This window comes from Siniperca chuatsi, linkage group LG13 (genome assembly GCF_020085105.1).
Source record: "Siniperca chuatsi isolate FFG_IHB_CAS linkage group LG13, ASM2008510v1, whole genome shotgun sequence".
NCBI lineage: Eukaryota > Metazoa > Chordata > Actinopteri > Centrarchiformes > Sinipercidae > Siniperca > Siniperca chuatsi.
The window spans coordinates 9,901,606-9,972,844 of record NC_058054.1 but is presented as its reverse complement, the minus strand read 5'-3'; the positions used below and the strand labels follow the sequence as shown (position 1 = coordinate 9,972,844).

Here is a 71,239-nt window from a genome sequence, read left to right as displayed (position 1 = left end):
TTAGTTTGAAGGTCTCAGACGGACTAAATCTGTATCATATTTCCAGTCTTAAACCTCTTTTTATATGGTCTTGCTTTTATGAAATTATATTTTATTGTTGGTATTGACCCTTCTTTTATGACTCTTGCCTTGCTTTTATATGTACTTCTTGTTTAGTTTTTATTGCTTTTGCACTAAATTTTATGTGTTTTATATACAGTGCTTTGTTTTGTAATAAGGTTTTGTAAAATGATATATAAAAAGTCTGTTATTAAAACAATCAAATCAGATTAGGTTTGAACTAAACATGTATGTATTTTTGGGTACCTACTGGGACAAATATTTAAGTACAAGGAAAGAAGACAAAGGGTTAGGGAATAAAGGGGTAACACCTTTGTATTTAAGGGATACTAAATCCTCATGTTCTGTGATGTACTTTTGGGACCCATCTAACAGTCAAAACTGATATTGGAGAACAACCTAGAACAGCTTTAATGCCCTGTTATATCATTACCAGCTGAGGTAATGACCATTACTTTTAAGTGACACCAGGAAAAAGCATTGAAATGTGGAAGAGAGCTCCCTTATCATAGAGTAAGTCCAGGGTGTGTGGGCTGTAAAATAAAGCAGCTCCCTGTTTGCCTCCTTTTACACAGTAAGTATAGTGTTGTTTCCTCTTCTGTACAAAATATTTACACTGTAATTTGCACGCTGTAATCAGACTACAATGCAAATTTGAACAACATTACCTAGTGATTGTCCGGCAATGACCCTGGTGTTCTCCCCGGCCACGGCTGCCCTGGCGTTCCTCTCGCTGGCGTACTGAACGAAGGCATAGCCCTTGTGCACCGAGCAGCCCACAATCTTGCCGTATTTGGAAAAGATGGCCTCAATGTCGGCCTTGGTTACCACGGCCGTGTTGAGGTTGCCGATGAAGACGCGGGAGTTGAGGGAGCGCGGATCATTCTTGTTGGTCACGTTGCTGGTCTGGGTCTTCCCAGTCATCCTAGTCCTGCAGCAATTCCTGCTGGGAGACACAGTTGCACACTGCTCAGAAAGCAAGGAAGGTTAGACTGTAGAGGTTACACACAGATAGCCCAGTGAGCACCAGTGGGATGTAAACACGGTTCAGAGCTGAAAGCATATGTTGTAGATTATTGCAGGATTTCTCTTTTTTATAAAGTGACTAATTGATTAATTGACTTGTCATTTCAGCTCTAGAAACATTACACAACTTCTACAGGTGTGGTGTCAAATTGTCTCCACCTGTACTCTATATTGTGAGGCCATGTCTATCTTAACTAAGGTCCAGGGAACATGGAGGCTGAGACAGATCGCTGCAGAAGGGGAGAGGAACTCTGACATGGCAGCTGTGATTTAGATGTGTAAATCTGATAAATCTCACTATATATGGGAACGGTATTCCCACGTTTGAAAATAGCGCATCACACTGAAGTCACAAGAATCTTCACTCACTGTTCTACCTCTATTTTTTTTTTAGCTCCCTCCATGTGAAATGCTTTTACATGTTGGTCAAGCATCCTCCAGGTATTCCAAGTATTAAGCAGTGGAGGACAGTAACTAAGTAGATTTACTCAAGTACTGTACAATTTTGAGGTACCATTTTATGCTACTTTTTAATTTCTACTTTATTACATTTCATAGGGAAATATTGTACATTTATTTTACAGCTATAGTTACTAGGAACTAAATTAAGATTTTATAAACAAAAACTTATAGCTAAAGCTTTTTTTTAATAAAGCTTATAAAATACAACGTATCGTTAAAGATTAAACCAGTGGTTCTCAACCTGTTTAGCTTGTGACCCCATACAAAAAAGCAGTGTGTAGTTGTAGTACCTTGTTTTTGATGTCTATGAGACATTTCCCCTCTAAACTTCTCACATGGTTTAGGTAGCAAAGAGGTAAAACTATCCAATAATTCACAAAAAAGCAAAGATTAGAGAAAAGTACAAAAAAAATGAAAACAGTCTTGTGTAGCAGAACTTTGTTTTTTCTTCTGTCCTCTCCCGTTAATCATCTCACGACCCCCTAAGATTCATCCTGTGACCCTTTGGAGGGGCCCGACCCTTAAGTTGGGAACCTGATGTATCAGTAATAACAATCCAAGGATTTTGAATGCAGGACTTTTACTTGTAATGTAGTATTTTTACATTGTTGTATTGGTACTTTTACTTAAGTAAAGGATCTGAATACTTCTTCCACCACTGGTATTAAGTACACAGATTGTATATGAACCAGTGTCAGCTTCACTGCTGTCAAATAGGAAGAAAAAAGGATTTAGCTGGGCCCTTCAAATACATAACAACCCCCCTGCAGCTTGCACTGTTTGTTCCCATAATGCTACAGTCCTCTGGGGGGGATCAGGAAGTGTCACCATGGCAATACATTTGGCACATCCACTCAAAGAAGTACCTTTCAGGTTGTTGCCTCTTGCAATTCCCTGTTGCTGATTTCTGTGTGTGTGTGTGTGTGTGTGTGTGTGTATGTGTGTGTGTTTACCTTTCCACAATGACGCTTTTTAACCCATATTTCACAAACTGTACACACATTATTATCACAGGAGAAGCTTTTATGAGGCTGGAAGAGCAAAAAACTGTAAAAATGTTTGGCAGGAGTGAGTCTCAGTGGTTAGCACTGTTGCTTCACATAAAAAAGATTGTGGTTTATTCAAATTAATATGCTATCTATATTAATCTATTTTGACAATGACTTAATTAAGTAATTTTTAAAGCAACAATTTTATACTTTCTCTGGTTCCAGGTTCTCGATTATGAGTATTTGTTGCTTTTTTTAGGGACAGAGCAGCGAGGACTCTATTGGAATTACTAGGATTATTATTATTTTTCTTCCCCCAAATGAATCACATTTCTGAGGGGCTAAAGGTGCTTGAAAACTCACAAAACCTTGCACACTTGTCAGAAGTGGCAAAAATGTATGTATTTTATGGATCTTGGGCATTGGCGTGGCAAAATGGCTCCATAGCGCCCCCTACAAAATTGGAAAAAAGCAGCCCCCGGCCTACGAAATTTGGGAGGTACATGTATCACAGACATACAAAAAAGCCGCTGGAACTCATACCTCAAACCCAACAGGAAGTCAACCATTTTGAATTGAATGTGCACTTTTAGGCCATTTTTCGCCTTTTAAAGGCTTCGTACTTTAACAAACTCCTCCTAGAGAATAAATTGGATCAACTTCAAATTTTCTCAGTGCATTATAAAGACATTCACGATGAAAAGTTTGTTCAGCAATGTCTTAAGATTTTGATGATGCTTCATTTTGAAGTTTGTGAGTTTCCATCAAAAACTGTCGTGGCGACGCATTATTCGCCGTGGAAGTTGTTTGTAACTTCAGTGTATACTGTCCAATCTGCCCCAAATTTCATGTGTTTGATAAGAGTCCCGGCCTGAAGACATCTACATACCAATTAGGAGTTACAGTCATTGCGCCACCTACTGGCAACAGGAAGTAAGCCTTGCATGATAATCATCATTGATTTACCTGAAAATTTCAAGGTGTGGTGTACACTTTATATGCTGGAACATGACGTATAATTAGTGGGTGTTCTCCAGCGCCACAGAGTGGACACAGGAAGTGACATTTAACTCCTCCGTGCCACATCCAGAACACGTGAAAATTCAGAGCCGCATCGTCCGACGTCCGGCAGCGACGCCGACATGCGGTCAGGTGCGAGGGCCCGTTAGACGTCACCTTTGAAGTTTATTGTGGTTTACATTTTCTCCCCATGTCCTCAAAGGTTTTCCTTAGGTGTTCTAAATTAGCGCTGCAGCTAATGATTATTTTCATTATCAATGAATCTGCTGATTATTTTATAGATTAATCGATTCATTGTTTTGTCTAAAAAATTACAGAAAATGGTGAAAAATGCTGGCTATAATTTCCCAGAGCCCAAGGTAACATCTTTTAATGTCTTATTCTCATTATTTCAATGCCTCACTCATACTACTCAGAGAATCGAGGTTAAGCAAGTAACATAAAGTTTTGCCCGACCAACCATCCAATACCCAAAACTATTCAGTCAATAATGATATGAAACAAAGAAAAGCAGCAAATCCTCACATTTGAGTTTGTTTGCTTGAAAAATGACTGAAACGATTAATCGATTATCAAAATAGTTGACAATTAATTTTCTGTTTATCGACTACTTGTTTAATTGAAATAGTATAAATAGTTTATTTGTATGGTCCAAAGAAATGCAGCTCAGGTGAACGGGAGACTATTTGTGAATGTATTTTAATCTGTGAATGTTTTATGGCTCCAGCTAAAACCCGTCCAGGGGGCCTGAATAGAAATGAGTAAGTATAGGGAAAGGATGGAAAAGTGTAATAATATGTGCAGGTATTTTCTAAAAATATTCTCTCACACATCCTCACACACACACACACACACACATACACACACAAATACATTAACACATACACCAATACTCTCTGCAGTCGATCTCCTTTCAGGCACACTTCCCGTCACAATTTTCCCCATCCTACCTGTTCTTCACTTCTCTACCCACACATAATCCACTATAAATCTCCTCTGCTGTTCTTAAAAAAAATCTCCTTTTGCACCTCACAGAATGGAAGATAATTTAACACTGCTGCATGTCCCATAATGTGGCAATGCTGTCATTGCGTTTTCTGGAGTTGATTAACTTAATTATCAACAGAGCTGGGGACTAAAGAGCCCACCAGTCAATCCAATCCAATCAAATCCCATTCACTCCACCTCTACCTTTGAACAGCCTCACAGCCAAACCCAACCAACGATGTAACTGATGGATGTGAAGCACGTTGAATGGCCTCTTTAAGGAAAATGTACAGAGGTGAGGCCATTAGATGGTTATTTAACCAAGCAAGAGCACATTTTTCAGCAGATTTAATAGGAGGAATGTGAGTTCTCTAATTTAAGCCCATGCTGAGCTGGGATATAGTGCCCAATGAAAGTACTGACTGGCCTATGCTCACGAAATACTAGCTGAAATGTTTGAATGAAGAGTCTTTGAAAGACTGCGGAAGCTAGTCAGGAAGAAGTGAACAAAAGGAAAAAAGTTACGATTTATTTTATATGTTGCAAAGAGTTGAAAGCAGAGAAATGTGGCCCATATGTACAGCAGAGTCACTGGTTTCTTACCTCATAGCATGTTACCAACCAAGAAACACTCTTAAGAATTACTCTTAAAGCCCCTGAAAACTTAATTTAATTCAAATACAACATAAACACTAAATAAACAACATTAAGTTAAAAAAAACTTCTTTGGGTAATATTTATTAAGAGTGTCTACTCTCAGCTAATCTGCTGGATGCAGTTCGTGTAAAATAGATACAGCACGTAACTCTCCGTAAAACCACAACTTGTCGTTTTCACATTTAATCAGTACAAAAAACAAAGTAATAAAATAACAAGTTGTAGTGTTATGGGGGGGGGTTATTGTCCGGGACTATTTCTTGGATGGGTGCACTTCAGTTTTTGTTCAGATTAAACACACAGCATTAAAAATGTTAATTAGTGAACTTTAGAAGTGCTCGTAGGCAGATTTTTGTCACCTTCAGACAGGGCCCGGCTAGCTGTTTCCCCCTATTTCCAGTCTTTGTGCTAAGCTAAGCTAACCGTCTTCTGGCTGCAGTCTCATACTCAACGCACAGACATGAGAGTGGTATCGATCTTCTCAGCTAAGTCTTATTAAGAAAGCAAAGAAGCGTATTTTTAAAAATGTCGAACAATTACAACCTGTTTGCGAGCAGGTGTAAAAGTGAAGTCCAAATTTTAACTTTTAGCAGTTAACGGACTCAGACTCATAGTGGTCCCTCACTGTAAAGTCTAAAGAAACTTTCTTGATTTAAACCACCTTCTCCAAAGCCTGAGGGCACAGTATCATAAAAAACAAAAGCAGCTATGGACCAGAAAAAAACAGTAAACTGATTTTAAAGTCTGTTTTGAATTCCAAGGCTGATGAACACCTGCTTATGAATACAAGACACATTAGCTTGACTAATGGTTCGTAGGTTTCTGCAAAGTCTGTAAACTTGTCAAACTTCTGATAGCAGCTGACAGCATCGAATGGTCCTTGAGCAACCACTGAACTCATGCTCTAAACATCTGCAGGCTGCAGAAAAATACAACTACAGGCAATCCATGGCCTGTTGAGGCATCCATAAGCTTTCAGTCTCTCTTCCTCCACATGCATCACCTTAGATTAACACCCCATTGTCATTTGCCCTCAATTACATGTTTTTAATGAAAATGGTCACAAGAAAGAGCGCTTTACATTATTCCTCTAGCTCTTTCAAAATGGAAAAAAGAGACTTCAAAGACAGTTCTCTCACAATATTCATGAGTCTCTAAGATCCTCAAAGCCTTTTAAGAAGAACATGTGGCATAACTGCTGGCAAACGCTGGTGGAAAATGTCCCGGGCCAGAAAACACACTCACACTGAATTCAAAGCAGCCTGATAGGCAAGACAGGAGGAGAGAGCTGGGTTTATATTCATCTTGGCATGCTCAGTGCTCCACGAGGTGCTAAATAACATCTTCATGCATCAGTGAAGCTGTGAACACATCCCAACTCATCACTGGCATGTTTTTCCATGCAAAGACTTTTTGTTTGTCTCTTGAAAGTCTTTTTATAATAGAAAGGTGAGTGCTTGACAGTGATGTTTTTCTACAGCATCCTCCCATGTTGCAGAGGTTCCAAGTGTAAGTATTTCATGGATCCTCTTTGGTCTTTTCACACCGACTGTCAGGGGCTTCAGCGTTTGAATTCTCTGGAGATAAAGAAGCAAGGAACTGGTGAAAGTAATCATTTTAGCACTTCCTCTCCTCTTCCTGATCTCTCCTCACTGACTCGCGCTCACGTCTGAGGAGAAAAGATGAAAACTCCTCATTCAATATGACAAATACGGATGGGATGTGAAGGATGCATTCAGGCCACACTCACTCTCCGCTGCTTGAATGTTGCATTGCAGCATTTTATCTTCAGCAAGTTGACAATGTACAACTGAAAGCATCTAACCTTAACTGTCGTCAAAAGAGGAAAATAAGGCTGATTTTAATTTGTAGACGTCTTCATAGCCTGAGAGACAGCGACACGTCACCTTCTGATTTATCAGACTCAGGACACTGATATCTCTTGAACTAAGTCTAAACTTTTAGTGCCTCCCTGGAAAAAATGTGTCTGCATAAGAGAATGAAAAATGGGTCTATAATAAGCCAGGATTTTCTTATTTTTGCCTCATTCTTTTGAATGACAGCCAAACGCATTACAAGGGAATAAATGTGGACTGAAATCTAATTACATTTTTATACAGTCTAAATTTACAAACTCTGCAGTGCAGGTATGGGTTATTTTCCCTCTTTCTGCTGCTTTGTGAGAACATATGCAGCATAAAATGTGAGGATTTATCAAAATGCTGCTGTGAGTAATATAAAAGCTGAAAATAGTGCTAAAAATCACTCAATGACAGAGCTACAGGGAGACTTTATAGCAGGAATAATGATTGTACCTGATCTGACTGCTACAATTTTTCTAACTGTCAGTTGTAGACAAAGAAAGAACCATTATTACTACGAATGTAGAGCTTCCACAAAGAAAAAAAAAATAATATGCTTAATCAAAACATATTAAATTAAAATTGCATGAGGAGTGGAGAGTCAAACTGCATTATGGCTAAATGGTATTTAATCACAGAACATAATGAATTAAACAAAACTCAGACAAATGGTGAAAATCAGCTATAAAAAAGAGTATTATACAGATTTTTGAGAGTTAACATAAGGTGGCTGTGTAATAACAACGCTGTGCAGGCACCAATGTCCTTTTTAATAACACTTATTCACCCTTGTTCATTTTTTCTCTGCTCCCTTGCAGCCATAAATTACTCAGCTAATGCCCCAACAGCAGCAGCTATTGCTGAATCATTCAAAGACCTCAATTAGCAATTAAGGGCTAAATGAATAGAGGTCCTTGCTGGGCCATTCTGCTCCCAGCCCAGAGGAGCCCAGTGGAATCTAATCTCTCCTGCAGGACTTGTACAGTAAATACTGGCTAACGGTGCAGAGAAGATAGAGAATAGCCTGTTACTGCCCACATATAATGAGCAACTTGCCTTGCAGTTTTTGAGGCATGTTTACTATATGTACCTGGAATTTCTTTGAAGCAGCTTTGCTGTGGATCTTAACAAGGAAGGATGACTGTCAAGCACTATTCTTATTTTTTTCCTCTGTTCCTACACTCCATTACCTTCTGCATAATACCTGTCTTGAGTTTGAATTGAAGAAGCAGAGGGGTAAAATGGCAACAAAAGGAGAGAGATAGAGAAGCAGAGAAGGGAAATAAAAGGAGGTGAGATGGAAGGAGGGAATGAGAGAACTTCAAAAAAAGAGGGGGAAAGACATTTGCAATGCCAATCATCTTCAAGGAGCTTAGAACTGGGCCTCGGACCAGAATATCAAAGATGGAAAATGCAGGCATACATCATGCGGTAGGTCGGTAGTGCTAGCTTATAAATTATTACTATGACTCTATCCTTTTATATTACCATTCTATCCGCCTTTTATCATTTACATATTTTTCATACCTTTAACGAACTGACTTTTTGAACTGTATAAGGCTATGCTTCACCGTGTGAGAGCCCACAGCTATACAGTTATACAGAGCTCCTGTATAGAAAATACATTCCAATTTCCATCAACCTTTATCTCTCCCCCCGTGAATTTATGGGGAATGTCTGAAGCGTGGCGACAGAGGGCAGACGATCACGCACCTAAAATGAGTTGTACCATAATCTGATTTGAGCTACCTATAGCCTCAAATAGCGATGACAGCAGGGAGATAAAAGCACAGTGTGACCTATACGGTGAGATGGTATGAAGCCATATCTCTGGTAGACATTTTATCTTGCATCTTATAATAATAGCAGGGCTGATTGTCTCTGTAATCAGGGCATTTATGTGTGCTTTTATTACACATCACAAACCTGATCTTTGAGGTCAGTGTGTATCATTTGGACAACTGTTTGCACTGCTGTTAACAGTTGCAGAAGTGATACACAGAGCAACTTATTGGGTGACTTTGATGGCAAACAGCTCTTTAGATGTTGCTTCGTTGACTCACAGGGATATATTGTTTTAAGGGAACATGTTTAACCCTGTTTTTCTTTTCACCAGCTGCCTTCTGAGCTGAGTGTTCTTAAAAGTGAATTTTTTATTTTATTTGGAGACTTTCCCATTCTCACACTGAGGAAAACACTCAGAACGAAGGATTACTCTTGCATCAATATGGGCATTTGAAGGAAGGAGGGAGAAAAAGACTCCACCTGCTGTAGCAGGGGAGTCCACAGCTCTGCTCGAGGGCATATGAACATATGCCATGCTTTCCCCATATCTCTTGGCATGGACATATTTCTCTATTTCCTTAATTCTCCTCTTGTGTGACTGCCAAATATATCTTCCGCTCCACTAGGCTAAAGTAACTGGGTCACTAGAGCTGTGAGTAATTAGCTGGTTTCTGCTTTATGGCACCAGAAGGCTGTAGAGTGATATGCAAAGTCATATTGAGGTAATCATTTGACTAACAGTGAGGGTGAAAGGCCAAAGGGGAACGTGGGCAAGAGGAGGAACAGGTTTGATCGAATGAATTAAATGTATGCCTGAAACCACACTGGATGTGTATGCCACGGAGTTTGATAACTGTGAATACTAAAAACAACAAGAACTGATTCGAATTTCATTTCAGGAACAATTTGCAATTTAAATGGAAACATGGCTCTGGTCTGCCATTAAACATTACAAGCTGGTAATGTTTTCCATTACTGTACAGTGGATAACTAACAGATTTTGTAGACACAGTGACAGGGGGGTGAATACATGCTACATCAAAGCTGGTAAACATAAAATTCTGCTCATTTGAATGCAAATAAACATCCACTGTGATAGGACCAGGAAAAATCCAGAAAAAAAGAAAAATAAACATTAAGGCAGCTGCCAGTTTGCTGTCTTGATGATCCATTGGCTCTCTAATTTGTATATTTATTCACACTCATTTCATAACAGGTACACCTGACAATATAATGCAATACAATACAATATTCAATAAATGCTACATTTGTAAAGCTCACAGTGTCTAATTTTTGTTGGGGCTGTGTCACAGAAGTGTTCATTCAACTCTATGGTAAATTTGGGGCCATATGTTTGTTTGTGGTTGACAAAACAACACAAACACCGTTCTTACTATAAATGGCATATTCCATGTTTGGTTTAAAAAAGATTAAATTAAAGGACAAGGCTGCCGAAATTCTATATTTTTGTTACTGTCAATAAATCCAGTGAAAAAAACGAATCCACAGGCGCCCGGTAGCTCACCTGGTGCTCCTCATGTACCAAGGCAGGTTTGGTAGGAACCCTGGGTTCCTACCAAGGCTAAATAAGTTCCTAAAACAGCTAAGCACTGTAGTTTTTTAGCAAATGTTACTCAAACAGGGGTAAATAGAGCATTTGTTGGGGACTATTTGCAGCTGTGGACTAATACATAATTGGTGCTCTAGTGAGTATTTACAGCAGCATGTGTATGTCGGATTGACTCAAAATAAATTTGGGATTGACTCATCAAGTAAAATGTCACCCAGTGCAGCAGCGTGGCACTGGGCTCACTGATGTGTTTTTAAATGTTTTTGGACAACAATGGAAGTCTATGGCAACACCACCTGCCATTTTCCAAATGTGTTCTTTTAAATTGGATGTTATTTAACACTATTAATTATATAAAAGTGGATATTGTTACTTTTTTTTCATACAAGAAAGAATGATCCTGGAATTGTTGATTCTTGGCCTCTTTTTTATTTCTCTGTCCGCTTGTTAACTAGCAGGTGGTGTTCAAGTGCTTCAACTGACTCAGGTTGGTGCGAAACTGTGTGTCAGCCTATCATATCTGGTAGTTTATTGGTTATTGAGACAGCAAATACACTAAAGATCATCCACACACCAATGCGTAATCCTATTTGTGTGTTTATTTACCCCATAAACACAAATATGTGGATTTTTTTCCCAAATCATAATTCCTATTTTTTCAAATTAGCTGAGTTACTCCACAATCTTTCCATGTACTCCCTGGCAACTGCAAAAGTAACCCCTGGATTATATGACCCCTGGTGAATCACTGGTCTATGGCACTGAGGAATAAGCTACATCAGGCTTTGGCTATACAGACAATACTTGTTAGTGGGATCAATTCATTGTTGTTTTTTCTGCTTCATGGGATTTGTTGTCTGCAAGAAAAGAATTTTTTCAGTAAGTTTAAAACACAGGTAGTACAGGGCTTGAAATAGCTCAGAATAAGACGTGTGCGATGAAGGGGGCAGGGGTTAGTGAGTAGAGACACTCCAGACTTCCAGGCAAGACTCAGCTCGCTCCAGCTTCCAGAGTAATAAAGTGTTGGCAGCTGTCCATGGTGCTGAAATCAACCGCTATCTCTTTGAATGGAGCATAAAAGGAGCTGGCCGTGGTGCTGAGATACTGATGCTGCTAGGCTAATGGAACGTCTCACAACAAAACAGAGCATCAGATGCATGCACATACCGTGGCTGTTGTTTAGCCAAACTGCTGCTTTCCAATGGCTGAAAATGATTGTGTTGAATATGACTAATGCAGGCGTGGAACATAGCATACAGATCCAAGAATAGGAGATCTAATAGGGAGCAGTGGGTATTGCCACATGCAACACAGAACTGTTCTACTTTCTATGTACATATGTGTGAATTTCACACGAACATGCCATCATCTTTCTTTTTTTGTTTGTCTGACTTCCTCATCTGTTATCTTTCACAAGCAGGGATATAAAAAGAGACAGAGTGAAGCAGCTCCCCTAATCTGTTCTTTGACCTACAGTCGGAAAGCTGGAGCAGCTGTAAAATGTTTTTCATCCGTATCTCATAGAAGATGGACTCTGTGGTGCGTGGCTTTGAGGCAGCCCACATCACACTCCTGCTAAGGGTCAATAATCATCCCAGCCCACGGGTGCCGAAACGTAAAGACAGGCCTCGAGGGAACAGGGACAGATTACTGACCGGTCCAGAAATGCCTGGCTAAACTTTATTCCTTCCTTCCTCCTCTCTGGGCTCATAGTGATTCAATGCATGCATATATAGGCTGGCCATTCCAGAGCCAGCCTCCCACCTCATCCCTGGTGAGAGATAAGTATTGTTTGCGTATACCAGCACATTTCATGCTCGGCTTACCCCACCTGTTCCCTGACCTGCAAAGTCTGAAGGCTGGAATAGCTGTCAAATGCTTTCACCGGTAGCATTCGAGGATGATTGAAAGGAGGGTTTGTCTTGAGCTTCTTTTGAAAGCATTTCTTTTGAATACAGCACAAAAACAAACTTTGGTCAAGGATTTTAAAGAGGTGATCCCAGCGGTCATTTAAAAGGGTAATGTCACTGTTTTTTTTTTGTCTGTTAATTGCAGGAGATTTTGTATGTTTTTTAATTTGTCGCCTGCAGGTTTGTGGGTGAGTTCTGGCTGCATGTCAAGGTCAAACTATTAATCAAATCTATCAGCCTGATTTGCATAATGAACTGCTGCAAAAATATGCCTGGGCCTTAAATGACCCCCTCCAACCCTCTCCTCGCCGCCCCCTCTCCATTGACTCATTCATTTAAGTTTCCAAGCTTCTCTGTGTGATGTCTGACTGTGTCCGCCAGTTATCACTCCCAAACGCAACAAGATTTTGTGTGTGTAGCAAGTGAAACAGGGCGAAGAGCACAGCTGTGTCTGGTTCAATTGGCAGGAATCTGTTGCTGCCCCTGTTTTGTTTTGCACAGCAGTGATTTGCATTCACTCATTACACAATTTTCCAAATTGTGGTCACTGAAAGGCAGCTCTGAAGAGCAAAAACCCTGCATTCTGTGACATTTTTTATCACTTTTCATTAGTCCTCCAAAGAAACAGGAATATGGATTTATGGATTTAAAATGGAAAATGTCTTTAATTGTGGCATGCTGTATGATATGTTCTATATTAAAAGATCTAAAACTATCTCACAATCCAATACATATCCAGCACTGTCCGAGATATTCCGTTTGAAAAACAAAAAAGTTCCCATTTGCTCGTTAATGCTGCATAAAGAAGTTCAAAGAAAATGCCAAAACAAACTCCAGCAAAGTTAAATTTCTCACCTATTAGAAAAGCAAAATCCTCAAAGATGAAAATCAAAACTGTTCTTTTTGCGCCCTTGGAGACGTACAGCCTCCAACACCAGAGAAACACTGCAAGATCAGAGAAAAGCACCAAAACCAAAACCACACCAAAACAAGCCATGATAAAGGGGGAAAAGCCTAAAAATAAGCAAAAGGTGGGGGATTATAACAAGTGAGCTCGTAAAGAAGCTGCTTCTTTACTAGAAGAGGAAGAGAGAGAGGAGGGGGAAAAATACCAAGAGCGTCCGCAAGCACGTAGGGATATTTCTCAGTGGATGTCGCCGGAGCAACAACACTCAGCATCCAAGATTTAAATCATTGCATGCAGAAAACGAGAAAACATCCCCATGTCGCAACACCAAGACAAGAAAAGGAAGAAAAAGAAGCTAAAAATATGCTTAAGAAAATGGCAGTGGAAAATGTACTCACCGAGCGGGAGTAAAAGGTTTCAAGTAAAAAGAAATTGGGCGTATAGCGGTGGAGGATTGGTGGTGTGCAGGCTTGTATATAGCGAGGCTCTGCGTCCCTTTTTGCGCTCTCTATCGCTGCCGGTGGTGGAGTCATGTGACTCGGGATTGGCCAGAGTTTTTGAATCAGTCCAAGCTTTTCTCTTGTAGCTACACACGAAGGCATTCAGTGCTGAAATGGATAGGAGCTTTTCTGGTAATGTCATAGATTTTTCTGCCCGGCGCTATTCCAGATTCTCAAAATAGGGTCCGGGTGTCCCAGGAGGGTCCCTATAGGGGAAAATATATGGGTTATTTTTGCGTGAATAAATGCATACAGTCCGATTATTTTGATAACAAATTTAACTCTTCACACATGCAGCTACAGACAATGATACACTATATGATAGCAAACTCTCCTTAGATGACTTCTTCCTATATGCACTCTTATTAAAATAGATGTGTGATATAATATGAATTTATTTGGGGGTCCTTGATATGGAAAAGTTTGATAGCTCGTTCTCTATTTGGTCAGTAAATTGTTAAACCTGAATTGGAGGCATGGTAGGAAATCAACCGTCTGTTAGCCTAGAAGTCACAAATGTAGAGTAAAAGTTCGGCAGGGAGATGATTAATAGGATAACAAATCAGAAAAATGTATTTTCTACTATACAAATTATGTTTAATATATCAGACTTTCCTTTAAAAAATGTAATTTTTTTGTGAATTATTACTGTATACTGTAGGCCTGATTAAAAATTCGAGAGTAAAATATCACTTTTTGGTTTAATGAAACGTAAAAGCTTCAAAATTCACGAGTGGGGTATTTACCGAAGTATTTTATGTCGTAGAACAAAACGTGAAAATCTCATGTGTTAACCACAGACCTTGGCTCGTTCAGCCCCAACAAAACATAGCAAAATGTTTATTTAAACAAAAACAGTGGTTCCTTGAACACCCAGTCCTGTACCTTTTTTAATAGGCGGGGTTTATATACACTTCGCAGCTGATTGGGTAATACCTCTGACACACCCACCAAACGAAAGAAAACGTGCCTCAAAGCACTTTTCGAGGAAACACGTTGGTCAACCAGGAAACCAAAGCAAAACGGTGCAGACTGTTTTCAGATTGAACTTGCCCCTTTTTTCAGGCATCTAACCTAAAACCCATTCAAAAAAACCCGTTGACTTCCAACGAGGGACCCGGAAGTGCAAAAGTGATAACTAATTTCCGGGTTTTAGGCAAGCAATCTATAAAAGAAGGAAGGGTCATTACATTGCTGTGTAGCGCGTGAACACAACAAGTGTGAAAACTGGAACTTTTCCCCACATTTTATGTGCCTCTATAGCATTTGCACTTTGTTTAGCTAACGTTAGCCAGCAATATCTCTGTTCTGATGTCCTACATTAATTTAGAGATGAAAACGTTAACATTAATCAAAGTTATAATCAGGGCCATTAATAAATTGACTGCAGTCTGATCAGCGATAATAGGTCGGCTGATCATGATGTAGCTATCTTGGACCAAACAGGGGCTTGAGTTGAGCTACAGCTGCAGAGCCATGATCTGTCTGATCTGAACTCGCACATTTAGATAAAAAAACATCAGTCAACATCACTTAATGTGTTTTTTTTTATTTTGTGGCAGCATTTTTCAGTCAAAGGTGAAACAACACAGAAATGATGGGTTAGACTTGCCATGCCCACCCCATTAACTTCAATAGAAGTGGCACCAAAGTCTGGCACCAATGCAAAATTCGAATGCTGTCACTATGATGTAATGACCCTTCCTTCTTTTATAGCTTCCTTGGTTTTAGGACTAATTTCTGCAGCACTGAGTTAAAATTACCAGCTAACGTTACTTCCTTAATGTTATTGGAGCTTCGTTGTTGGTTGGTTACAATAATAAACACACCAAGTGTCGGTTGGAAACAGGAAACAAACAGAGATCTCCCATTTTAAAGTCTGACATTCCCAAGTAGACATTTCTTTGTTTTAACGGGTTATAAGCCAAAAAAGGTTGTATGAGTGCTGGTTTAAACGCACTAGCTGGTTCCCCTGTGTTGGGGAATTACGCTTATTCATTTTCTTACCAAGGGTTAGATGATGTCTCTATGTAGATGTCTGTAAGGTAAATATGAAGCTCCAGCTAGCAACTGCTAGCTTATTGTAGCATAAAGACTAGAAAAGGGGGAAACAGCTAGCCTGGCTCTGTCCAAAGGTGACAAAATCCACCTACTAAAATGTCTACTACTAAAAGTATTGCTTTAAAGGAACATTCCAGTTTTTTACATCTTTGGGCTTATTTTTCTGTAGTTTTTTTCCATCATTTCTTTTGGTTCTAATGAGATTGTACTCACCAAAGTGATAACTGTGATGACAGCAACATCGCTACAGTGAAATCCAATGGGGCTAGAAACACAAGCAGTCAGACGATCAGAAATGTCATAATTAAGCCAACAGTTTAGCCAGATTATCTGTCTGTTGAATGTTTACAACAGACAGTTTGAGAAATAAATTTTACCCTTTGCCATTTTTTTTCTCTTCCAAAAAAAGTTTGGCTGAACACGGGGTTTGTTTAAACCATTTCTGATCGTCCTTCTGCTTGTGTTTCTTCCCCCATCTGACATCTTTTAGTTGTCACATTCCCATATCTCAGTAATTAACTTGGTGAGCTCAATGGTATCACAAGTAACAATTAATGATGGCCAAAACTACAAAAAGTAGATCCACGTTATATGTATAATAAACCGGAATTATCTCTTATGCCACCACCACATTTAAACATAAAAGGGAATACCTTGTCGCAATGAAGTCCATCAGCATTTTTCATTTTATTGCTCCTTGTAGCTCATTATGTTATTTACATAAATGTACTCTATTTGCTAATTATCATTATTGCTGAAGGCTGTTATTGTCCAATGAATGATTGAAAAAGGTTTCCATATATCATCAGTCTCACAACTCCAACCTCTTGGTGCTCTCTCATTAAAAACTACTTAAAGGATTAATCATCTGAGTTTCTATTGAGCCTTATAAGAATATTGATCATCAATGAGGATGTCAACACTTGGGGCATTTCCTAACACAGTTTAAATCTCAATTAATGTCGGGCAATGACTTCAAATACAGCCCACAGGTGAGAAGCAATATTGATTGAGCATCTTTTAAAACATTAAGGTAACTCTAGGGCGTAAAAGGTGCAGTGTATTTTTAGTCTGGAAAACTTAAGACTCCAGCCTGGCTTGTCATCACGTTTCATTTGATCCCACTCTGTAAGGTTGACAGCTCCAGGCTTCCTAGCCGTTCTTGACGGAAACACGAGTGGTCATGCTGTCAGGGAGGAACAGAAGTCTTTGCTGTTGCTGCAGCGTCTGCCGGGCATATGAGCAAAGGGTCTGTATGGATCAATGACTTCTCAAGGGGCTGATAGGCACAGACAGACAGACTGCAAGGGCAGCACACTTCATACCATGCCTCTTTGTTTTCTTTTTACAAGAACGAATTGCTTGATTGATTTTGGCAAACATCCCGGGAGCGACATCTATCAGACATGTTCTTGTCCTCTTGTGAGTTTATGAGGTGTGATTTGGGATGGTGTTAAAATCTCACAATGTGTTAAAATGTTGTTTTTCGTTGTTACACACAAATAACTTGCTGCTTGAATCACCAGGAGCTGGTTGCATTTGCTATTTGTAACTCAATTAAGTCACTAGTTTGAAACTAGTTAGTAGTTACTAAAAACATGTACACAAACTAAGTGACGGATGAATAGCTGGAGCAACTCAATCAAGCAGTTTCAAAAACAAGCCAGAAATAAATGACGCAGAGGCTGATTTCAGCATTGCATGGTGGCATCGTCATCCCTGTTATGGGAATATGTTGCCTGCGATTCCAACAGCAACACATCAGAATAGTCTAGAACTTCAGCTAAAACCTTAAAAGCAAAAAAAGAAAAAGAATCACATCTCTCTGCTCAGTGTCACACACAAGTCTCTGAGCAGATGCCATTCCAGGACAGTGATTTCTGAATCTATTCATCTCTATCCACCTTCCTCCACCTCGATACACATTGTGATTCTCTGGCTGGGATCCCAAGCTCTGTCTGGAGAGTCCAACAGTATCTGGCATGCAGCTCGTCATAGCTGATACTCTGGCTGACACTCCAAGCTCCGAGCCATGCAGCTGCAGGCCCGAGATGGTGTTGCAATGTTGAGGAGCCAAAACCCAAGAATTTTACTCTCTTATACTTGTATAATGAGATGTAACAATGGAAGTAATCTTGAGACTCTTCCTCATAACACCTGATAGGCTGGATTTATTCTGTGCCTCAGGTCGAGTCATGAGTTTTTGCACTGTGGCAGTGCAAGAGCTATAATTATAGCAGGGGAACAGGACATGTAATGCAACGTTAATGGCAAGGGACTGATGCTTCACCCACAATGTCCCCTTTTCTAACACGAATAGTGCATTAGCAGCAGGGATTCACTATCCCCACACTGATTGGAGCTATTAAATACAATTTAGGATATGTAGAAAGGGAAGTGAAAGCGGGTGGCTGAGTGGTGTATATATGCAAACCAAATAAGCTTTCTATTATTCAAGGTCCTCTGGAAAAAAATAGCACTTTTTAATGGTGTCTAAGTTACAGCTCTGAGGAAATTGTGAGTGCTTGTCCTCTGCTGCCTTTTTTCCCCCTCTGTTGCTCTTTTTTTGTTCTGTTCTGCCCTATTTTTCAGACATTTCTTTGCATACACTGCCATTTCTCACAGAAATTATGCAGAAGAAAAGTAATTTGAGTGTCTGCAAGATTCATGAAAACGCCATTTGTGCTGCTTACTCAAAAATAATGATTAGACAAAAGGTCATTTACGGATGTCGGTGTGTGTGTGTGTGTGTTTGTGTGGGTGGACTGGTGGGTGTTTTGTGCATTTATGTTTCTGTGCATTATGTTTTTTTGCTTGCATGTCTGAGAGTGATGTGCCTGTGTGTGTGCAGATCATGTGTTTGTCCGTGCATCTACCGGTGTGCACGCGACTGATGAAGTGTAACCTTTTAATATGTTTACACATTGACATTTCTCAAGATCTTTTGTGTTCCTCTGTGAAACTAAAACCCTTGACATTTTTTAGGCTCACTTTCCCTGAGCTGTTGGCCCTCTCAGCTCTCATACCATGCAAAGCCTGCATCAACAACATAATTACATCAGCTACCTCATCTGCCCCCTGTCAAATATGAATTCAAGTTAATGTTTTTGCTTTAAAACAAAGTGTTCCTCCCGCTGTCTGTGTATGATGTAATTTAGACATCTCATGATCTTGCTCCGTCCACGTGGGAGGAATATTTGATATCCTGGTCATATACTCCACTCATGACTTAAAGTACTTATAAAGCCCTATAGATTTCACAATGTCTAGTAGCCATGTGTATATTTTAAGGCAAGTCTTTCAAAAACAAACCTGATGATTCACTCTCTGTGTCCATCAAACTTCACCGACAGCATCTCGCTGAAATTAAAAAGCAATACTGAATTTTTAAAATCACACATCCATGAGCCTTGACACCTAATGACTATGTGGGCTTTAGTCCATCTGTTCATTTGGCTTCTCAATATGGCCACCCATATGTTGTGGGTCTCCATATCATACTGTGCAAACTCAGTGATTCACCTCATGATATTATTATTCTGTGTGGACATCAAGATCAAAAGTGAACAGTTCCTTTCAGTGTTTTAGTATCTTTCAGTTCATTGTTTTGGTTTATTTTAATCCCACTGAACACTACCTGCTCAGCATCAACAGACAAAGTTAGCGACTAGCTGGTGAACATAGGGGAGCATTTAGCAGCTAGAGCTAGGAAAATGGAAAAAGTTGGTGGAGACCAAAAACAGAGTTAAAAGAAAATTAAAATTGTACATTCATCAGGTGCCCAGAAACGCGACTCCAAATGAATGCTAATGTTGCTCCGTGTCGACTGGACAATTAAATAGGCAACTGTTTGCTAACATATTAGCCATGAAGACTTTATAAGATGATAATATGTCAGTGATGTGTTTACAGCTTGTTCTGCTCCTCCAATAGTGGCAAAATTGTCTAAAAAGCCTAAAAGTACTATTTAAAATATTTTTTCTTCTTTAAAGTATTTTCAAAATGTTGTTTCAACTTCATATTTTAAGATTTGTTTTAAAATTGTATTCATTGTTTTTGTACATTTCACTTCAAACTTTTGTACCTAAGCACCCAAAGAGAACTGAAACCTATTTTAATTTTCAGTTTCACTTTACTTTAATGACTTTACAATCAGCATCACTGAAATTTATGTAGCTGAGTTGGGTTCACAGCACCAGCAACATCATATTTTATAATACAGAAAACCATTACAACATTTTTTAATTTATTGTCAAAATCTTGCATTCAAAAATCTTGTGCTCATAAAACAAAAATGAAACCTTCAAAAATGTCACACATGCTGACATAAGTGTCTCCCCATTATGGTTAGGCTTTGCTTTAAAGTGATCACCGCCTCTTAAGGAATGAGCCAGAAAGGTAGCCAAGTCAGCCTTCGCACACAACGTTCAATCCAAACGTCAGCGTTTACCTTCCCAGCTGTCTGTTGGCGGAGCAACGTGTCCCTTGTGTCTCCAGTTTGGAAAACATGCTTACTTTCATTTGGACCCCAATGCTCTCATCAATGTAAATCAGATAGGACTCTCGGCCAATCGATACAGACGTGAGAACGGATTCACTCTGTACACCCCTGGGACTCAATCAATGACAGGAGACTATTACTCCAGAGAGTGAGCAGATGTGTGGGGGGAGCTGCTATGAATTGCAAATGTGAAACTACTGACTTGCCTGCTATGCAAACTCCACAATCTATTACGGCACACTTGAGAATATGTACCTATTGCACAAAGCAAGGTCTTACTGCACAATGAGTACTCGTTCCCTAAAAATGCCCATTCAGTAAGAATAGACTCAAAACACTGCATCTGCTCTAAAAACATGAGACATGATCTGCAGACCCTGAGGATTTGACTTGACTCTCATTCCTGTGGAAATCTGTGTTTGCACCTTTAACCCCAGAGGGAACTCGTATCTCTGTATCCCACCGAGAATTCAGCCTGAACTTTCACTCTGCAGTGTAAAGAGTAATGGGTACACAGTGTTATTTTTGTCCCTCGCTCCTTGTCCTTTTCAAGTGTTTAAAGTTCAATTAGGGACACACTGTGCTCCAACTTGGAGTCATTAGACGTGATGCTAGCCTGTGCTCTGAAGAGTACTCTCAGGCTCCTGATTAATTCAGCTGATGGAGAAGTTTGATGCTCTCGCTCATTTCCCTCCTCACTTAGTTTAAGCTCAAGGGGTGATTATTAAGCTTCCTGTGGGGATTTAAAATGTTCAGAAGTTGTCAAAACCTCTCAGTGCATCCTTGTGCTCACTTGTAGTAACCGTTGCCAGTAAATGTTCTGACTTCATGTGTTTAGTGAATTTCCTCCGCAGTAATTGAAGGGTGCTTGGCATGATACTCACACACTTTAAGTCATTTCTTTAAATGCAAGAACAGCAAACAGCAGCTGAAATAAAGGATTACTTTGGGAAATATTTGTATTCACTTTTTTACCATGAGTTAAATGAGAAGATTGATACCATAATCATGTCTGTACAGCAAATATAACACTGCAGCCAGCAACCTGTTAGCTTAGCTTAGCACAAACACTGGAAATGGGGAAAGATTTTGTTACCTTTGGACAGAGCCAGGCTAGCTTTTTCCCCCCTGTTTCCAGTCTTTGTGCTAAGCTAAGCTAATCGGCTGCTTGTGGCAATTTCATACTTACCTTACAGACATGAGAGTGGTATCAATCTTCACATCTAACTCTCAGTAAGAAAGCAAATAATTGTGATTCCCAAAATGTCGAACTTTTCCTTTAAATGATGGAGCATTATATTAACATTAAATAAGGATAAAGGTGCCAGCTTAAATCTAGATATACTCTGTGCATGCTCTCCGGTTCCACAGCACTTAATTTATCTCTCTCTGCTCATGTCAGGTCATCTAGGTTCATTACCCGTCAGCGGCTGATGATGAGATGTGAGAGCCTGGCTGGAGTTTAGTGTCGTGTGCTACCTCATTGTGTGTGACATGTGGGTCCCAGCCCTCCGGTCCAGCGCTTGAATTATTGAACAGGTTCTGTTGGACTGACCTGACGGTGACCCGGAGCAATGGCACAGTGTGAGAAGTGGACAAAGTGTGACTGAATCTTTCTTCCTGTAGGCCAAACAATACAGGGCATGATTGGAGGGTATTAGTGAGAACATATTAATAAATCATCAGTTACAACTAGTAGCAGAGCAGGGTTAGCTAAGGATAAAAATTGAGAGTGACTTGCAGGCATATTTATTTCATGCATTGTACACTCAAGGAGCACAAGTTTCTATGGCTGCTCATTTCTCATTCTGATTGTTGCTGAAGCTGATTATCAAATAGTGAAAGAGCATAGCAATTCCCTGTGTATGTGTGGTGTGTACTGCAAGCATCAGGTGGTAATTTTGCAGTTTCGTGCCCAGTCCTGCCTCTCCATAACAAAGACACAGCTTTGTTAATTTTCAGAAAGTCGGTTTGTGTTTATGCAAGTATCAATGTCAAGCAACACAACAACAATGAAATCACAAAATAAATAAATAAAAACTAAACCAACCTACATAAAGACATGAGGTGGGAACGTAAACAGAAATGCATTCTCCCCCAAATGAGCTCTGAAGACCAGTTTGTGCATGTAAGGATAGCTGAGAGGTAATGGTAGTCCTTGAGCTAATGGGAGGGCTGTTCTGCTGAGAAGTTGTTACTGTCAAAGATGAAAAAGTAGCTGAAGCCTCCCCTCTGTCTGTACAGTGCCATAAATCTCAAAACGTTACAGCATTCTCCCAAAGAGATGGGATGAAATTGTTTCCATATGATTACACAGAATATTGCTCAGTCCCCTTTTGTTGGCCTACTTTCTTAAATAAAAGTGACAATCAGTAAATCGGTAATGTATGCAAATACAGTATGCTCTATGTGTGTCAAAATTTTGGACTAAAGCAGCAGGAAGAGTTCAACTCCCATGAAATAAGCCCACATGGTTTTCTCGTAGCACTGACAGCTTCAGATGAGAAATCTACCTTTTCTTCATTCCCTGTTGGTGCTTCTCTCCCACATGTTGCCCGTGAAAAGAAGAGTGCTGCTCCTTTATAAGTTTCAATAGACAGCAGGGTTCCATCTTAAGTTGAATCTTTAAAAAATGATCGTCTTCGTGGCTGGCAGTTGCCTTCAATCGAAGCGCGAGAGAGCAGCGAGTGTCATCTCAATTCACGACTTTGTCACCGTTCCCTCGAGACCTGGGTTTTTCTTTTCCTATCCAACCACAAAACCCAAAGAAAAATGGAGAGCTTTGATTGCAAACACATACATAAAAAGATTTGGGGTGTTATATGTCTTCTTAGGTCAGTAATGATTCTCAAAATCTACCCGAAAATAGACATACACACTGTCTAACACACACCAATTTTCTACTTCCATAGGCTACAGCTGAAAGGCATGTTCTCAAGAGCCTGTTAAATGGAAAGTGAATTCCTCCAAGCAAATTTTAACCTTGACATCTGCCAAGCATCTGTTTTGTTACGTCCGCCTCCAAGCTGCAGACTGGTCAGCTCCGTGCTTCAGAGACAGACCAAATTAAAAGCACATAAACGCCAAGATAAAAAAGCCCTACTGGCGTGATAATGATCAGTTCTGCAATTTTGCAGGGTTTTTAACATCGCTGTATACCCCAAGACGCCACAGTGCTTCGATTTTTTTTAAAGTAAATAATAAGCAACCAAGAAAGAGATAAAAAATGAGACGCAGGCATTTTTACACTTCGGTTTTTGTGCTAAGCTAATCTAACAGCTGCTGGCTATAGTTTCTATTTAATTGATAAATATGAGAGTGGTATCAATCTTCTCATCTAACTCTCGTCAAGAAAGCAAATTAGGGTATTGGTGTTTCAGTGGAACCTTTTATCAGAGAAGAAGAAAAGGCAAGATGTACATGATATGGAGGAACCTCAGGGGAATTGAATAAGCCATCCTGCTGTGAATAAAACAGAGACAAAAACACACACTGGGAGTCCAAGGTTGCTGAAAAGAAGTCAGCAAAACAAGATGGCTTTGTCAATTATCCTTGTCTCACAAAGACAAGGGTGTGTTGCTTTCACAGGCAAAAGGATATGTCATCTTGCCTCTGCTCTCCTTTCTTTTCCACTGCGTCGCAAAAAATTATTGACCTTCAGTAAATGTATTGTGAACTTCAAAAAGCAGGAGAGGGACATGGGACTTCAATAAGTGAGTCATGTACTTACTTGCTTCTGCTTATCCCGACAGTGGAAACACGTTATTTCCCTCCCAACTTTCTATTTTATCTTATACAAAAGCAACACCCAAGGCGTAGCGAATGCTACCATGTTTTTTTTTCTTCACATACAGTAGAATCAGCTACGCCTGTGATTATGAGAGGTATGTTGCTTCCAGTTGAAAGACCCGAAGATGGATTTACTACACAAGTCTGTGTTCAGCATAAACGTGTGGCGTGTTTGACAGCAATCTGAGTGTATTTGGGTCAAAGAGATGTAGAGAGTCTGACCTGTGAAGTCTGCTTCCATCCAACATCAAGAGCACAAGAGTTAAAGATGTAGCAACTATAAGAAATTCATACTGACAGGAATATTCTGGGCCACAGACGCTTCAAAGCAAATGCTCAGCAGTGTGTGTGTGTGTGTGTGTGTGTGTGTGTGTGTGTGTGTGTGTGAGTGCGTTTCCATCCATAATATGGTCAATACCATTGAACTCCACAGGGCTGCGAGGGATCCTCACATGGTTTTAAAAATGCTTCATGCACAAAAAGGAAAAGGAAGATGTGGCCTTAAAACAAACTTCAAAAAGCTAAAAACACACATTCACCCCAAAAATGAGATTACAGATTATTTCCTGCAATCCAAATTATGTTTTTTTATAGAAAGCCCATACCCTCTATGAGGTTTTAGATATGTGAATTTTTAGCATTGAAATGGTTTGGTGAGGCCCAGTCCCATTCTTCTGTAAAAAAAAAAAAAAAAAAAAAAAAGTAGGAAAATTTTAAATTATAAATAAACCCTGAGGCAGAGTAGCACTTTGACAGCATCACTGCCTTTGAACACAAAAACATTTATATCCAAAGAATAAAAAAAATAAAAAGTCTACACACTTGAAAGTGTGCCATATTTCCATTAATGTTTTAAAGATGCCATCTGATATTTCTCTGTACTTTGTTTTACGTTTTAAAGGATTGGTTTAATGTATTTGTGCTGCTGAGGGAATATTTCCAACAGGACTCCCTAAAAAAATTCCTGACAACATCCCTCCTGAGGCTGGAAAAATTTCAGACTTGTGTAGCTTCTTGTTGCACTTTAAATTACGTGAATTTAATTGCATGTGATGAGAGCAACTTGAATTTACAAGCTCCAGAGCATCTACTTTTCCAATACAAGTCTGCCAGAAAACAAGCTCTCTGTTGTTGACTGTATCTCACTCAACAAACAGCACAATAAATGCAACAGTAATGCACTGCAAAGACTGTTTGCTGTCTTTGGTGAATGTCTTTACTTCATATTTGCAGATTTTATCTGTTGGGATCCTTGTCTAAACAATGTAAAATGTAGCCAATTCTCTAAGTTTCATATAGAGAGTGAATATTTTAAAACTTTACTTTGAAACAGCAGTGCTCACACTGAAGCTTTTCATTTTTAAACGTTTGATGAACAGACTGCAGACGCCCTCTCCGTGTGCTGAATCCAAAATGTGCCGTACAGACTCGGGCAGTGCAACAGTGTGGCACTGCTGTGCCCAGGGTGTAATGAATGTACAGAGGAGCTAATTTCAGTTAGCTTATTCACTGGCTCCGTTTTTTTTTTTCTTCCCCTCATTGCCATTCATGGACTGTAGGTTTGATTAGAGGTAATGATATTCCCCCGCTCTCTGGAGGTGCAGGGTGCTGAGGCCTCACTGAGCCACAGTCAGCACAAACCTCACCCGTGCTGACTCAAGCAGCGGATAAAACTCCCACAGCGCCCGGGTCTCCCTCGTAGTTTCCAAGGCCAAGACTTAGTGAGGAGCTGTGTTTGTAGCAAGTCAGCTGAAATCGCTGTCCACACGACCCAGAGGAATGTCAGCTGAATAACAATAATGGAGTTCAGTGGGTTTTTTTTTTTTGATCATTGCTTTCCACCAACACCCCAGGGCTGTCTCTGACTTCTTCACCCCCCACTCGCACAGTTTGTTTGTCCGTACATCTGTCCATTTCCTTCCCTCGTTTTCTCTTTCACTCCCCGTCAGTGTCCATCTGTCCATGTGTGTTTGTCTGCCTCTGTTTTCTCCGTCTCTAGTTTCCACTCTGTCTGCCCAGTGTATCTATGTGCAAATATCCGACATAAACCATAGCTTTCCCTCATTCCCACTCCGTCTCCTTCACCCTCCACCTCCACCCTCGTTTATCTTGGTGTGAGTCAACGTTGACGAACGGCAGGCGTCTCCAGGTTTACCCATGGGTCTGATCTCTGCTGGCAGAGCCGCCAAGCTGCGACAGATCGATGACAAAGCCTGTCAGTGCAGCTCACTGTTATTCAGGGCTAGATTGCATCTGAAAGACCATGCACTATTCAGTTAATGAATTAAAGAAGTGGCCAGCCAACATTGATCAGATCAACTGACAACCATCGATATCTTCCTTTTATATGGAGGTTTATGGGAGGAAACAGTGATTGTTGAGAGATGTAACCAGTGCCTGTGTTGTAATTCTGCTGGTCTGGCTCCCTCTTTATTTATTTAATGGCAATCAGCTCCAGAGCTAAAAAATAGCTCAAAGAGAGACTTTATGCCTTCTTGACTTCGTAATCAGCAGTTTGACAAAAAGGATTCTCAACACAAGCTCCAACAACAGTTTTCAGACTACACAATATTTTTGTCTGTTAAGATAGTCACTGTGTCAGATTAGGGGGTTATAGAGTCATAAATTCTTGCCATGACTTGGACGAGAGACATGACAGACTACACGTTGGTCCCCAACCAGTCATAGCTTTCCGTTTTACAACCTGTGTGATGTCAATGGGGAAGGAGGTGCTAGGGACCAACTTCCAGGAACAAGAATGTAAATGAACAATGGCGTCCGAAGCGGTGTGTATGATACTGGGTGTCTTGAGTTTGGAAAAGCCTGAAACAAAGTAAGAAAAAACGACTGTGACCTTTCCTCTCTTTCACAGTTCCACCTGGCAGCACCAACAACATCATTCCTCTTTCGCGTTGCCATGTTTACAGTTCTGTGCGGAAGAGCACTCTGTGCTCCTTTTGGTCAACATCACGGAATATGTTGTGGAATTTGTCATACGAGGCGAGAGCAGGCAAAATTAGGACACGCACGTCTTTTTGTTGGGACGTCGTAAGGTGCCCCAGATGCATCGGTTGTCATCCACTATGATACACTACACAGGTTAAAATGATAAATTTTCACGCCTATTTTCATTCCCAGCGCCCTACTGTCTGTTGAGTCGGGCTATTATCGGGCTGAGGTCTGAGGCCGGCATTACTTATTTCTGAATCTTTCAACCACATCTCGTGGCCTTCCTCAGCAGACTGGAGTTGCTCGGTTGTCGTGAAGAATGACAGCTTCTTCTTCACTTCTGTGCTGAGAATTTCAGTCTATTAGCAAACAAACTGAAAAGCAATTTGGTGGCTACAAGTGTTAATTATAAGAAAACTGTACATTTCCCTGAGTTTCTTTTTAATTTTCTAAATTCCTCTTGAAAGCCCTGCCACACCTATACTGAAATAAACTCTTTTCATTTTAATGGATTCACTCACAAAGGTGAATTAAATCTGTACTGAGCTTTCACAGTTAAACTTTGAGATGTAATAAGAGAAAGAGGATGCTATCACTTTAGCATTGCCACCCCATCCAATTTTACATATCCCTGCTTTGCCGGAGTATAAACTGAGGCATGGTTTGCTAAGTAGCAGTTAGCCAGTTGAGATTGTTTGAGGTAGTAAAAACTGAAAGTAAAAACAAGTCTCACAAAAACTAAAATCTATCTTTAGGAGTCATTTGTATGCTAATATGGCCTTTCACAATCACATAAGTAGCATGGATTGCCTTTTGCCCTCAGAGAAATATCAGAGGCTTTTCCCTCTTCATGGGCCTCCGAACTATAGTGACAGTGACTACACTATTGTGGCTGGCTAGCATTAGCATGTTCCCAGCTAGCTCGAATGTTAGTGGTTATGATGCCAGCTAGCATGTCATTTTAAAGAGGAAACCATATGCCTTCATCAATGGGAAAGGTGTCAATAAAAAATAATAAGAATAAAGGTCTAATGATGGGCTAATACATTACAAAAATACACCAGTATCAGCACACATGCCAAGTAAGGCTGTAGCAGCAAAACCCCTGAGTGTGTTGAACTGAGCAACAGTGCGTTTTATTGCTTATGAATTCAACATTTCTTTTATAAGAGGAATATTTTCTTTGTTCATAAGTTATCTATATAGTCTCACATACAAAGGCCAATCAAAGCTCAGACATAGATGGCAGTCACTCAAAAATCTGTCAAAACGTGGTACAGTAGCTGAAAACGGTTTCTTCTTCCTCTCCCTCTGGTCCCTAAAACATGGCAAACCAAAGCAGCAACCACATAAAGAGTCACAAACTTACATTCATCTAATGAAACAAAAAAATTACCCTCTGCTTTACCATTTAAAAATAAAACAGTTTTATACAGCCTTGGCACGGGAAGAAGCTCTTAAAATGTCTTGGTGCAGTTACTCCCCTACAAAGCTGCAGGCTTTTCTTTTTCTGGTTAAAAATATAGAAGGCTAGATTTATTAGGGGAATGTTTATGCCAGAAAATAGATTTTAGGAACAGAAGCAACACTGTTCGAGAGCTGAGAATCTCTCTGGGGTTTCTCTCCATGTTTGTAGTCTTGCTGTGGCCTACCGCTGACTTGAAACACAATGAATGTTAATAGGTGATAACAGAGGGGCAGCTACTATTAGTTCACTTCCACTTGTTCATTAACAGCACTGCAGCAAAAGACCACCATTACTGCCACATAAAAGTATCAACTAAAAGCATAAACAGCTTAATTTTATGAAAATAAATTAAAAATTACATAAATTGAGCAAACTAGGCCATTTTTAAGAATTAGAATAATTTTCTCACGCAAACCAAAACCAGTACAAACTGAATAACCCTTAAGCCAACTCTCTGTTACAGTTAAAAACACATCTATATGCAAAAAGTTCAAACTTAATTAAAAAACACACTGTGAGCTTATTCAGTGCTGACCTTTTGAATGACTCACTCTCTCTCTCTGCCTGCCACACTTTCTCACACAACTTTTAGTCTCCCACTCTGCTAATCATTTGCATTTTCCATCATCTCTCTGAAAATGCAAAAATAATGCAGAGAGCAGAGACCGGTCAAAAAAACATAATTATCATCTGTAGCACAAGTGCAGGAGGGTCCCTACAGACAGCCCCTGTCAATGTATGGTTTTAGTGTACCTTTTCACTGTATTGCTTTGCTCATATAAAAAGCAATACCGAGGACGAGGCAAAGAAAATGAAATATTATATTTCTTTAGACTTTAGACTCAGAGAAGAGTTTTTACTCGACTCTAAAGGCCACCAACCTCAAGCAGCCGGCAGCACAAACCACACTCAGCTTCAGGGATCCATTTCTGTACCACTTCAATTCTGGTCAACTAAAAAGTGTATTTCCCAGTGAGTTATTAATACATGTTACATCCATTAGTTTTGTCAGCCTGCCTCTATATTGGAGGAGGATGGAATCAGGATATAATGGCTGTGACTCAGGACAAACTCTATATGCTTGTTTATGACAAGAAAACCTCAACTGGAGTTTTTTTTTTTTTTATCAAACTGATGTCCTCAAAAGCAAAAGCTGACTATGGACTCTTCATAAATAATGTCTACATGTAGGTATGTCACGCACAAATATAAGTGTTCTGATGTGAATTCTGTCTGTCTCTCTGTCTGTCTGTGTAGCACAGTCGCTCACAGTCACAGGAGGGAAAAGGTTTTCCACGGCAGATAAATTCATCAGTTATTTAGTAATTAACACAAAACAGGCAGCCGTGATAAACCAGTAGACTAAATGCGTTACGCTATGACAAGCTGAAAGGCGCTTATCTTACTATCATAATGTTTAAAATCCACAGCAATTATTCTTCACGGAGGCGTGAAATTGATTCCAAACATTTCTCTTTTTCTCCTCCTCACACTGTTTGATCTCTGCTCCTCCGAGACGACCTTTGATGAAATTCAATTTTGAACAACGACACTTTATGCAGCTTTTACATATCTCACCTAAAGATATCAAACTTTCATCTTTGATAAATTGATTTGTATAGTTTGTATTAAAAATGTTTTTACTTCTATCCAACTGACATAATCAAGGTTGGATAGGTGGCTTGATTAAGGTTAATTACGTGTAATTCATCTTTTGCGGGTTTTACATGCTAAAATGTTTTGTCTTCAAACAGTTCTAACAACCGTCTAGCTTTTATTAAAACAGCTATGACAAACACAGTGTGATGGAGATTCTTATACTGAGACGTTGTGACAGCAGGTATAGACAGATGGCAGACCTGCATTAACTGACAGCCTCACAGTATGGAGCTCTGGGAGATCAGCGCCACCTGGTGGAAGCTGCATAAAGGCTCACACTCCAAAGTAAAGTGGAAACATCTTATCTAACTTTATCTTGTTTTCAGTGGATTTTTACTTGGTTAAAGACATTTTCAATAAATACATTCATTGGATTGAAGCAGAGTGAAGCGCATTAAAAATGTGAGGCTTGATTGGAAAGTTTCCTTTAAAAATAGAATATATTCTGACATTATCTCATTCAAAAGGCAGGTTTTACTTTATTTGCTTCAAAATAAATAGGATTTAATACTCTGAAGCAAATTAACACTTTCAGTCCCAGTTTTCTCGTTATCTGCTTTGAATATAGATGTCTTGCACTTGGGGTTTTTTGTTTTTAAGAATGACCAGGACTATTTGAAAATGAAGATTTATTTGAAGTGAATAGCTGCAGTCAAGATTTATGTAAACATGTAGAATTTAGGTTCACCTAGAAAAAAATAGTAACAAAATGCATTTTAATAGAATTGTGAAGGCGTCAGAGCTCATTACAGAACAGTAACACAACTAATCAGTGAAACCTGCAAGGTTTCTGGTGAAACTGATAACAACTACGAGTTTACAACAGCCTCATAACCAATAAATAAGGTTTTACTCAAATCAATCCATGTCACAAATTTTTCGGGCTTCATAGGGGTCAAGGGTCGACACCTAGAATGTGAATAGTTCACTAAAGCATCAGAACCAATGAATAATACAGCATAGTGAACTTGGTACAGCCATTAGGAAGAATGGGACACAACCAAAAGTGATGCTCAAATGTTGCTTGGATCACTGTGACAACACACAAAGAGGGGCTACAACCAAGTGTGATTGTATATTTTGTTCATGGAGACCAGAGCTATTGATATGTTTGATTGACAGTGAGATAGACCAATCGGTTTGTTGTTTGCAAGCCTCACTTAAACAGTAGTTGGGATGCCAGCGTTCTGCTGGGACTGATATGGTTGGAAGACTTAAGTGATATAAGCCTCCTGTGCTTAACAGCCTACACGCACATCACAACCGTCAGTGTAAAATGCACTGCATGATAATCCTGACTGAACTTGAATGAAACTTGTGTTTGTCTTGCTTCAGTTTTAATTCCAGGGCGACAGGAGAACTCAGCACAAGTCCAAGCTTTACAGGACAACAGCTACAATTAGAAACATACCTCCATGGTGCTTTCTTGAGTGCATGTTGTGTTCAGGTAGTCATTACTGGGCCCGGCTGTGTGTTATCTGCCTTTAAAACTGTCAGCAGCAGCAGCAGCGTTCGTCTCCTTGAGGCGACTGCTGTGCGCTGGAGCTGTTGAAAAGTTGGTTATTGAAAAGCAGACTGCAATCTTTGTAGTCCACGGCTGCAGTTAATTTCTACAACGTTTCAGCTTTGGCAGAGAAAATACCGCAGTTCATCATTCAGTATTTATTGAATAAAGGCTGTAAAAATAAGTTCATTTATCAACCAAAGAATGAATTTGTGGTTCCATTTTTGTTGTAACCAGCTTTTAAACAAATTAGTACTGACAGGGACATATACTGTACTTGTATCTGTTGTTAAACTGATGCGTGACATGTAAATATTAATCCTCCAGCTCATACACCACCGCACATACCATCTACTTCTCTAGTTTTGTGCAGTGTGTGAACTGTACTGTGTGTTTGAGACTGTAATGACTCACAGTCACATTGTAGGGACTCACCTCAAATCTGGGAACAGAAATCTGAATTAGCATTTATTTTAGGGTTATTTTAAGGTTAGCAGTTAGTTCTATTCGCTTCCAGAAAATCAATGTGAGTCAAAACAATGTCCTCATGACTTACAAAAACCAGTGTGTGTGAGTGTGTGTGCAATGGCATGTGTCAGGGCAGGAGGTGACAACACTGTTCAGGATTCCTTCATCATGTTGCCTGAGTGTGTCCTTGCTACTGAATAAAAAAAAATTAACTGAATCTGTCTGCATGGCTAGATAGCAGTTGGATTTTTCTGATTTCGGTGTACTAGCCCTTTTAGTTATCCTTTATCCAAGGTAAAATAAAATATTTGTATTTTTGGGGAAGGTAGCTGAGTGGTTAAAACACATACCATACAACTGCAAAGTCCCCAGCTTGACTCTGGCCAGGGATCCTCATTGTGTGTCATCCCCCTCTCTCTCCCTGCATTTCCTGTCTGTATCTCTACTGTTACCACTACTACTAATGTGCTGAAATGAGGTGTGCATTTATAGAGAAGGCTCCCTCAAACATGGTTAAAACCTTTCTAAATATTTGTTGGATAATTAAGACTTAAAAAGTGGTGTTTTGCTGGTATCATCATGAGGTTTTATACTTTGATTATATATTATTTCAGCTACCCAGCAGATGTGTCTGCGACCTCAGTGTGCGGTTTAACCTCTAGAAAGAAAATTCAGTTTTTCAAACCTTTTTTATTTAGAACTTTTAAAAAAACTAAAAAGATGAAGTATTATGAGGTTTAGTGTTACAGAAAAAATGTGAAAAACAACATTAAATACACTTAGGGTAACTCAAATGGAAACAAAGAATGTACAACAGAGAGAAATTCTTACCCACTGACACAAATTCAAACTACCCCTACTCTATCACACATCTATACATATGATTCTTTTCTACAAACATACATACATGAAGTATTTAATCCACAAGTTCAACATATTGTTCTATGTTGCTTGGCCTTTTAGGAGACCTTCAGGCTATCTGGGAAAATCAGATTCACTGTTTAAAAGCTGCAATATTTTCTGAATGATTTTATAGTTTTGTATGGACTGATTGTGTGAAGGTTGTGGTCCATGAAGGACTACAAAATGAGCTCCATTTCTGCTGGTAGATTATCTAGCAAGTTTTGATTCTGTTGTCATGTTATTTCTGAAATCTACTTGTACTGGCTCATGGCATCCCTGAGGAAGTCTTCAAAGCGTCGGACGGCGGCCTCCTTGGCTGGCTCATCAGCAGCTTTCTCCTCAGCAGCGGCAGGCTCATCAGCTACAGCAGCGGGCTCAGCACGACGCAGGCGGCAGTTGTAGTCGAACTCAGGGTCGCAGTCAGGGTCAGGCAGGATTATGCCATCCTTGCTGGTCCCTGGGGCCTCAGCGCCGGAGGGTGAAGCAAACTTGCCGCAGTTCGGGTCGAATGGATGGCAGAAGGGCTTTGCTGGAGCCTTGATGTCGGCCTTGGCCTCGGGGCCAGACTTCACCGGGGTGCAGTCTTTGTCATAGTGCACATAGCAGTCGTAGCCCTCCTTGGTTTTGCCGAGGATTCCGAGCTTGTAGCGGACCTGGTTGATTGATTGAGTTGTGTTTTTGTTCAAAACAGATGCAAAGCAGATCGAAGACAGCAAGTGAAAGCATTATGCAACACCCATTTCATTTCACTACATCGTTTAATAAACCAAATGGAAAGGAATAGAAGATTAATAGAACCATTCAACAAGCAAAATTAAGCTAAATTAATCAAAACATTGAACTATTCAATCCTAGTAGCAGGACATCAAATTCAGACCTGGTGTTCGGGGATCTGCGGGGCGGGCTTGCGCAGTGCAGCAGCGGCTGCCAGTATGCAGAATGGGTCATAGCGAGGGTCGCAGGTCAGAGGAGCAGCAGGAGGTGCAGGCTCGTACTTGGGGGCGTACTCCAGCACAGGCTTGGTGAGGCCGGACAGCTTGGTGGCAGTCAGTGGGTTGCAGCCAGCATCAAAGAGAGGGTTGCAGTGTTGCTCTTTAGGGGCGTCCTCTGCAGCGACAGAAGCAGGAGCAGCAACGTTGGTCACACACAGTGGATCGACTGCTGGGTCACAGCTGGGGTAGAGCAGGTGGTAGAAGCCGGTGGGGGCTTTCTGGACCAGGGGGGGCATGCAGTAGGGGTCCTTGGGGTCACATTTGAGGGAAGCATAGGATGGGGCTGGGCCAGGGGCTGGGCGGTAGCCATAAGCTGACCTCAGGTGATACTGCAGACACTCCACATCTTCAGGGTTGCAGATCCTCAGCAGCTCAGTCCTTTGCTCAGCGCTCAGGAAGGGCTCCAGGACGGGGGCGTAGTAGTAGAAGCCAGTGGGGCTCTTCAGGGGCATGGGCAGCATGGGGGTCAAGATAGGGGCTGGCACCCTGGCTGGAGCTGGCTCAGGCTCCGGGGCAGCAGCCTTAGGGACAAGGGGGAAGAGGCAGTATGGGTCAACGTAAGGGTTGCACATCCTGACGGCAGCAGACTTGATGGGGGCGGGCATCACCACTGCAGCCTTTGGCTTGCTGGTGGACTCGGAGATGCACTCTGGATCATCAGAATTGGCACAAGTCTTGTAGATTTCACTGAGGTGCTTGAGGTAGTGGTTGAAGGTCGGGCCCTCCTCTGACCTGTGCTTGTTCTGCAGGTAGGCCATGTACAGACGATCCAGATCCTCAACCTGAAATACACGGTGAAAAGGGGACAAAATGAATAAATCTGCTCGGATTCAATAAGATTTATATGCCATAGAGAGTAAAACTAAACTAAATATAAAACTAACAGAATTTAAAGACGCCCTTGATAGATGAACACTTTCACACAAATCCTCTGAGGAGGAATGCATGTACTTTTTCAGCTCACTGTCTTGTTACTCAAGCCATACAGCCTGACTCAAACCACAGAGCTCTCACTGGTACTAAGACTACATGCTGGAACATGACTTGCATTGAAGAGTAACTTAGCATATTAAGAGGGTAATGGCATATTAATACTTTTACATAATCATGGTCTGAGCAACAAAGAATTCATTGCTGTGAAAAAATCAAGAACCTGTTCAAATGAGACAAAAAGCTGCTTAAATCTGTCTTTTTTGGCATAAAATGTTGAGGGCATCTAAGATTTTAAAAAATAAGAGATTAATTTATAAAAGCACTGTTTCCTACTCCTGACTGGGAGAAACTGAATAATTAATGTGAAACAAACTTCACTCACTCCCTCCTGATTGTGGCTGTCCATGAAGTACTTGTACCATCCCCAGAAGTCCGGCAGGCGTTTGAACTGGGGCACAGCCCAGACGGGGAGGTTCCTTCTATGGCGAACCAGCTTCTTTAGGCTCGCCATGGCCTCGGCTTTCACATCATCAGACACTGCAGGCACTGAGGGGAGAGGAGAGGGAGAAAGTGAACTAAATGAAGTGTGCTGGTGCCAGAATTTTACAAATGATGTAGTAAGACTGAATAGATATGTTTTCATTTGTGGAGTACAGAAGATGTGTGTGTGTATTTTTATTTATATGTTGACAGAATAGTATTTTATATGGAATATTGTTTCTAATTAATGTTTTTATTCAACCATGTAAAGTTATTTTATATGTTTGTATTGTGATATTTAAGTCAATAAATTAACTAGCTAAAATCAACTGCAACATCCAGTAATTAGTAAATATTTATGAAGTTATTAAAGGAATAGTTCAACATTTTCAGAAATACACTTATTTGCTTTCTTGCCGGCAGTTAGACGAGAAGATTGATACCACTCTCATGTCTGTAAGCTAAATATGTAACTGGAGCCAGCAGCGGATTAGCTTAGCTTAGCATAAAGACTGGAAACAGAGAAACAGCTAACCTGGCTCTGTCCAAAGGTAACAAAATCTGCACCTCTAAAGCCAATTAATTAACACATTACATCTTATATGTTTAATCTGTACAAGAAACTAAGTGTTAAAAAGTAAATTTGCCATTTTATGGGAGGTTATGCTGTTATAGCTTATAGCTGTTTCCCCCTGTTTCCAGTCTTTATGCTAAGCTAAGCTTACTGGCTGCTAGCTGTAGCTTCATATTTACCTCACAGAAGTTGTATCAGTCTTTTCATCTAGCTCTCTACAAGAAAGCCAGTACGCTTATTTTGCCTTATTTCCTCAAATAAACTATTCATTTAAGATGTTAAAGATAAATAGGCTTTGAGTTTTTTTTGTGTTTAGCTTTATATATGTGTTTAGAAAGGTTGTTGTGTTGTAGTGTTTGTTCTTGTTCTAGTTTTGTTTGTGGATAAGATGTACAAGATGTTCCTTGATAGTTCCTATTTGATTTAAATAGATAAACTACAAAATATTGTTTGGTGCTCCTGTTATTCTATCTCCCCAGGAACAACTTAGAAATTATATAAAACAATCCAATACAACAACACCACACCACAACTGTTGCCAGAATTGATCAACTCCTCTCTGAGACACTGCCAACAAAAATTGAATATTATATCATTCACAAAGGTACTTCTGGCCGGGTTATTGGACTGGAGCTTCCAAGAGTGCTGCAGCTAGCGATTATTTTCATTGTCAATTGATCTGATTAGATTAATCATGTAATCGCTTGGTCTATTAAATGTCATTATAAAGTAAATAGTAAAAATGCCCAACACAGATTCCCAGGTGCCAAAGATGACTTAAAAATGCTCGTTATGTACAAACAACAATTCTTAACCCAAAGATATTCAGTTTAGTATCATATAAGACAAAGAAAAGCAGGAAATCTTCACATTTGAGAGGCTGGAACCAGCAAGTTTGGGCCATTTCCCATGAAAAATTACTTAAATAATAAATCAATTATGGAAATTGTGAAAATTTTACTGGCTGAATAGAAAAAAGAAAGAAAAGTTAAATGATCCCTTATAAATGTCTGTGATTTAAGTTTTAATTTATTTTTAACCTCAGTGACTAAAAGCCAATGTGTCCCACATGCCACGTCACAGGCCCTCACCTTCCTCCTCCTTGTGCTGCTCCAATGGAACGGCCCCCAGAAACTCTGTAAAACACAAGCAGTCAGCCACATTAGCAGCAGCAGGGACATTAGCTGACCAGGACCAGATGTTGAGCTTTCCCTCAACATCAGGGAAAACGCTATCCTGCTAATAAGCCCCTGGGTGAAACACGGCAGGTTCTGGGGCTCTGGCGCCCGGCACAGGCAGCATCCTGCAGATTAAACACCCCCTTTCCCCAGCCCCATGCACGCTCAGTTAGGCTTTGAGCCAGACCGGTGGAGTTTGTGCGGCTACCGGGGGCCTCCTTAAAGCTAACCTGTAAAACTACAAAGAGTGGGCCCTCACACAAACCAATTACCAATGCACAGTAAAAGTGGAAGGTGGGAGGGAGGGAACATGTGTACATGTCTTCTGCTCCACCAGGGGTTTTCTTCAGAAGTTTACAACTATGAGAAAACAGCCAAGTCAGCTAATTATGGCAGAAACTACGGACCTTCTCATTTATTAATGTGGAAAATCTCCCAGAGGAGCAGGGATAGATGTCTTTTTATGACTCTGGAAAGATTTTGAAGTACTTACAGGCTGTCTTGCACATTAACATGGTGTCTAATAATTCTGTGCCATAGATGAATGTGCATATGCCCAAGTCATGAGCCCAAATTCTCCCAATACATTTTTGACCAAAAACAAGGGAAATAAGAGTTAATCAGATCTTTTACTTAAGTAAAAGTAGCAATAAAGTGGTGTAAAAAAAATTCATTACAAGTAAGAGTACAGAAGTATTATCTGCTAAATTAAAGTATCAAAAAATTTGTTATGCAATCGTGTGATTGTTATATTGTTGTATATTTTATTATTATATATTGTTATATGTTGTTCCTGATGCATTAATGTGAAAGTAGCATTTTACTGTTGCAGTTGTTCAAAGTGGAGTTTATTTCAACTACATTATACTGTATACTCATGGCTAGTTTAATCTGTAACCGTGTGTCATATTTTATAACTGATCATATGTTAGTACAATACTTAGTAAATGTACTGATTCCACCACTGTCAAATACAAACATATTTAACAAAAATGTTCTGTAGGGCATCCACCAAAGGAATGAACATGATTAAATATATTAGAAAGAAAATAAAACATATTTTTGTTACACAAAATTTTCTTCATTTTTATGCCATTTTTTACATTTTTGCTGTTTTGTTTTATGCTGTGTAATTTTACCTCCTCAGGCTTCTGAAACTCCTTCAAATGAAACAATCTGAGAAAGAAACATCACCCTTTGGACTTTTGTAATGAAAGGCATAACCTGTGACGACAGGTACTGATTACAAGTACTGATTTGTTTTAAGGGGTCATAAGCCAGAGAGTTTGGGAACCACTGGTCTAAATGGTGTTTCAAAGTTGTAGAGACACTAAATGCAACACATTTCATTGCTATTTTATCTACTTATTGTAAAATTTCAGAATAAAAAATGTGTGTGTAATTGTAAAATGTGAATTCCTCCTCAGGTCATTAAATTCCCCAAATTCCCAAAAAATCCTCAGCATCTTCAGTGGTATATCTACATCCCTGAATGTGCAGTTATGAATGTTAAGAGGAACAACTACCATTACATTAGAGTAAATTTCCATCTGTCTGTCAACTAAATGGTTGTGACAAAGATCAGATAAAGTCATAGATACATTTTAAATCAATTAAAATCTGTAAATCAAGTCTCACCTGGTAATAAAACAATAGCTAACATGAATCCTGTGTGGATCAGGGAAAGCGATGGTCGGCCAGCACGCGCCATTTTCTGTTTTATGTGCTTCCTGAGGTACAAGACAGAAACAATATTCACTGATAATGTTGTAACAGAGCGACATTTGAGGATGGTTAACACAGTATGAACTTCTGGCAATATACTGTCATATTACAATGCAACTAGACTTGGATTGATGACTGCGTCTTGTTGGTTTTTGTGGAGAGTTTTTCAGCAAACTGTTAGATATGGAAATGAGAAGACAATGCACTTGGAACAAAGAAGAGAGCTTTTCTTTAACTGGCTGATGCCAAGACAATAGAGAGGATTGAGGACATGCTGTAATAGAGCTTTCCAGGGATTCCTTTACTGCACGGATGGCTGAATTACAGCTGCTGCACTCAAAAGGAGAGATTGTCTTCTACAGTTTCACACTAAATCAGAGGACTTTCTCATTTTTCATCCAAAAACAATGACGTTGGAGTTGCAGGCAGGTACTATGGCTATATGAGCTAAAAATATATATAAACTTTAGCACAAGCAGTATTCAGTTTATTCCTTACCTGCAAAGGTGCTGAAGTTCTGGCCTCCTGTGATCAGGAGCGGTTCTCTGGATCGAGAGTCTTGAGGGGGAGGGGGGGGGCTTGCTGCACTGTTGTTGTCTGAGCTGTCTAAACCCTCTAGCTCTCTGCTCCCCTGTATGGGATGATCAGGCAGGGAGACATTTTTAAGGAGCCCACTTGATCATTAAAAACAAAAAGGCATGTCATACGGCTCCGGCATGCTGGTAGGCACTCCAGGATTGGCTCCTGCACTGCCATCCGTCCAACCAATAGGGGTCCTGTAATTAGGAGAGGTGAGCAGCACCACTGCTCTCAGTGGAGAAACATTAACAAGGTGCCATTTAGCGGCGGGTTTCTTTCCTCACAGGTTTGGAATTTGGGGTCAACTTATGAGGTGACACTGTATCTAAGTCACTAGTTGATTTTGAGATTTGAAATTTACATAAACAGCTCAGTGGGCGTGAACTTAAAAACTGTAAGTTGTTAAATCCACACAGCTTGAGGCCTCTGTTACAGAAGAGCAGATTTATAAAGAAGTGCCTGCAGCTATCGCAGAGGTGGCGCTCATAAAACTTTCAGTGGAAACAGTTGAGCAAAAGGTAGTCCTGGCGTTCGTACTACTGGGAGGAAACTAAAGACACTAGTCACATAAACCTCCTGTTTTTATTCCAGTGCTGCATTACAGTCTCTCTGTAGAAACTGACTGCAAAGAATAAAAACTATTTCTGAAATAACTACTGTGTTGCATCAGTATATTGACAAATATGTGAGCAATATTGTCCAGGATGACAGGAACGTGACTCTTTTATTTTCAGTGGTGCAGTGCTACACCCAAGCAGCAGTCTTTGTTCCAAACTTGGTATCAGCCTGTAATGGCAAAGTCTGCAGCCATTTTCTTCTTCCTTGAATACAGTTATTCAGCTGTTTTATATAGGCGCTAAAGAGTTATATAAGGAGTTAGCTGCTGTTGGAGGGGGAAAAATTCACTTTAAGTGTGTCGTTTGCTCTCTCAGAGTTGAGATTTTTTTTCATTCACATTGTTCAGATCCATAAATCTTAAAAGAAAAAATAGTTTCATGTTTTCAAAAATATACACTTCAGTGAGAAAGCATTTTTTCCTCACTCCTAAAAAAGCTTACTTTCTTGCACATGCATGTTTTTTATCCAACAACATGGAGGAAACTGGAGTCATTAGGAGAGGTAGGCCTCATACAGAGAGCCTATAATGAAGCTGCTGCTGCTGCTGTATAAGTGCAGAGCCATTAGCACCAGCATGCCAACACCACTGTCTGCTTGGCACAGGTTCCTGATGCTTGGATTGTGCCACGTAGCCTGTACAGCCTCCAGCCTATGTCAGGGGAATATATATGTACGGAATATATGGGAGCTATGGAACCTGGAAAACATTAGCTGGAAAAAGCAACATCTTTGAAGGTGTATCTTTCCCTAAAAAACATACACCTACACAAATATATAAATATACATACAGTACAGAATCTTTGTAGGGTTCCCAACCTTTTTTTATTCAGACATACCTCCCCAGCCCAGTCAAGTATCATCATGTTCCAAATGTGTTCTTCTGAATTGACTTTAAACTGGATGTTTTTTAAAACTATTAATTATATAAAAGTGGATATTGTTACAATAATTCTTCATACAATTCAACTGTCAGTGCTTAGGTTGGTTTGGTCAAGTTAGCATTCGTACTATGGTAGAAGCTATGTTTCAACCATTCATCTATAACTTTTAGCTAACGTTATCAACAATTTAACCATAACTTTTAGCTAACGTTAACTATATCAACCATTTATACATAACTTATAACTATTTCAACCATTCATCCATAACATTTAGCTAACTATTTCTCCCGTTTATCAGTAACTTTTAGCTATCATTAACTATTTCAATCATTTATCAGCAACTTTTAGCTAACTATATCAACCATTTTTAGCTATCAAAAAAAGTTTCCAAATTAGTTGAGCTACTTCACAATCTTTGACCATACCTCCTCGTAACTGAGTATACCACCTGAGGTGCAAGTACCCTGGTTGGGAATCACCGAAGTAGTAACTGTTATACACCATATGTATGAATGAAAGAGCAGCTTCAGCTGAAGTTAGATATCAACATATTTTGATTCCTATTGTCTCTATTAAATTAAAAACAAAACTAAATCAATGTATTGTGCCTTAAGCATCATCTTCCACTCAGTTCCTAAATGCTGTTTTTGTAGTTTGTCCCCTAAGACTGTGTCCCTCTTGCATGACTGATGATAACTCAGCCTTGGCTATGATCCCTGCAATTTACACATTTCAAAATAACCAGGGTTCTGACAAAAGGAGACAAATGGTTGTCTTCTTCAGCTTAAAGCAGAACAACCATCAGGAGAAATGTCTGTGTCTTTATGTGCATGGAAAAATCACGGCAATTTAACAAAGATTTGGGCTAAGAACCCAAAAGGGCGTCTCATGTTACTTGTGAAAGAAAAGCTTATTAAAAACACAGACCCTTGTAAAAATTACCATGTCTGTCAAATGCTTTTATGTAAGCACCTTAGCTGTGGTTCAAGTTTCACGTCATAAAGCAGCAACAGCTCACTCTGTGATTATTGATAATTAAAAGTTGTGTTGTCAAGTTAAAGAGGAGGAAGAAAAATTTAACAAGAAAAAACAATTTTTATAATTTATTGGTATTTTCAATGCAATAAAGAAAGCCACAATAATGTATGTTGTGGCAGTAGCCCACATTCTCAGTTTCATTTTCTCTCTTACATAAAAAAAAATCTCAGACATTTCAGATTCCCATTCGTTGTCAATAGACCAGTGTTTGAATTTAATCACAGACTGAAGACAGTAGATCTGTGGTTTTATAGCTTTGAGTGAATGTTCACAAATATTGACTAAACTGTCAGGATAACAGACATTGTGTCTTTGTTGGGGCATTTTTAGTCATGCTTGGCTCTATGGATGCCAATGTCAGCTGGTCCACCACTTTGGTCCAGAAATGGAATATCTCAATAACTGTCGGATGGATTGCTATGAAATTGTGCACAGACATTAATGGTCCTCAAATGATGAATCCTAATGACTCTGGTGTTCCTCTGTTCCTCTAGCGCCACCATGAGGTTTACTTTTGTGGTTCAAAATAAAGTATCTTGACAATGATTGTTTGTATTACCATGAAATTTGTTATCCTCCATAGAGGATCATTTCTAATGATTTTGGTGATCCATTAACTTTTCATCCAGTGTCACCATCGGGTCAAATTTTCAATTTTCAATACTTTGGTTTATGACCAGATTCCTGCAAAACTAATGACATTTCCATCAGCCTCAGCTGTACTTTGTGTTTAGTGCTAATTAGCAAAAGTTAGCATTGTCATTGTGAGCATGTTACCATGCAAAATTTGCATTTAGCTCAAAGCACTGCTGTGCCTAAGTACAGCATCACAGAACTGCTAGCATGGCTGTAGACTCTTTGTCTTGTTAATGTAATATAAATAATAACCTAATCTTGTCTAATCTCTACATTGTCCTGCACACCCAGAATTTGGGATTCATAATAAATGATCTGCTTAAAGCATTCCACGGTTGGCATTTCATGCTGCACAGAGTATAATTTCTGTTCCTTTACAGATGGATAGTTATACTGTGCCATGTCTGGACAGGCTAATTATGACTTTCTAAAGCATTTTTTATAAAGTTGATAATTTTCTGCTCTTACAAACACTTTTGTTAATTGGCCCCAATCCTTGAGCCTGTGGTTCATTTAGAAGATGGTACTTGCTGCTGTTTTTTGAGTGTAATTAATACCATTGTCTTGTACATAACTGTTGTAAATTTCTATGCTGACCGCACAGTTCTGTTTTCCTGATTCTGTACAGCGAGCTGTTAAAAATCTGCGGTTTGCATTTTGTGCTCTTCAGTAGCCTCTTATCAGTCTCCAACTTTTGCTGAATACTAATAAAACCTCAATATGCTGTTGCCCAGAACCGGAAACATTACTGACCTTCAGATCAGCATTCTCATTGGTGCTGATATTGAGCGAGTCTCTCATTATACAGTAAATACTTTTGCTTTTGGAAATGATCAAATCTACATATCTTTCTGACAAACTGTTCTGTACACAACATTTTTGTCATTTTTTTTTTTACTGTGGTGATGTAATCTACACAGCAGTCTGTGTGCTGTTTACCTTTAGGCTGACAGCTGCAGATGCACACAGCACTCTCAACATTTTATTGCAAAAACTGTCCTGGCTCTTTCATGTTTGACGTAAGTATTGGCTTCTATTTATAAAGCTCATCTCCAAAAGTTACCATATCTTATTTTGTTTATTGGCTGCAGTATTGGAGTTGATCACACTGCTGGCTGATCCTCTAGCTTTTACATTCTGCTCCTCATATTCCTGGAATAAACAATGCAATACATCCCATAGTTTTAAGAGTTGGTGATGACGGGAAAATTAAATAATTTTTATATTTAGTTTATGTCTTCAGATGTCTTTTTTTGTTCGACCTACAGTGAACAACCCAAAAATATTAGTTTCTGGTCACATAAGGCAGCAAATATTTAACTTACTATCAAAATAGCTGTCTATTAATTTTCTGTCAATTTCTGAGCACTATAAGAACTTCTAAAGGAAAGAAAGAAAACTTTGAGGTCAATTTTAGAGCAGGTCTTTAAGTGCTCAGAAAAAATGAAATTTGAACATCTACAATTCCAACTCCATCTGCTGATGAAGATCATGTGATGTGATCGAAAGCTCTGGAGTACTCCAGCAAATCCAGGTTTCTGAAACCAGGATAAGATGTTTACATGTGCATAATATAAACAAAAACATGATCATAACCAGGAAACTACTGCTCATGTAACGCACTCATTAACTGATAGGTGACAGAAGATATTATTGAATTATCACTCTGTCCTAACTTTGTACAATGTGCTTTGAAATATTAAATGCAAGGTAAATAAAAAAAATATAGAAACATGTTAGCTATGTTCACAATTTCTGTCTTTAAAATCTTGTAAAACTTTTCTAGGTTATGTTGCATTTTTGAGTTTCTACAAAAGCATTCTATGAATTAAAAATATTATTATTAAAAAAAAAAGTGAAAGAAGAGATCTTCCCAGAATCACACACACATTTACTGCCTCATATATAAAAAATACTATTTATTGATAATTGACCAGCATCCAACTGTGGATGCATAACTTCTGTGCACATATGTACAAATTCATGACATGACATGACACACAGAATATATGTGACTATCACACACTGTCATACAAATAATTTAAGCCATTTTAGCAGACCATCATTTATCAAATGCCATCTGCAGCAAGTTTAAGGGCGACCGCATATGGAGCCTCTGCCCACCATATGTATAATTACGTTCCTAACAGGTGTTCTTCGGCACACTCAAACCTGCAATCCAGTTTAGAAGCAGTCAAAGACATGAGCACGATACAAGCTCATAATTTTAACATACCATATATGAAGGAATCCTTGGGATCTTAAGAATTTCACAACATCTGGAGCCGGTGATGACTTTTCAAGAATGTTTTTAAAAAGCCTATGAACTATGAAAGGAAATTGTATGTCATTAGACAGTAAATGGTTGGTTTGCTTTCCACAAAAAAAAAAATGTTGAGGCGGGAAAAAAAGGGGTGGAGTAGTGTGAATATCATCCATCATTACTCTGGAGACACGTTAGTCTCTGTCAGTGGATGTCATCATCATCAAACAGATCCTCAAAATCTGTGGAAGGAAAACAAAAGAAACAATTATTAAGTTACATAACAGCTGGACAATAAAACACTGGCTGTATTTCAAATGTTTCTGCAAGCCGGGCATTTTCTCATAAATATTATTAGAAACTGTTATAGGCGAAGAGGGTTGGAGGGGTGCAGGGTGATAAAACTAAAAGGATCTGGGAATGCACCAGCTGAGGAGTCTGCTGAGTGCCCTTCCTTTGGGTCTGACAGTTTGTGAGGTCAGAGGTCATCAGGAGAACTGTATGAACATGCATTGAGAATATGTGCCACATCCTCTGTTTCTGCACGTAACATTTAACACTCACCAAGATCCAGCTTAAAGGAAAGAGAGCTTGCATTTTTAAGTGAATGTTAAACCATTCAGTAGGTATTGCATCTCCTATATAGCCATTCCCTGCCAGCTGAGGGGATACGTGTAATTTTGTACTGTACATTTTCTGCAACTACTACTGTTTTCATTGACATTGCCTTTTTAGATATGGCTCTTTTTATATGTGTTTTCTAGAGCTGCAACGTTTAGTTTAGAATTTGATGCTTTTCTTCAACATATATGATAGTAAACCGAGTATCTATGGGTTTTGGACTGTTGGTCATATAATACAAGCAATTTGAATACACATCTTGGGCTGTGGGAAATTATTACCAGCATTTTTCACAATTTTCTCACATTTTTTAGGCACAAAAATGAATCTGCAGATGGATCGTTAATGAAAATAATCATTAGTTGCAGCCCTAGTGTTTTCCTGGTAAAATAAAAACTAGTACTACAACTGATGATTGTTTTGTTATTATCAATTAATCTGCACTTTTTTTAAATTAATTGTTTGATCTATAAAATGTCAAAAAATGCTGAAAAAAGAACCATCAAAAATTCGTAAAGCCCAAAGTGACATCTTCAAATGTCTTGTTTTGTTTGATCAGCAGTCCAAAATGTAAATATATTTAATTTATGATCACATAAGACAAAAAGGCAGCAAACCAATACAACTGAGAGGCTGGAACTAGAGTATGTTTGACATTTTTGCTTGAAAAATTAATGCTGGTTAATTTTCTGTCCATCGATTAATTGACTAATCGTTTTAGCTATAATAAAACTTTAAATAGCGGGCAAAACAAAGGAAGGAATGGACTTGTTGTCTTTATAGCAAATCTCTTGAAATCTTTCAGGGTGCTACCACACAGGTTTTCACATGTAATGAAAGACATCTAGTTAACACACACACACTCTGAAGAGGGCAGAGCACAAAACGTCCATATCCATGACTGTTGCTAAAAGTGATACTTTTTTGTAAGCTTTAAAAAGTGTTCTATTGTGCTGTATACAGTAAATAAAGCTTGCTTACTTTTGTACAGTCTGCATTCGGTCTACATACAGTACATCGTGTGCATACTGTACACACGAATTTGTTGAGTTTATCTACAGTCACAGACTGCTGTTTTAAAAGGTGTCATCAAACACACAGAACATAGAAATCAGACACATGACAGAAAAACAACATTTTGGCCCTAATTAAAGCCTTCACAAAAAACATTAGCTACGATGAAAGACAGGTCCACTCAGGTGACAGCTTCTGTCGTGTTGTAACTGCTGGTCATATGGCCTAAAATATGCGGACACCCAAACGTGATTGTTGAACATCTCATTCCAAATCCCTTGGCATTAAAATGCTGCTATAACAGCTTTAGCCCGAATGACACTGGATTTTTGAGGCGGATATCAATATCAATAGCTAAGATTTTAATATATTGGCAAATATTTTTTAACATAAACAAATAAACATTTTCAGTAAGGATCCCACAATTGTGACCACGAGATATGTACTGAGCGGGACATTTTACAGAGGAAAAATAAACTTGTCGGTGCCTCAAACACTGTACTACAATTTCTTGTTACTAATCAGCCGACATATACACAATATACCAATATATCTGCTCTAATTCATCTCAAAGGTGTTGGATGGGGTTGAGATCAGGCCACTAGAGCCGCATGTCAGTCAAGTTCTAATCCAGTACACGTCTTTTTTTACAAATTTACAAATGACCCAGAGGTGGTCATTTGAGTGGGTCCACAGTAAAATGTGTGTTTTTTGACAAATTGTAGTGTTAAACCTGTGTTTGATGTTATATGGTTATAATTACGGTTTTTCATGTATGTTGAAAATTTATTTAAAATTAAACAAATAAAATCGCAAATCTGTAAATACACTGCAGACACAGCAGCTGACAGAAAGAGGAGGTCATATTACACAGACAAATATTAGCTTTATCTGGGTGAATAAATGTTAAAAAAGGAAGCGCATCGAGAATGCTGAGCTTTCAAGTTTCATCAGGAGTCATAACACCATTAAGCACATCATGTTTAATTAGGAAAGTAGTTTAAAAACACACACACAAAGGGCAACATTTACTGCATACTGCCATTAGAAACTGAGTACAATTAGCTGATAATTATCTTTATCAGCCACCGTCAGTAATCAATACAAACACACATTATTAGACTATAAACCATTAATCAAACCAATAACTATCCGCAGTCAACATCAGACAACCGTATCATACTTTAGCAGTTACCTAGTGTTTACCTGTGTTTTTCACTTGTTACCAAAGTAACTACCATGTTTGCTGTTTCCCATTTGGTGCTGGAGAGATACAGTATATGCAACAGTAAGAAACAGCGAGGTTTCTTTTGTTTATTTCTGTGATTTCAACACAAATGTAGCATCAGGGTAGAAATATATAAAAATAAAAGTTTTGTAAAATCCCTTAAAAAGCATTACGACTGAACATAAACTACAAAACACTACAGTTATTTTTCCCACAGATCTGCTGTAGCATAAATATTTCTGAGCAGTGTGAAATTAGCACAAACCATGAAAGCAGTTTTACTTTTGTTACTGTGAAAGAATTGAGCCAGTGTGACTGACAAACTGATTATTTAAATGAATGAGCATTAAAAATCCCTTTAAAATGTAGGCCAGGGGATTGGGAGCTGCTTTCAATAAGCCTAGAGACAGTTAAGTGGTACACATCTCTATCAGAAGGGAATAAAGCCTGCCATCCTAAATGAGCCTCATATAAAGCACATCCACAGAGCTCCTGCTGAGAAGGCTGCGTGGAATCTGTGTCGCATATGGCGAGAAGTCGTAGCGGCCGTTTGATGTAGCTGCGCCTCGGGACAGAGATCACACTACATTATAAAACACAGTTTGTAAAAGGGGGGCGGAGGTACAAGGAATGTTTTGGGGCCAGTAAAGAGATTCCCTACTGTGGAACCAGCAGCACTCTGATGCCCAAGGGTGAAATAACATCATGTGCTAACAGATTCAATCTGCCCTGACTGACAATTTCCTATTTGAAGATGACTGACTCCTCCTCAGTTCACTTCAGATTACCTGAGTAGCAAAATTAATTTGCATTGATACATCTATTTGTAAAATCCTGTGAGAGGATCATTGCAGCCAAAAGGTGCTGTAAGGCTCTGTCTAGAGGTGAAAAGATGAATCGACACCTTTCAGAAAATCTATACAAAAGTCAGAAATGCAGCGACTGTATGTTGAGTCAAATCCACAGATTCCAATTCTGTGAGAATTTCATCAAAAATATTTACGGCTGACAAAATCCAATTCTGTGCAAATTTTAAATAACGAACTAGTCTCTGTGGTCTTTTGTTTATATGTGGGGGTTTGTGTATTTGTACCCCTCTCCTGCTATGTCCCTCCAATCAAATACCTATTTCAATACATCCACTTCCTGAAACGAAAAACGTCAGACTCCATTGTATACAATCTGCCAAGCAGCCTGAAGTCCAAAGTTGGGAAGAACTAATTTAGTAGAAAAAGAATAGAGCACTGATGGTAACTTTAACTGCGAGGAGTAGTCAAAACGTGGCAAGTAACAACACCATTAGCAATAGCAACTACTGGCCCCTAACTCCTGCCAGATGAAGGCAATAACTGGAGCAATAAGCGTCTTCATCTCCAGGCATTTGAAGCATTGTTGAAATGCTGGATACACTCCCAGCCTGCAGCATTTCAGTGAACTATTTGTCTTTGGGGACTGTCCCAAGTGTTGCCCTGTGTATCACTACCCATTATTTAGTACTACTGGTGTGGCAGTATATTTTGGGCATTTGGCTCACAATAATTTTAATAGTTGGCTCAAGGAAATATTGTTTGCTTTTATTTTGTGACCACCATCGCCTACAATTAAATATATGAAAATTATGTCAAATCTGAGATGAATTGTAACTGAATCTTCATCAGCTTTGTGCTGCTGCATAGCAGATTTTTTACAAATTGGTCTGCACCTTTTTTTAAGCAAATCAGAGAAGATATAGTATATACACATCCCTAGTCCTATTAAAAAGGGGTAATTTCTTTTAAATAGATTACTGTATAGGTAAGGCCAGTGGTATACACAATGACTGCAGATACCATGGACTGACTGCACAATAACAATAAATCAGTATTTCCTCAGTATTTTATGAGGGGTCAAGTTGATTGGTTGGTTTTGCTGTTGAGAATCTCAGTTTGTCAGGTGCAAAGGTAAGGCATAGCAAGTTGTATGTACATATAAAGAAATCTTTACCATTGAAGAAGTCTGAATGAACTGCCTTTTCATTGGCAGCCAGGTCCATCAGCAGTCCTGTGCTTCCCCCAGCCTGCCAGAGAACAAACATGCAGCTCAGAGGCACAAATTTAAGCCAATAAAGACAGCAGCTTACCGGCCAGACGACCAGAAAACCAGCCTATTACTAACAGTCTGTTTAGATAGGTTGGTCATTAGAAATTAGTTGTGGTGAAACGTAAACCTGCAAAGACAGTATATTTCACACTCTTATGTGATGCTCTACAAACTAGAGAATGTTTAACCCTACTTTTGAATCACTGCATTTTAATTTTGCTGCTGCATTGTCTTGATTTCATCCCAACAAGCAGACAGCTTGTTAATCCAAAAGTCTGGTTTTGTTGAAATCTGTTTATCAACCATTTATTATTAGGCTCCTCATGAATACTTGAGAATTGTTAGTTTGCTACTTTGTAAAATTAAGTAGTTAGATCAGTGAGATACTACAAAATACTTCACATTTATACTGTGATATGTGACCATATATAGTCTGGGTTGATTAACATTGTACCGTGAAACATCTTACAAACAGTAAGACAGCATGTCGCTTACTTAGGTTAACTTACAAATAAACAGTGGTGGAGAAGTCATCAGAAATTTTACAAATAATGGGACTATATGGCACTCGGCTTGTGAGCAGTTTCATGTAGGAACTATCTGTAGAAGGAAAATAGTTCCTACATGATTATCTTGAGTAACCGGGTCAAGATTTCTGAAAGGAGACATTGCTGTTGAGTTTTTCAAATGTATTTTTTGGCCCTTTGATCACCACAAGACGAGTGCCATGTAGTCCCACTATATTAAAAATGCAGACATCTCTATGGCAGATATCTCCAAAACTCGGCAACTCACACCAAAACAATCTAGATGGATAAACAGCACCACAGGTAAGAGGGAAAATATGTATTTTTGATTTTGGAGTGAACTTGAAGTAAAAGTACATATACTCATTATGCAGAATGAATCACATATATTATATAACTGGATTATAATTATTGACGCATTAATGTGTACATCAGTTTAATGTTGCAGCTGGTAAAGGTGGAGCTAATTTTATTTTATTTTTTTTACATACTGCTGGGTAGCCTAACCCACAATAATATATTAAAATGTATTAGTTGATTTATATTTTGTATTAATAATCTAAATCTGTAAAGTAACTAGTAACCGAAGCTATCAAATACATGTAGTGGAGTAGGATTATAAAGTAGCATAAAATGGAAATACTCAAGTACCTCAAAATTGTACTTAGGTACAGTAAATGTAGTATTACTAAGTCAGCTGAGTCAACGTTACCAAGAAAGCTAGCGTTACATTAACATTAGCGTGTGGGAAGTTATTATTCGTAACTTTTAGCAGTTAACAGCCGCTTAACTAAGGTATTAGGCTGTAAACAAAGGTAATAAAGAAGGCGGAAAGCTGATTGTCACGTAACTAAGCTAATGAGTTAGCCAGTTAGTTAGCTAACAAACCTCGTCCAGATCGACGTACGGCCCAGCGCCCTCCGGAAACATCTCATCCACTGCTGGTTTCATGGCTGTGGAGTTTGACTGATCCTTTAGTGGCATGGATGAACAAAACCACGAGGTCTTGCCGTCAGATTTTCATCAAATTCTTATTTAGAGAAGCTACAGAGCCGAGCTAGTGTGGTGCCGAGTGAAAATAAATCCGACGAGAAAGTCAAGTGAACACACAAAGGTTCCGCAGCAGGTATTGAGGTACGCTTTCTTTGATAAAATTGTGTCATCATTCAAATAATGCACACACGTATTAATATTTACTACTTGATGCAACCGGTTTGTTTACAAGTAAACATTGATTCAAAGTGTTTTCATTTTTTGCTTTTTTGAGCTGCCAAAAGAAAAAGAAAACATAAGGCTACATGTTGTGAAGTTCACAATTAATATACTTTCAGAATCAGAATCAGAATCAGAATCAGAAATACTTTATTGATCCCCGAAGGGAAACTCTTTGTTACAGTAGCTCGCCTTTACGTCAGTGCACACAGGAGAAAGTACTAGCAAAAAATATAATACAATATAAAACACTATAAAAATAGGTCAGAAAATATATTAAGTACCAGGTGGGTATAAGTATAAGATAAAATAGAGTGAAGTACCAAGTGGGTTTACCAGTTGATGATGATAATACAGTATAATAATACAATGTAATAAAATAAGTAATAAGTGATAAACAGTGGTGCATGTACTGTCGAGTTAAGTGTAGCTTATTGAAATAGGAAAAACTAACATGGGAAAACTAAATATTGCACGGGAAAAAAGAGTAGTACACAGAATATTGCACAATTATTCAAGTATGGCAGAGATGTAATGATCAATGTCCAGTTTAGTGACCTAGGGTCATACAGACACTTAGAGGGAGGAGTTAAAGAGTTTGATGGCCACAGGCAGGAATGACTTCCTGTGGCGCTCTGTGGTGCATTTTGGGGGGATGAGTCTTCCGCTGAAGGTGCTTTACACCTTTAATACAAAGTTAGTTTCTTTCTTACGTAATTATGACCACTCCCATACATGTTTCATACACCATCACACTACTACAATATGTCTTGCAGTTTAGTACCACATAGGCGCTACCACATGTTTTGTATATGACATGCTAAACATTACTGGCAAACTTTAGCTCTAAAGCTAAAAATTGTATTGAAATTGAAGGGAAAATCATGGTTCAAGAGATTAAAGGATGTTACATAGCTTTAAAAATATTAGGTAAAATTAATAGACTGATATCAAGCTGTAAACATCTTAGCCATGTTAATACATCAGATAGTAGTCTGTAGTTTAAATAGTTTTACAGGAGAAGTAAAATAAGTAAAAATCTGTTTTTATTTCGGACTCTATATGTGTGCAACCCAGGGCCTGTCAGGGTCGGCACGCTGATGTTCATACAGTATGATTTCATTAAAAGATTTCATTATGCAGCTGCAGAATTAAAGATCACATGAAGTAAGTTTCACTGACTTTTATTGACTCTTAATTAGATGCTTTATGTTCCCAGCTTGTGTTACAAACATCAGATTTACTTAATATCACATGTTTACAATATGATTCTTCTATTTTATACTGCAAATGAAACACCAAACATTGTTCTTTATGACAAAATGAACAGCTTAAATGGCTAAAAACTGTGCAGAACATGACTCTCATCTTGTAATATTACAACCAGTGATGATATGTTAAATAAAAATGTGTGTAAACTATGACTTACTTAACACTTATACTGCTTTACTCAAAACACCCTCACATCCAACTTTGTATAGTATAGGCATGCAGTTATTTTGTGGTTTAAACATTTTTTAGTGTCTTAAAAAGGTAGGAAACTCTGTTTCACATATAAACAAACAGAGTAACTGAGTTGAGTCTACCTTTCTGGTAAAATATTAGTCAAAGATGTTTCTGGAACAGATGATGAATCATCTTTTCCCCCCTGTCAACAACAGCGCCATCTTGTGTTGCATTTCCTTTGCTGCTCAGAGAGTTTTGTCACAGCCTTGCTGTTTGCTGGCAATCATCCTGCTCACGTCGATGTTGTTGTTGGCGAAGATCTCCTTGGCTCTCTCGACGGTGGAGTCCGGCAGGGTTCGTGTTCGACTCAGGATCCAGGCGAAGTCGACGTGGAAGAGCCTCAGGATGTCTGTGCAGGAATACACCAGGGCCGAGTTCACATAGTCAGTGGACAGGATCCAGTAAGGGGAGTAAGGCAGGACTGTGGTGTTAAGGAGCACAAAACAAGATCAAAAGCAGATCACCAACAATGTTTTCCTCCTGATCTGACACAAGGAGAAAAAGTAATCTGTCTAATATGAGGTTGATAAAGGCGAAGAGGCCCACTAACATTACTAACTGACTCCCTAAACAACACACAACAGTGGCAGTTATCAAATGTCTCGCTCACCGTAGGAATAACTTATTCCCAGCTTGGCCGGATTCTTCAGATCCTCTATGACTCCAGTCCCTTCGATTTTCCTCAGCTCTCCTTTTCTGTTTTATACCAGACAGTCAAATTTCATGTTGAATTAAGGGAAATACAAACCATGCAAATATTACCTGCTGACTCCACATTTGCACAAAGAAATTGCAGATAGGACTCACAGTATTTCAGAGCTGACCACTCGAATGGAGTTGTCTGTCTTCAAAGTGAAATTGGTTTCGATGCACCTTCCCTTCTCAAACTGGGCTGGCAGTTTGCCAATTTCAAACCATCTCCCCATGAACTGTGAGGGCAAACGCACACACGAGTTCAAAGACAATTCAGAACACTGTCAGTAGAGAGTATGAATAAATCTACATGCTTTAGTGGCTTCAGACAAATGTACGGTGGGTGTCCTATCAAACCTATTCTTTACCAGTGATGGAAAGTTACATTTACTCAAGTACTGTACTTAAGTACAATTTTGACTTTACAGTATTTCCATTTTATGCGACTTTACAGTTCTGCAGTACTCCACTACATTTCAGAGGGAAATATTGTACTTTTTCCTTCACTGCATTTATTTAACAGCTTTATTTACTAGTTACTTTGCAGATTGGTTAGTTACAGACTAAACTACCGACCAGTATATAAAGTACTTCAAACTAGCTCCACCTTGACTTACTACAACAGTAAAATGCTGCTTATACATTAATGCATCAGCAATAATAATTCAGTAACACTTTACTTCTACCCCCTCTGTTTGGCATTTATAAACAGTATATAAACATTTAATAAATGGTTTATAACACACTATAATGTAGGAGTAAGCACATATAAAATGTCCTTATATCTGCTTACTCCTACATTATAGTGTTTATTAATGTACGATTATTGTCAACAATTATAACTTCTCCTATGAAGACTTAATTTATTATTACAACTGCATTTTGCTATATTATCATTCATTATCTGTTTATACACCAGCCTCCACTAACGGGTGCCCACAAAAGGAGTTACACTTGTTAAAAAAATACATTAATAAATGATTATATCTGCTTTCAACTACATTATAATGTGTTATAAACCCTTTATTAAATGTTTGTATACTGCTTATACATGCTAAATGCTTTACCCTACTCTACATTAAACAATGGTAAGATGATAATAAGTAACTTGCTGTCTAATGCTAAAGTATAATTATTAATGGCTACTTTCTGTGGAATAAAAATCAGATATAGACCAATAGAAAACCTGTAAACTCGTCAGCTTACTGGCAATCAGACACTCGAAGCAGAGGTTCACATCTACAAAACAGATATTTTCTAAATTTTTTCCCTTTCAAATGGCACAGAAAGAAAAAGGGCAGCCATTTTGTCATCCACACACCATCATAGGACAGCACTGGACACTGGCCTCTCAATTTATTCAACACATTCTGCACAAACTAGCTTTCCTGGTACCTGTTTAAGGTTGAAGGCCGGTTGAACGGCTGGTTCTGGACATGGACCCCAGTGGGGCACCTGAGCCCTGATGAGCGGGAGGATGAATGCAAAAACCAGAACAAAAGATAACTCCATGGTAAAGATGGGCCTTTGTTACCTGCAAAAGTTTGTCAACCAAAACATACAAATGAGTTACTAAATGGTCTAAGAACATTAAATCTACAGTATGTGTAGATAAGGTAACAAATAATAGACATTTGCATAAAAAAATAAATATAAGCAGAGGTAACTGTTGAAAAGCAAACAAGTTATTATTTTAAATGTGAAAGTTTACTTGACAGACATTTTTTACACTTTTGTTTCTTTAAACAAGAAAATACAACCTCAGTTTAGGCTAATTAACAGCATTTTTCCTCACAAAAAGTTCTAAAAGTGATAAGTTAGTGAACTGTTTGTCATTTTATTATTTATATACATCACTAAATATCTTTTCTTACCTCCGTGGCCTGGTGGTTCAGATATATGTTCTCTCCCTCGGACAAATTCTGGTATTTGAATTTGAGACGTTGCTCGTGAGATTTTGCAGCACTGCGACTCTGTGTCATCAATGGCCGTCTTTGTGTAGAGCCAGCTTTATTTCAGACATGAAGTAAACTATTAGCAAAGTGGAGTCATGGGGGACATACCAGTAGAAATGTTGTAAAACAATCTGGATGTTCTCCTGCCTTAGATTTATTTCTCAGGATTTATTTAAGTGACTCTCAGGTTGCAAAGATACGCACTGTCTTTACATACACAGCTGCAAATAGACGCCATTTTAATGTTATTTTCAAACCTAAAACAGAAAATGTCCCCCTTAGTCCTGGTTATATAAAGGGATTGACAGAATGAATTAGATTTTATCTAATTCAATAATATTTTTTCACGTTCACATCACAGTAGCTTACTGCCACATTTGACAGATCAGAACTAGCCATGCTAGCGTTGTGGATCTAGAGAAGGCAATGTTGGTATGCCGGTCCACCACTTTGGCCCAGATTGAAATTTCTCATCAATTATTGGATGGAATCCCATGAAATGTGGTATAGACATGCATGTTCCCCAGAGGATGAATTGTAAAAGCTTTGGTGATCCTCTGACTTTTCCATCTAGCGCCACCACCTGGTTGACATCTACGGTTGTCAACTCTTGGATGGATAACCCATTACCATGCAGTTTGGTGCAGACATTCATTTTTGGTGATCCCCTGACTTTTCATCTAGCTCATCAGTTAGAGCAGTAGTGGTGTAAACCACAGAGAAGTGGACTTGTGACCAGAAGATTGCTGGTTGTAGGATTCATTTTTTAATTCCCTCCCTCATTAACAAAACAGGGGAGCTGCTCTGTGGCCAGCAGATCAGACTGTGATTGTAGAAGATGTGAATGTGATCGGGCCTTCCTGAAAAACAGAGCATTACTCTCAGTGAATTATCCTAACTAAATGAAGGTTAAAAAAAACTCAATTTGATCAATACAGGCTTATATATCTGTGTTTGTGTGGCTGTAGACTTTAGTCTTGTTTCATAATAATAAGTTATATAACATCAGTCTCTGTGACTGTTTATTACACATTTAACACATACACTCATGATTCAGTGACACTCATGATTCCTCTGCCCACAGTGTGCTGTGAGCAGAATCCCTCTCTTGGTTTTCAGCCAGTCTGACTGGTGACTCTCATCCTGTCATTCATCATGCTGCTGGAAACAGAGGACTCAGGCCAAGGCCACTTAGAACAGGCTGCAAAAGCTGGTGCAGGAGCATAAAGTTCAAGTGCATAATTTTCACATAATCAAGTGTTTAGCAAGTGTTGATTTGTTATTGTCATGTTTCTGGAGAGGGAATGTAAACATTTTGAATTAGCTCTGGTGGGTGTGGACTGATGTAAACACTGGCATAATATTATTGACTATGTGTGAAATCTTTATACTTTGCTGTGAACGGTCTGAGCAGGAGGCAGGTACAGGAACAATTCATAAAGAATGGGTTTTTAAAATATTACACCCCTAAATGAGGAGAATTAGAAAAAAATGTTTTTGGCAATTTATCATCTTCATCAAACTAGTAGTTTCATTTTTACCTTAAAGTACAAGTGAGGTTTTCTTTCCTACATGCAAAGAGCTATATGGGAGTATTATTGCGGCTGCTGTTGTTGATCTTGTTTTTCTTCAGATGTCCTTAAAATGATTGATTACGTGCTCATGCAGTTAAAGTAAGTAAGTAAACATGGTTGTGGTGCGAATGCAGCAAAATACACACAAAACGTAAAAATATATAAAATATTAAATATCAGTATCCCGACATTTAAATATGTGAAATGTCCTGGTGCAGTAAACCACAGCTGTTTAACACTCAAAACTGTTCAAACCAAACACTGTCAATTAAATGCAAATACCATTAAATGCTGTCTGCTTTCAGACAAAGCCCCATGGCTACAAACAAGGTTAAATTAAAGATCAAAAGGCTCAATTTCCAGCTAATACACTTCAGAGAGGGATGACTTGTTAACTGCACCCAGATACATCAAAGCCTGGTTAAAGCAGAGGCGCTGGGTTTTTGCCTGGATGGAGGCAATGAGCCGGAATGGTCAGTAGATGATCAAGGACCAACTGGCCAGTCACGCTGGCATACTCGCTCAAAGATGGAGAAAAAATATATAAAAAGAGGAAGGAATATTAAAGAAGCAGATAAGACTGTTAGGCTGCGGCATTTCAGCCAGAAATTTGGCCCATACTGGTTTTGATCACATGCTTGTAATTTATAGTTTTTGTATCCATATTCTAACACATGGAGGGCTAATTCAGTGGTCATCAACAAGTCTTTGTTTTTGTCTCATTCAGTCATTACAGTGTTATTTTTGCACTTCAGTTCCAGAGTTCAGACAACAGTTATACTGTGATCTTTTTGTTGTTAGACTTTCTGTCATAGGAGTGCCCTGGTAGCTCACCTGGTAGAGTGAGTACAGATGCAGCACTATGGTCCTGTTTACACCTGGCATTAACAAGTGGACAACTCCAAGTACATCAGTTCACACATGCTGCCTCTCCACATGCATCTCGAGTGACCACTTGTGATCGGATCTCACTTCCCCGCTCTATATGCAAATAAACACACATCATTTCCATTTGCAAAGACCAAATGCATTGTTGTTTTTAACCTGAATTTGATGATTTTACTGTTTATCAGACCAGAAGTGACAAGAATTAGGTTGGAAAAACGTTAGTCACCGCCAGAGCGGAGTGTTTCTGGGAGCCGGTCCTCACTGCTTACTGTACAAAAAACACAACTTTATAACTTTTTTAACTGATTTTGGTGAAACTGGATCATATTTTATGAAGAAAATATTTTCTGGTTTTCCCTCTGATGTCCTCCGGTTGCACTGCCTCAATTCTCGGTGATTCCTGATGGACAGATACCTTTACTTGTTGCTAAAGTAACTGCTAACTGCTGCTAACTGTAGTTACCGTTAGCTCAGTTAGCCATGCAGCTAGCAGTCCTATGTTAGCAACCTGAATCAGCTGTGTATTTCCTCCTGCGAACGAATGACCTGAATCACTCACTCATTCATTTGGGGTAACCACAACAGTGTCATATTATCACTTCATAGATTTGATATGGCTAACAAGTTAGCAAACAGTTGCTTATTTACACATCCAGCAGATACAGAGCAACATTAGCATTTATTTGGAGTTGTGTTTGTGTCCATCTGATAAATCTAAGTCCAATATTCACTCTGCTTTGAGCTCTCCTGAAGAAAATATCTTGCTCTTTATCTGCTAAATGCTCCAATATGTTCTCTGGCTAATCTCTAACTTTGTCTGTCTGTTTGGTGCTGAAAAGATAGTGTACAGTGGGTTTATATGGGCTGAAGAAAATGCTGAAAATGATTGATTGCTACTGAAAATGATTGATGAGAGTGTTGAGAAGGTAAACTTTTGTTGTGGGTTGGAAAACCAAAATAATGAGCTGAAAGATGCTAAAATGCTCCATAGAGCTGAGAGGAACTGCAGAGTCAGGTGATACATCTCTGTAGGTTTCCATTTCATATTACACGTAGTCATTTGATCCATTGGTCAAAAATATATAAATATCTACTACAGCACTACTACTAGTGGAGCAAAAAATGTTGGATTTTGCCTGAATCTGGTGCCAGAGGGCTGTCCACTTATGTCAAATTAGCTACTTTATTGTTAGTATATTAAACTTTCTGTGATTAATATAAAAGATTTTGTGTGTATATTATTATAGACCATCCTCATGGCAGACATTCAGACTTGTCAAACACAGGTGTAACTAATTATATTACTGATTTAGGTGTTCAGTTCTGGGAGCTTGGTGTTGTTCATGCTGGCTTATTGGCTTACCTAAATTAAACTGAGCCCTTGTTAATGTTATTAGTTACACCACTGTTTGTCCTACAATGAGAAAAGTCTAATTGGTAGTGTGTACATGAGTGAGTGTATATGCATCCCTTACATCAATCCGTCAGCCAACCAGTGTTTCTCAAACTTGTGTCAGATCCAAAACACAGCGCAGTATTCACACACACTCTACACTGAAGGTTAAACATGTGGAAGTGAAAATGCCATGTAATACACACAGAGCTTGAGAACATTTCTTGCTGCTGCGGGACAACAGAGGTCAGTGTTGTCTGAAAGGGGTCCAGCAAGTCAGAAGGATCAGAATCAGAATCAGGTTTATTGCCTTGGTATTGTGGTGCATAACAATAAACATAGTAAGAGAAGGAAAAACAAAGAAAAAAACAAGAACTGCAAAAGTAAAGAATCATAAATAGAAAAACTTACAGTAAAAAATTATGAAAAACATACTGTATATAAAGTATGTAAAATATATCAGTTTTTAAAATGACTATACATTAACGTAACGTGTAGTCCATGGGGAGAGATAGGAGACCGTAACAGTGAGGGAGACCTTGTTGCTGAGGCCAACTGCAGTCGGGAAGAAAATGTTCTTGAGGCGTGAGGTGGCAGATTATTTTTTTGCTGAAAAATAAGTAATTTAATCAACTATAACACAAGTTACAAAGCAATTAGAGCAGGGCTGAAATAAATTAAGTAAAAAAAATAAGTATAAATACAACCTTTTTTTAAAATCAGACAGTGATGTGGGTGTTGCACATGTATCACTTTCTGTTACTATAAAGCGGTTAAGTATGTAGATTTGTTTGTATACTAATTGCTAACAGTATAATATGAGGATTAGTATATACAGTATATAATTAGTACACATTGTTAGTCTTGTTACAAGTGGAAACACAAGAAATCTGCTGCTTGAATTACAAAAAATATATGCTCCAGTGGTTGATCTTTTCATCTCTGACAAACTAAAACAGGTTTCAGATCAAAAGACACATCTGCCTCTGCCTCTTGGATTATCATGAGACAATAGTTTTATATTACCAGACCAAGCATTACAAAACTGATGATGTAGCTAATGCATTGAAAGTAATAATTAACTGATTAAAATTCAACAGCTGAAGCAGTTGTTTATCACAATATACTGCAGTTCTGGCCATGTTTTCAATGTCTCTATTGCTGCTTATAATGTTTTTTAATGAGCATGTTGTGTCCTGCAGCTCTTTGATTCCGTTTTCTGCATCTCTTCTGTTGATAAACTTCCAAAGACTACTTTAGCTTTAACCTATTTCCAGTGCAAGTGGTTTTCCAAGGCCCTTAAAGCTCTCAGTAAAAGCAGGGCAGGGATTAAAAGTGAATCCAGAGGCAGAGAGAGCCACTGTGGAGGCGGTGCATCAAGAAAACCAGATGCACCTGTGCCCAATTAATCTTTCTTTACACCTGTGTAAAGTAAATGCTAAGAGGAGAACCTGAGCTCTATAAAAGCAGGAAGATGCAGTAAATGCTCACCTGAGACTGCACGTTTGAAGATTGAAAGACTGCTACTTGTAACCGTGGAGTGAAATTTGTATGTTGTTGTTGTTGTTAATAATAAGAACCAGAACTTTTTTCAATGTCCTTCTTGGTAAAAGGCAAACTCCACTGCAGTCAGACATTGACTCTGGTTCTTAGCAAGTGCCACCACTGATTCCTTTATCTTTTCAATATGGCTGTTATGTCCTACAAAATCCCAATGAAAAATATTCTTCCATTAAGAGCAGGTGGGAAATATGCTTCACTTTCTTGAGCACTGTAAACAGGAGGAAATGCTAGCCTGGTACGGTCTGAAGGCGATAAAATCTGCCTACCAGCATCTCTAAAGCTCACTAATTAACACTTTTACATCTGGTTTGTTTAATACGTACAAAAAGCCAAATGTAAAAACGACAATTTGTAGATTTACGGTTGGTTATGTTTGGGGGTGTTTCTTAGCTGGTAGCAGTAACCTCCTGGAATCTCGGCTTGGTTTTTGTACAGATTGAACGAACGTGTTTATTGATGCTTTCTCCCTTTGTCCAATATTTATGCTAAGCTAAACCTAAGCTAGTCAGGTGCTAGCTGTAGTTTTATATTTACCATACAGACATATCAGTGGTATCAATCTTCTCATCTAACTCTCTGCAAGAAATAAGTGAATACATATAACTATATATACATATAACACGTAACTATTTCTTTAATGAGATTAAATGGAGATTGAAAGCCAGGGTGATCATGCAACTATCTCCCTTTCACTAACATAAATATGTAGGCTACATGAACGGCATACAAATAATGGATAAAGAATGTGATCAATAAAGAAACTACACGTCCTTCCAGTTCCAATTACTCACTCTGGAAGAGTTTCCACACAGGGCTGTCTATTGCTATTGTCTTTTTAAAGCCACAGTGTAGGCTACACATTTTTTACCTTTATGCGTCAGGTGTATATTGAATGTCCTTAATAACACACAGGATCACAAACTGATGTTTTATACTGTTTCAAATTTATGAAAGGAAAGCATTTAGTGAAAGGGAGGATATAAGACGATACTTTTACTAGACTGGACAGGAAAATGACAGGAAATACATGACTAAATTCATTTCTTTCATGTTTCAAATCTTTTTTTTCAGTGATGATGGAACCATTAATTCTGTCGTCGGCTCTGCCAAGGTCAAGAACCCCGCTGAGCCTGCCAAGCATGAGGTCTCCTTCTTTGAAAGTAAAAATATATTCTCATTCAGTCAGTCATTATAAGGAATTTACTTGTGTACTATATATTCCAGCAGCGTTGACGCTCATGCTCATCTCTCCTGTAGCATCTAGTTCATAAAAAAGGTCCACACTGTGAGGTATTATGTGCTTATAGGAAGCTAATGTCAATGAATAACAACAATAACAAGTATTATTAGTATACAAGACTAGACAATGACAATGACAGGTGTACAAAGTACTGGGTAACACTTTACCTATTCAGCATTTATTCAAACACTTAATAAATGGTTTATACAATAAATGGTTTATAAAACATTATAATGTAGTTGAAAGCATATACAAGGACATTTTACGTGTTAATTAATGTACAGTATTTGTCAACTTCTCCTCTATTTTATATCATTACAATTATATTTTACTACATTGTCATTTATTATCTGTTTATACCGCAGCCTCCATTTATGGGTGCCCACAGGAGGAGTTGTAGTTTTTGATAAATACATAAATAATCACTCATTTCTGCTTTTACTTTACTACATTATAGTGTGTTATAACCATTTATTAAATGTTTGTATACTGTTTATGAATGCAAAATAGGGGGGCTTAAAGGTTATATTGATAAAACTTTTATGTAGATGAATATTTTAATGTGTATATATATATATATATATATATATCCACAAAGATTTTAGAAAGGTGCAGAATAAAAGTGTCACTTTTCCTAAACAAAAATATTATGATTGTGAATTCGTCATTTAAAAAATTTTGATGGGTCCAAAATGAATGTTTTGTTTATCTCTGTGTGAGATGTCTGACATTTGGTTCCTGCTTCTAACAAGGCTTGTGAGCCAATAGTATAACAACTTGGTATCACATGGTATAGTTGCTAGTTAGTGTGGAGAAAACGGACACTGATGTTAGTACAAATTAGCTATCTTAGCTTAATCCTCCAAACAACAATAACCCATAAAATTACAGTTCTGCATATTTAAACATAATAAGCAACAACTACCGACAGCCATAGTCCTTAACACCTTAACTAATGTGTTGTCACCGGTTAGATTGTCAAAATTAGAAAAATAATAGCTTCAATCCCGAGCTACGTTAGCATTAGTGACAGTTGCGTCCAGTTACCTAACGTTATAGTTCCCTCAAACATTGTAACATTATATATATATTATACACATCACTGTAGCCATTGTTGCTGTGTGGCGCACAGCTGTTTTTTTTATAGGCTATGAGATTTGTTTTCAGCAGAAAACAAATCTCATAGCCTATAAAAGAAAACACTTTGACTAATGTTAGGTCAACAGTACGCTAACACTAATGCTGTAACTGGTTTTAATATCATCCCTACAATGTACTGTACTATACTCTTTGGATTAAAATGTGAATAATTACCTAATGTCTCATAGTGTAAGGATGATTTAAATGTCATTTTACGGTAAGTGTTGCAATATAGGGCCCCTGTAATTATTAAATGATGAGGGGAAAAGGGTTACCTAAAGCTAGCTAGCCATATCCTGAGATTACCATAGATAACATTACATGAAACACCAGCGCACAAAGTAACCTAAATCTATGGCTAATGTATAGCTATATGTTGCAAAATGAATTTGTTACTTTATCATGAACGATTCATCACTTGATATGACTGAGTCTCACTCCACTGCACCATGAAATATGCAGGTTGTGCAACAAAATGGCAATCAATTGAATGGAAGGGGAGAGGGGGAGTGCGTCATCTAGTGGCTGGATGTCATCGACCAAAGCTCATCAGCAAGAATATTTGAATAAAATATGAAGCTGCATAGACACTGATTTCTTTGACAGTGTGCCACCTTTTTCTACTTAGACTTTTTTTTTGGGTTGAGCTTGTTTTGCAGGGTTTTTTTGGAACGTATTTGATTTTTTCTTCACTGAACAGCCAAAAACAAATGTACAAGTGTAAATAGACAGTGAAAGATCCTGTAAGGACTAATGATTTACAAATGAATGAAGGATGTAGAGAATAGCTACTGTTGTACATTTAATGGCATATTAGATTGGCTGTTTAACATGCACTTTAGACAAGTCATTAATGACTTGAAAAATAGTGTGGCTATCAGAGCCTGAACCCATTAACCAAAGAGCCATTTCAGTAAGGCAAAAGCATAACAGCAGAGGTAATGTAACAAACAGTTTATCAAATGTCAATATTGGATTACATCAGATGACCACAGAGACACCAAAACCTGCACTACTGTTTAAATAAGTTTATTGCATTAACTTTGCATGAGGCATTCAGTGAGATGTACACCAGTGAGAGTACAAGCACCACACAGCAGTCTGTAGGCCTGTACTGAATCAGGTCTATCTCAGACTGTTAACTGGTTCATGGCGCTGCAGTAAGCTGCATCCTGGTCAGTGGTGAGCAGCTTGTCCACTCTGACTCCAATGGAGGACAGGGTGCTGTGCAGCTCCTCGATGGTCTCCTCAGGCAGGGTGGGCTGCCTGCTCATGATCCAGGCAAACTCCACATGCAGCACACCAAGGTCAGTGCAGCTGTAGACCAGAGAGTAGTTGTCGTAGTCGGTGGACAGTACCCAGTAAGGGGCACCGGGAGTGTCTGGAGGTGTGAAAAGGGACAGGACAGTCAAGTAAACAATTACCTCTGCGTATTGCCAGTTTTCAAAATGTCTGTATTTCTACATCTACTGTAACGTTAAAGGCTACGCTCAACTGCAGTTGTGTCCCAGAAAGGGTTTGCAATACATTAGGGGTCCTTACTCTCAAAGAAGGAGACAAGCAGCTTGGCAGGCTCAGAGGGGTCCTTAGCCATGGCAGAGCCACTGATGGAGTTAATGGTCCCATCAGCACTAAAAGAAAAAGAAACAGATGTCAAAAGATACAATTAAACTGTGACACCAGTGGTGGAGGAAGTATTCAGGTTGTTTACTTAAGTAAAGTACCAATACCACAATGTAAAAATACACTATTACAAGTAAAAGTCCTGTATTGAAAATGTTACTTAAGTAAAAGTATGTAAGTAAAAGTACTCAATGCAGAGAAATGGCCCCTGTGACTATTATATATATATATATATATATATATACACACACACACACTGTGTCACTGTAATGTTGCAGCTGGTAGAGTTTGTAATTTAAGTCAAATAAATGTTCTTCATATGTTTTGCATGCAAAAATCTTAATTTGTAAAGCAACTAGTAATTAAAGTTGTCAGATAAATGTAGTGAATTAAAAAGTTAAATATTTCCCTCTGAATTGTAGTGAAGTAAAAGTATAAAGTGGCATGAAAAGAAAAAAAGACAAGTACCTCAAATTTTTACTTAAGTACAGTACTTAAATGTAAAGGTAAATGTACTTAATTTACAGTCATTTATTGGAAGGAATATATTCCTATTTGAAATGTATTGTTTGAGCTAATAGTTTTACCACCAGAATTAGACATCTTAACAAATGTAACTTTTACAAGCTGCACAAAACTTACAGCTCGTACAGTAAAATATACCTCCTGTATATTTTAGTTGTATCTCCGAAAAGTACATTTTAGTGGTCAAACTCTTCATTAAAATACATTTTGATGAATAAATGACAAAAATATTGTTAAATCTATTAGAAATGTAGGTGTAGTACTCACAGCAGCTCCCTGTTGAGGACACCAACCACTCCAGGGCTCTTCAGGCTGTAGGTGGCAGTGCAGCACTCGCCTTTCTGGAAGGCATTTGGCAGTCTCTGGATATCATACCACATACCAAGATACTGCAGGGGAAGCACAGGGATAATAAGGTGAAATAAAGTTATTGTTGATGAAGAGTTACAGAATCTTGAGGCATTAATTGGCAGTTTTTGTTTAGTGGGACAAACGGTCTCCCAGAAGGGCTTAATTTGTTAACTTCTGGAATTTAAAGGAAAGAAATATTAACTACAGAATATATAAAAGTACAAAAAAAAGGTTAGGTATTCACCCTGGCAGCATCAAAGTTCTCCTGAACAGCAGGCTTAGGGCATCTTCCTGGCATGATGACCTGAGCGCTGGCCGCCAGAATGAACAGCAGAGTGAGGGAAATCACCTGGATGGCGTTCATTGTTTCTCCACAATCTGTAGAGAACAAAAAAGGAGTTATTACTTATTCCATTTTTAAAATGAATTCATTTAGATATTCACAAAAAGAGACACCGATGGAGAAAAGGGGAGAATCACAACTGCCACTTGCTTACCTATATTGCCGGGTAGCAGTGAAGTTCTGAGTTTTGATGGTGTTTTTATAAATCAGTGACCGTGTGTTCTGCAGCCCTGAGGCTATTTTGAGAAAATTATGTGAGAATTGGCACCTGTTCACATGAAAACAGGCCTCTGACAGAAAAAGAGATGACTGTGTTAGTGTAAAAGTTAGATAACTGTAGTACACAGACCTTGGCTGCTGTTGATTACAGCTTGCTAGAAGTTAAGCAAATATTCAGAGGATTAACAGTCAGTCATATTATATTTTCAGTATATTGTTAAAGTAGTTTTTGGATGTAATGTCGGTCTGTCCACCACTTTGGTCCAGATACAAATATCTCAACCACTATCAGATGGATTTCCATTACATTTGGTACAGACATTCATGTTTAGCACCACAGTGAGGTTGACATTTGTGGTTTTGTGTGATATATCTCAATATCTATTGCATGGATTGCCTTTAAAATTTGGTACCAATGTCATACCTATCAGTCTCAGCTGTACTTTATAAACAACAAATGTTAGCATGTTAACACATTAAACTAAGATGGTAAACGTGATAGACATTATACCTGCAAATCATCAGCATGTTAGCATTGTCATTGTGAGCATGTTAACATGCTGACATTAGCTTTTCACTTAAAATAATATAAGCTTATTCCAAGTTTTTTTTTATTTCCATTTCTGTCTATCTTTAAAGACAACACTCAGCCCCAATTTAGTGTTTGAATAGTACATTATTTCAGTGTCCTTAAGGAGTTTATAATAAATTAGGGGCTTTACTCCCTAATGACATTCTCCCCAGTCTCAGCATTACTTTGTGTTTAGTGCTAATTAGCAAATGTTGTGTGAACTAAGAACGTGGACATGGTAATCATAACCTGCTAACCATGTTAACAACTTCATTCTGAGCATGTTATAGCAGACGTCATTTAGCATATAGCTCAAAGCAGTGTTGTGCCTAAGTAGGCTACAGCCTCGTAGATCTACTAGCTTGGTTGCAGACTCTTTGTCTTGTTAATATTTGCACCATTTAAGTCCAAACATGAATGAATCCAATGATACGGATGATACCGACTGCAATGATTTAGGCTACATTTAACAGCCTCAGATGTTGTACCAAACGCCCTGCTAATCATTTCACTTTTCATTTCAACATTTCTTTTCATTTTCTTCAAAGCACATTGTAAAACATTTTGCCGCACAGATACCCTTTGCTTCAGATCAGGCGTTTCATCAGCCCACTTGAGACTGAGACTGTCACAGGGCAGGGTGTTCTTCTTTTATTGATTCAGACATGTGAAGAGTGCTACTTCAGCAGACTGAAAAGAAGATTACCTGCCTAAAGATACTATATACCTCAAGTATTTCACTAAAATAAGCTTCATTCCCATGATAAGAAAAAATAATTTAAACCTAGAATTGTTTTTATAAACCTCTGCCTACAATCAGAGACAGAATTATGTATTTTTTGCATTCAGTAGTTGTGATAAACTGTATAAAAGCAGCACATTTTTACAGTATTCGTCCCCATAAAAGATGTTGACTGTGTCAGTGGGTACTTCCTGAATGTAATACAACTAGGATCTAAGGCTTTTCCAGTTATTTCAGGGATTCTTGATCCTGAAGGATCCTACTACACGGGATCTCACGGTAATCAAGACCTAAACAAGATTTCCACCAAGTGTAAAAGACGTAATGCTTCCACCTTTGAGGGATTACAGCATTGGTACAGCTGTCGTTCGATGGGGAAGAATGCAGGAAATGCAGGTGATCCGGACACCAGATTGTTACTGTAATAAGAAGATGGACGGTGTCCGTGTCTGAACTGACTCAGTGAATTTATAGCTGGACCTGTTTCTTGAGGTTAAACCTGCTCTGATCCCTTTGCCTCACTGTGACACTATAATGCTGGGTGCAAACAAGACGGACAGAAATCCCTTATAAAAAGCTTACACCCAGGAGACTCTTAAATTAGCGATTTAGATGTCCTAATGCTCTGTTCTCTTAATGCCTAAGTCCTTTATTAGTGTTTTTTTTCTCTTTTCAGTAAAAATGATCAACCTAGTTGATTCCTAGATAGATATGTCCCTCTCCTGTTTATGTATTGTAATGAAACTTAAAGAGAGCTGATACACCTATTACATCTAATATTGTTATAATTATGTTGTATACATTTCTGAGCTATAGCTCCATCTTGACCAGCGTAAAGTTAACATATTAATACATCAATAATAATGATCCAATAATATAATAGTATAACACTGACAGTATAGCCACTCTGCATAATGAGTCATTTTACTTTTGATACTTAAAGTACATTTTGTTGCTAGTACTTCTGTACTTTCACTTCGGTGAAATTTTGAATGCAAGACTTATACTTGTAATGGAGTATTTTCAAACTGTGTTATTGCTTATTGCTTGTGTTTACCTCCAACAAAAAAACACAAACATCTAGCAGGTCACAGGAGAATGACCCAGCTAATGGTCGGACCACTGGTATGTATGTAACAGCTCTGTGCAGCTCTGGTGTGCAGAACGGCATCTCTCCACACACACAGCTGTTGTGAATTAGGCTACATCAGCATGGTGCCACTCCTGCCTGCTAAGAACAAGAGGATGAGGTTACTGTGAGCACCTGATCAACAGACCTAGATCACAGAGGAGTCGGGAAACTTCACCTTCAGCCACACCAACACATTTTTGTGTCTGTGTATTTGTGCTGCAACATGCTGAGGGGTAAAGCCTGAATTTGGTGTAATGGATCCATCCTGCCCCCCTCCAGGGGTGTAGTAGTGGTGTAATGTAATGTACTGTAATGGTGTGGTGAGGGATTTTCTGTCTCACATTAGACCCCTCAATGTCACAGTGTACCAAAGCACTGTTGATGACCAGGTGCGCCTCTTCATGTCCGCAATTTCGTCAGAGGAATACCTGCAGAAACATGAGCTGCATAGTACTCATCATTGGGAGATGATTTGGGAAAACATGACAGTGACTTCAGTTTCCTCCAGACCTCAACCCAATTTGCCACCTTTTTATATGAGGGGAAATAGGCTGTTCAAAGAATGAATGCATACATGAAAAATCAAGTAACTACATTATATTATCAGGTCAAGATAAACCAAAATCTTCTACCCAAAATGTCTACCCAGCTGATAAAAGAACACACATTGACACACCGGCAACAGACTGCATTCAAACAACAAGAAAATCTACAGCCATGCTAACAGCTCTGTGAGGCTGTAATTAGGAACAGTGGTACCTTAAGCTAAATGCTAATATCAGCATGCTAAGATGCTCACAATGACAATACTAACTTGTTGATGCTAAGGTCAAGTTAAGTGTAGCAGATTAACCAGATTATTAGATGATGGATATTGCACAGTAGTAATATAAGTATGAATAACTATCAATAAATACGGAATATTAAACTGAAAACAGAGGATATTGCACAGGAGTATTAAACAGAGAATATTACACAATATTTCGAGGATTGCAGTGATGTTAGAGGGAGGAGTTAAAGAGTTTGATGGCCACAGGCAGGAATGACTTCCTGTGGCGCTCTGTGGTGCATTTTGGGGGGATGAGTCTTCCGCTGAAGGTGCTCTTTTGTTTGACCTGCACGCCATGGAGTGGGTGGGAGACACTGTCCAAGATGGCATGTAGTTTGACCAGCATCCTCCTCTCTGACACCACCGACAGAGAGTCCAGCTCCACCCCCGCAGTGTCACTGGCCTTACGGATCAGTTTGTTGAGTCTGTTGGCGTCCGCTACCCTCAACCTGCTGCCCCAGCATGCAACAGCATACAGGATAGCACTGGCCACCAGAGACTCATAGAACATCTTCAGCATGGTCCGGCAGATGTTGAAGGACCTCAGCCTTCTCAGAAAATAGAGGCGGCTCTGGCCCCTCCTGTAAAGAGCTTGAGTGTTCTTAGCCCAGTCCAGTTTATTGTCCATGTGTACTCCCAGGTATTTGTAATCCTTTACAATGTCCACACTGACCCCCTGGATGGAAACCGGGGTCACTGGTGCCTTGGCCCTTTGTAGATCTACAACCAGCTCCTTAGACTTTGTCGCATTGAGCTGCAGATGGTTCTGCTCACACCATGATACAAAGTTCCCCACCACAGCCCTGTACTCAGACTCATCACCACCACTGATACATCCCACCACAGCAGAGTCATCAGAAAACTTCTGAAGGTGGCAGGACTCTGTGTGGTAGCTGAAGTCTGTGGTGTAGATGGTGAAGAGGAAGGGAGTCCCCTGAGGGGCCCCAGTGTTGCTGACTACGCTGTCCGACACACAGTGCCGCAGACGCACATGCTGTGGTCTGCCAGTCAGGTAGTCAACAATCAAGGACACGAGGAGGGCGTCCACCTGCATCGCTGCCAGCTTCTCACCCAGCAAGGCTGGCCAGATGGTGTTGAAAGCACTGGAGAAGTCAAAAAACATGATCCTCACCATGCTTGCCGGCTTGTCCAGATGGGTGTAGATGCGGTTTAGCAGGAAGATGATGCCGTCCTCAACTCCCAGCCGGGGCTGGTAGGCGAACTGAAGGGGGTCCAGGAGGGGTGGGGAGCAGCTGTTCCAGCACCAGTCTCTCCAGGGTCTTCATTATGTGGGAGGTCAGTGCCACCGGTCTGTAGTCCTTGGAGCCACTGGGATC

At 38.9% G+C, this 71,239-nt stretch overlaps 5 protein-coding genes across 9 annotated transcripts in view; all 5 read right to left on the bottom strand.

Annotated features, from left to right (window-relative positions):
- LOC122887623 (RNA-binding Raly-like protein) overlaps nt 1-13,829 on the bottom strand; it is a 39,476-nt gene extending 25,647 nt beyond the window's left edge. Inside the window, exons 1-2 of one of the 4 annotated variants that reach the window (XM_044221056.1) lie at nt 13,634-13,829; nt 729-1,006 (exon numbers count right to left, since the gene is read on the bottom strand). In XM_044221056.1, the coding sequence (XP_044076991.1) occupies nt 729-984 (256 nt within the window). In that variant the 5' untranslated portion in view covers nt 985-1,006; nt 13,634-13,829. Of the gene's footprint in view, nt 1-728; nt 1,007-13,183; nt 13,598-13,633 lie in introns of those variants that run through there. The other 3 variants (XM_044221055.1, XM_044221057.1, XM_044221058.1) reach the window with 3 other exon arrangements.
- Nucleotides 13,830-32,809: 18,980 nt separating this feature from the next.
- On the bottom strand, nt 32,810-39,566 carry and2 (actinodin2). The gene is made up of 6 exons (XM_044221053.1): nt 39,418-39,566; nt 38,833-38,924; nt 37,108-37,152; nt 35,345-35,508; nt 33,915-34,811; nt 32,810-33,690 (listed from the first exon to the last, which is right to left on the bottom strand). The coding sequence occupies exons 2-6, from the start codon at nt 38,903-38,905 to the stop codon at nt 33,289-33,291; spliced, it is 1,581 nt and encodes a 526-aa protein (XP_044076988.1). The 5' UTR covers nt 38,906-38,924; nt 39,418-39,566; the 3' UTR covers nt 32,810-33,288.
- A 4,995-nt stretch (nt 39,567-44,561) lies between these two features.
- Nucleotides 44,562-51,524, bottom strand: LOC122887622 (COP9 signalosome complex subunit 9-like). Its single transcript, XM_044221054.1, has 3 exons — nt 51,292-51,524; nt 49,781-49,853; nt 44,562-45,176 (listed from the first exon to the last, which is right to left on the bottom strand). Exons 1-3 carry the CDS (start codon nt 51,385-51,387, stop codon nt 45,139-45,141), a joined length of 207 nt encoding a protein of 68 aa, XP_044076989.1. The 5' UTR covers nt 51,388-51,524; the 3' UTR covers nt 44,562-45,138.
- Nucleotides 51,525-52,783: 1,259 nt separating this feature from the next.
- Nucleotides 52,784-55,800, bottom strand: apoda.1 (apolipoprotein Da, duplicate 1). 2 transcript variants are annotated; one of them, XM_044221051.1, is made up of 5 exons: nt 55,689-55,800; nt 55,210-55,348; nt 53,929-54,050; nt 53,732-53,817; nt 52,784-53,542 (listed from the first exon to the last, which is right to left on the bottom strand). In XM_044221051.1, the coding sequence occupies exons 2-5, from the start codon at nt 55,324-55,326 to the stop codon at nt 53,307-53,309; spliced, it is 561 nt and encodes a 186-aa protein (XP_044076986.1). In that variant the 5' UTR covers nt 55,327-55,348; nt 55,689-55,800; the 3' UTR covers nt 52,784-53,306. The 2 variants fall into 2 exon arrangements, with proteins under 2 accessions (XP_044076986.1, XP_044076987.1); XM_044221052.1 differs by having other exon boundaries at nt 52,784-53,470.
- Nucleotides 55,801-64,580: 8,780 nt separating this feature from the next.
- Nucleotides 64,581-66,645, bottom strand: apoda.2 (apolipoprotein Da, duplicate 2). The gene is made up of 5 exons (XM_044221050.1): nt 66,564-66,645; nt 66,311-66,444; nt 65,983-66,104; nt 65,110-65,198; nt 64,581-64,948 (listed from the first exon to the last, which is right to left on the bottom strand). The coding sequence occupies exons 2-5, from the start codon at nt 66,428-66,430 to the stop codon at nt 64,698-64,700; spliced, it is 582 nt and encodes a 193-aa protein (XP_044076985.1). The 5' UTR covers nt 66,431-66,444; nt 66,564-66,645; the 3' UTR covers nt 64,581-64,697.
- Between the last annotated feature and the right edge of the window lie 4,594 nt (nt 66,646-71,239).

What these genes read in the sequence shown, in the direction of transcription:
- and2 (XM_044221053.1), bottom strand. Translation starts at nt 38,905, where the DNA reads ATGGCGCGTGCTGGCCGACCATCGCTTTCCCTGATCCACACAGGATTC. An exon ending in AGCTATTGTTTTATTACCAG is followed by an intron (nt 37,153 to 38,832) that starts GTGAGACTTGAT and finishes TGTGTTTTACAG; the next exon opens with AGTTTCTGGGGGCCGTTCCA. An exon ending in CGCAGATCCCCGAACACCAG is followed by an intron (nt 33,691 to 33,914) that starts GTCTGAATTTGA and finishes TCAATCAACCAG; the next exon opens with GTCCGCTACAAGCTCGGAAT.
- apoda.1 (XM_044221051.1), bottom strand. Translation starts at nt 55,326, where the DNA reads ATGGAGTTATCTTTTGTTCTGGTTTTTGCATTCATCCTCCCGCTCATC. An exon ending in CGGCCTTCAACCTTAAACAG is followed by an intron (nt 54,051 to 55,209) that starts GTACCAGGAAAG and finishes TTGCCCTCACAG; the next exon opens with TTCATGGGGAGATGGTTTGA. An exon ending in GGGAATAAGTTATTCCTACG is followed by an intron (nt 53,543 to 53,731) that starts GTGAGCGAGACA and finishes TTAACACCACAG; the next exon opens with TCCTGCCTTACTCCCCTTAC.
- apoda.2 (XM_044221050.1), bottom strand. Translation starts at nt 66,430, where the DNA reads ATGAACGCCATCCAGGTGATTTCCCTCACTCTGCTGTTCATTCTGGCG. An exon ending in AGAACTTTGATGCTGCCAGG is followed by an intron (nt 66,105 to 66,310) that starts GTGAATACCTAA and finishes CTTCCCCTGCAG; the next exon opens with TATCTTGGTATGTGGTATGA. An exon ending in GTCCTCAACAGGGAGCTGCT is followed by an intron (nt 65,199 to 65,982) that starts GTGAGTACTACA and finishes TTTTTCTTTTAG; the next exon opens with TGCTGATGGGACCATTAACT.
- LOC122887622 (XM_044221054.1), bottom strand. Translation starts at nt 51,387, where the DNA reads ATGCCACTAAAGGATCAGTCAAACTCCACAGCCATGAAACCAGCAGTG. An exon ending in CGTACGTCGATCTGGACGAG is followed by an intron (nt 49,854 to 51,291) that starts GTTTGTTAGCTA and finishes GTTCTCTGGCAG; the next exon opens with GCTGGGGGAAGCACAGGACT. An exon ending in TCATTCAGACTTCTTCAATG is followed by an intron (nt 45,177 to 49,780) that starts GTAAAGATTTCT and finishes TTCCTTCCACAG; the next exon opens with ATTTTGAGGATCTGTTTGAT.